Source organism: Rana temporaria, chromosome 1 (genome assembly GCF_905171775.1).
Source record: "Rana temporaria chromosome 1, aRanTem1.1, whole genome shotgun sequence".
NCBI classification, from domain to species: Eukaryota; Metazoa; Chordata; class Amphibia; order Anura; family Ranidae; genus Rana; species Rana temporaria.
In genome coordinates, this window is record NC_053489.1 from 222,466,345 (window position 1) to 222,538,433 (window position 72,089).

Below are 72,089 nucleotides of genomic sequence, written 5' to 3' on the forward strand. Positions count from 1 at the left end.
TTCAGTCAATTACACACGTAGGGGGTTATTTACGGAAGGCAAATCCACTTTGCACTAGAAGTGCAAACTACAAGTGCAAAGTGCACTGGAAATTGCACTGAAAGTGTACTTGGAAGTGCAGTCGCTGGAGATCCGAGGGGGACATGCAAGGAAAATAAAAAACAGCATTTTATCTTGCACATGATTACCCTTAATTCAGATCTACCCCTCAGATTTAAAGCGACTGCACTACCAAGTGCACTTTCAGTGCAATTTAAAGTGCACTTTGCACTTGTAGTTTGAACTTGTAGTGCAAAGTGGATTTGCCTTTCGTAAATCACCCCCTCAGCGTTTACCTTTTCCTCAATATTTAACCTGGTTGTCTAGGTTTTCGCAAGCAAATATCAACAATCCATATGTTATTTCAGAATGAATGAATGCTCTTATCCCGAAATGGTTATAATTATAGTTAAACCTAGTAAACATGGGTAGAATGTTGGGCAACATCGGCCGCTTCAATAAAAGCGGGCCAACATTCGGCACAAGTGTATGGCAGCCGGTCCAACAGAAGCCAGCCATTTGCCGGAAAACCGGCGGCCAACCTGCTCCCGATCAGCGCTCTCAGCCATAGGCTGAGAGCACTGACTGGAGTGTTCTGGCGGTGGGCACCCCTGTCAAAACACAATAGCTCAGCAGGGGAGATCACTGTACTAATGTTGGATCGTTAGTACAGTGGCCTCGACCAGAGCTGTCATTTTTTTTTGTTTAAACCGCTGTGTACTAGGCTTAAACGTCCAGCTACAGCTAAAACCTTTTATTCAATTTTAGATAGAGGGGGGTGAGGTTTGGATCCTTTAGTCTCTCTAAAGTGCCATCTAACTTAATGCCAAAAACAATATTTTACATAATATCTAAGGACTACAGTACATTGTAGTTGACTGTGTTTAGTAAATTAATTATTTTTTTGTGATTAGGGGGGTTGACCAGTTGTAATTAAAATGGTAAGGTTATTGTGGTATAGGAATAACTCCATAATTAAATACTGTCCATGGTGCTGAAATGTTTGGCACTGTTTTTTTTTATTATACAGTAGCAGTATTGATTATACTTTTCCTGGTATCTCATAGTTTCCCCTTTTAATAAATACTAGTATACCACGTACCACAAATGATATAAGTATGGAGAGGGCTAATAAAAGTACCACTCCCTTCTACATTAATCCCAGACTATACAATGTTCAGCATTTGGGGATTGCTTAATGAAGGATGCTCTAAAGAATTAGCCACACCTCTGAAAGCACTCATTTCAAATGCTGTACAACATTGTTTTTTTCTGCATCACTGGAAGATGATACAGATACTGGTAGGTTGTATGTAAAATAGACAAGTTGCTGCATATCCCCTGGAGAACTTTAGTGTTTTATACACAGAAAAAAAAATGTGACAAAACTCCATCCCTTGTTCAACATTTTTCATAGAAACGTGTTATCAAAATAATCCAAGGGTCCTTAAAGTGACTCTGTCACCACCGGGTCACTTTGTATGTAAAAACATACAGTACCTGTAAATGAAGAGATGCTCTCTCCTTTTACTGCTTTACCTACCTTTCAGGCAGGCTGTTTGTCGGAAAAAAAAACTGCCTTTTCACTGTTTAGGGTATTACACGGGCAAAAACAGGTGTATACTTGTTTCCTCCTCTGAATGCAGTTGTTCCTCTTGCCAGCTCCTACAGCCTGTAGTAATGTACAAGTTGGTGGGGGAAACCATATTCAGTGGCAGTAGAGCAGGTGTGGAATTGTGGAACACTTGCAGCGGTGGGGGCCGAAAGGTTGCAGCATTTCAACAAATAGTCAGCCAGAAAGGTAAGTATTTTTCCTCTTTTTTTTCAGATATGCTTTACCATAAAAAGTGACCCTGTGCTGACAGGGTCAAGTGGACTTGACCTCAAAAAGAGAAGATATTTCACTCCCTGGTCATCTCCCATTTCGACTACTGCAACTCCCTCCTGACGGGATTACCTTTACATAGGCTACCCCCCCTTCAGTCCACCATGAATGCCAGACTCATCCACCTTATCAACTGCTCAGTGTCTGCTACCCCTCTCTGTCAATCCCTCCACTGACTTACACTCACACAACAAATTAAATTCAAAATTCTAATAACAACTTAAAAAGCCACCCACAACTCGACCCCTGGCTACATCACTAATCTAGTCTCAAAACACCAACCTACTCGTTCCCTTCGTTCCTCCCAAGACCTCCTGCTCTCTAGTTTCCTCATCACCTCCTCCCAGAACTTTTACCGAGCCTCTCCCATCCTCTGGAACTCCCTACCCCAATTTGTCTGACTATTTCCTACTTTGCTTGCTTTTAGACACTGCTTGAAAACCTTCCTCTTCAGAGAAGCCTATCTGGCCCCCACCTAACAACTGTACTTTTACTTTCTCCATTAGATCATCCCCCAAAGCTATTACCTTTTGTACCACCCTCCTAGATTATAAGCTCAAACAAGGAGGGCCATCCTCCTGTATTCTGCCCTTAAGTTGTGAAGAGCTGTGCAAAATGTTGGCGTCATATAAATCTTGTATAATAATAATAATAATAATAATAATAATAATAATAATGATATGCTATGTTATATGGCACATTTTTGTCTAAATAGACTGGATGGAGAGTGTCTGTGAACATAAAGTTTCAAATCTTGTCACAGATTCTCAATTGGATTTAGGTCTAGACTTTGACTGGGCAATTTTAGCACATGAATATACTTTGATCTAAACCATTCCATTGTAGCTCTGGCTATATGTTGTCCTGGAAGGTGAACCTTCACCCCAGTCTCAAGTCTTTTGCAGACTATAAGGCCCCATACACACGACCGAGTTTCTCGGCAGAATTCAGCCAGAAACTCGATCGGAGCTGAATTCTGCCGAAAAAACCCGGGGTGTGTACACTTTCGGCCGAGGAAGCCGACAAGTTCCTCGTCGAGCCAAATAGAGAACATGTTCTCTATTTCCTTGTTGTTCAATGAGGAAAGTTGGCTCGCCGAGATCCTCGGCGGCTTCACACAGAACTCGACGAGCAAAACTATGAGTTTTGCCCGTCGAGTTCCTCGGACGTGTGTACGGGGCCTAACAGGTTTTCTTCTAAGATTGCCCTGAATTTGGCTCCATCCCTCTTTCCATCAACTCTGACCAGTTTCCCTGTCCCAGCTGAAGAAAAGCATCCCCACAACATGATGCTGCCACCAACATGTTTCACGGTGAGGATGGTGTGTTCGGGGTGATGTGCAGTGTTAGTTTTCCTGTCACACATAGCATTTTGCTTTTAGGCCAAAAATGTTGGTCTCATCTGACCAGAGCACCTTCTTTCACATGTTTGCTGTGTCTCCTACATGGCTTCTCGCAAATTGCAAACAGACTTCTTATGGCTTTCTTTCAACAATGACTTAGTTCTTGCCACTCTTCCATGAAGGCCATATTTGTGGAGTGCTAATAATTGTCCTGTGGACAGATTCCCCCACCTCCAGAGTTACCATGGGCCTCTTGGTTGCTTCTCTGATTAATGCTCTCCTTGTCCGGCCTGTCAGTATACAGTAGGTGGTCTTGGTAGGTTTGCAGTTGTGCCATACTCTTTCCATTTTTGAATGATGGATTGAACAGTGCTCCGTGAGATGTTCAAAGCTTGGGATATTTTTTTATAGCCTAACCTTGGTTTAAACTTCTCCACAACTTTATCCCTGATCTGTCTGGTGTGTTCCTTGGCCTTCATGATGCTGTTTGTTCTCTAAGATTCTCTACAAAACCTCTGAGGGCTTCACAGAACAGTTGTATTTATACTGAGATGCTATTTAGTAATTAGGTGACTTCTGCAGGCAATTGGTTACACTAGGTTTTAGTTAGGGGTATCATACAGTAGTAAAGGGGGGCTGAATAAAAATGCACACTACACTTTTCAGATATTTATGTGTAAAAAATGTTGAAAAACATTTATAATTTTCCTTCCACTTCACAATGATGTGCCACTTTGTGTTGATCTATCACATATAATCCCAATAAAATGCATTTACGTTTTTGGTTGTAACATGACAAAATGTGGAAAATTTCAAGGGGTATGAATACTTTTTCAAGGCACTGTATATGCCAGCATTGCAGAACATGATGCATGTCCCTGTGACAGCTGTATTTACTGGGTAGTAAACATCCACAAGCCTGGTCATAGGCGCTCTTAGATAAATAAATGGTTGATAAGTTAGCATTTCTGGACTCTGTACCATTACCACCAAAAAATGGTAATGGAAATGCAATTATGGTGTATTTAGATTTAAAGTGCAATCAAACTTTGTGTGGTATACAATAAACAAAGTTTTGTATTCTTCTATGTTTAGAGAAAACCAGTTGAGTTGTGAAGTATTATTATAGGTTTCTCTTATACATATGGTAGTAAATTAGGCTTAGTGTGACTACAGGGAAGACAAGAGCAACCACTGTTTTTGTCATAAGCAGGAATGTGCCTGTTTGCATGAATAAGGATTAAGAAGCTTTTTAAAGTTTTCGAACTATATGTGATCTCAATACATTACATTTAAAAGAGAAGTATGGCTTCTTTAAAAAAAATACTCACCTAGGTGGATACATCATCAGTCCAATGTTGCATCTCTCCACCGCTGCATTTAAGACCAAAGCGATCAAGGAACACTGATAACTTGGGGCCAGATTCACAAACGAGATACGACGGCGATACGACGGCGTATCTACTGGACGCCATTTACGTTAACGTCTAAGCAAATGACGTTGGTGCGACGTCAGTTAGCGCAATGCACATCGGGTAATTTACCCGACGGAGCATGCGCAGTACGTCCTGCGCGGGAGCGAGCCTAATTTAAATGGGACTCGCCCCATTCGATTGGGCCCGCCTTGCGCCGGACGGATTTAGGATACACCGCCGCAAATTTCCAGGTAAGTGCTTTGTGGATCGGGCACTAACTTGGGAAATTTGCGGCGGTGTAACTTAAATCGTTTAAGTTACGTTGCGCCCGGGCTACGTGAATCTGGCCCTTGGTTCTCAGTCTTCAGTGAGCAGAGAGCCGGTGACCTATGGGCTCTGTTCATCTAGTACTCACTGGAGCACTGGGCTGTCATTGGGGAGGGAATGGATGGTTCAGGATTTCAGTGGTGCACTGAGAGGCTGAGCCTGGTTCAGGCATCTGGTGGATCCCGACTGTAAAATCAGGATTGATTGAGAGCCTGGACTGGCTGAGTGACGTCAGCTGACAGCAAGCTTTAGCTAAAAACGGGTCACAGGAAAGCAGAATGAACATCACTCTTGTGATCCATAGAAGTAATACCAAAATAGCTTTGGCCATACTCCTTTAACTGCCTACCAAGCTTGATTTACTAAAACCAAATAGACTGTTCATTTTGAAAGGGAATTTGCATTTTGCAAGGACATTTTACTTAGCTTAGTGGCTGTAGTGAAAATTTACTTTGCAAATAATACCAAATGACATGCATGGAAAATAATAATAAAACAAAACTTTTTTTGTTTGTACTTGATTGTATGATGGAAGTTAACAGAGCGTACCGTCATTCACTAAGTTAAGGGAAAATGCCTGAGCAAAGTGCAAATTCCCTTGCAAAGTAAACAGCTTATTTGCCTTTTGTAAATCAACCCTATACTGTTCATAATGGGATCCCCTAAAAAAATTGCACATTTTAGTAGAAAACATGCTTACTAAAAACTATTTTTAAACTTCATTGGTTTACCATTGCTTTCATCATTGTTCTTCATATGTATATAACTCCTTTTCAATTAATTAGAATCGATAATTTACTAGACTTTCATTAAAATAAAGCCTAATTGTGAGATAATGCATAACAGGCTACCCTTTACTCCCTGACCAGTTTATTAACCACTTAAGCCCCGAACCATTTCGCTGGCCAAAGACCAGAGCATTTTTTGCAATTTGCCACTGCGTCACTGTAACTGACCATTGCAGTCATGCAATGTGGTTTCCAAACAAAATTGACGTCTTTTTTCCCCCACAAATAGAGCTTTATTTTTGTGGTATTTGATCATTATTTTTTGCGCTGTAAACAAAAATAGAGCGACAATTTAAAAAAATATTTTTTTACTTTTTGCTATAATAAATACCCCCAAAAAAACTATAACAAAACTACATTTTTCCTCCGTTTAGGCCGATACGTATTCTTCTACATATTTTTGGTAAAATAAATAGCAATAAGCATATATTGATTGGTTTGCGCAAAAGTTATAGCGTTTACAAAATAGGGAATAGTTTTATGGCATTTTTATTATTTATTTTTTTACTAGTAAAATCAGTAATTTTATATAAACGTCACTTTGCCCAGCCGTGCCATTCAGCCGTTGTAAATGTACAGGAGCCGGTCGGGAACCAGTTAAAGCCCCAGCTCCTGGAAACTGCAATTTTCCTGCACTGCAAGGGTTATCTGCTCGTTTTATCAAGGGTAGAGGAGAAGGGCTTTTTACTTACCTGATCCTCCACTTCCCTGGCGCACCTCCCTTGCTCCAGTGAAGGGCTGTCCCTCAACATCATCACAACCTATGCAAGGCTATATATCCTGCATTGATTTTAAATAAATCAGGAACTTGAAGCATGGAGAAGACACTTGGGGCAGCGGCGGCTGCTCCATTAGGGGCACAGGGGCGCTACCCCCCAATCCATGTGCCTAGCCCCTAATCTACATGCAGGGCACCGGATGCATGGATTTCAATGTTTTTTATGCACATGATTAGAGCCGGAGGCCCAAAAAGGGTGGGCTTGGGGCGCAAAGCACTGCGCCCCGAGCCCACTCCCTTGTGTGACAAGTGGCCGAGAGGAGAAACAATTGTATTGGCCAGCCGAGAGCAGAAGCAGGGGAGAAGCCATCAAGGAGGAGACGCAGAGGGAAGCCAAGACCTAGATGGGGTAAGGGATGGTGGGCAGACGGGCAAGTGATGGGGGGGTTTGTTCGCTGAACAACAATGGGGGTTGTTTGTGCCCCCCTCCCTGCTATAGAACCAGTCTAGCAGCACAGAAAAGTGAAGGATCAGGTAAGTAAAACTGTTTTTCTGTGTCCCCTAAATAAGCAATTAACCCATGCAATGTGTGTGCAGCCCCACTGCAAGGGATCATTTCAAAATTTCCTGGAATTGGGCTTAAATAAACTCCAAAAATATGTTAAACAAAATTACATCTTCAATAAATTGTCTATACAAAGCAACCACATTTGCAGACATGCACTCCATTTTGTTATGGTGAAGTAACTGCCATGCTATTACATTACATTTTAAATCAACAGTTCCAGAAAACTCACTGCAGTGCATGAATTGCAAACATTTATATTGTTCATATGTAATACAGTATAAGGGACTGATACTTTTATTTAATTTTTACATAGATAAACTCTCTTTTATATTAATGTTCAAGAAAATAAATATGTCCATTTTTTCATGAATTTAAATCAATCACCAGCTACACTATACAGAGACTTTTTGTACTGTGTGAGCTGAAAATAAAGACATTTCTTCTTCTATTTTTCCTTGAGCTGGCCTGTGAAGTTTGATATAGGTTAGAATTCATGGAAGGGAGGAATGGAATGTATCTGCAAGTGGGAGTCCTATTCTGTCATCCGTCTTTGCTGCATGTTCGCTCAAAGTAGAGGGAGGCTCTGTGAGACAGGGCAGCCTCTCCCTCCCTGTCTCCTGCATTAATCTAAATGCCAAAAATCAGACTTTGTGGAATGCATAGACATTAATGAAAGTACTAGAGCCTAATTCCATATGGCATTACATTATCCCCCAGGTGGTACTTAGCAGACACCCAAAACATTTTCATAGCCTGTAGGTTAACGCTTGACATCAGGGTGTATTGGAGGAGTATTGTGAATTACAGCGAATATATTACGGAGAACAGTGAAAGTCAAGTTTATCTCTTTGGTTCATAACTAACCAAAGAAGCAGCACTTGTGAGCAGGACTAGATAATGTGTTGAAATATGGTTTTCTGTGTCTGTGTTCTCTAGTACCAGCACACATTACAAACACAGCTATGTTTCATTCTGAACCTTGATCTCCAATGGCAGCGATCATCAGTCTGAAAAAAAAAATATATATATATAAAAGTGTGCTAGAGAAACAGTATTATACAATGTAATCAGATCACATTATTGTCATACAGTCATTTCAACAGTTGCCGACATTTCAAAATACTCTAATTATAAGTTAGGTTAAAATTAGACATTGCTAACCTCTTTTGGGTAGGAATTAAAATTCAAGGGAGTTTACTGTGTATGAATCAAATAATTTGTTTTCCAAGGAAAATAATCAGTGTGCTGTTTGACGTCCCTAAAATGAATTCATTGCACATTTCAGATGTTTTATTTACAAATTAAATATAGTGCTGTTTTAGGCTCAAGGACAGGGACAGGGAGTGTGTCTGGAATAATTTGTGCCACATTTTAGGTTCAGTAGTAATGTCTAATGGCATTTTAGAGGCTAAAAAAATTAAAAGGAGAACTCGACTAGAAAGTGTAAAGTAGCTACTTGGGAGGAGATTAATAGGTCACCATAAAATACAGCATTTTACCCATAAACTTTCATGGGCTGTTTATGTGCTACAGTAACTTTTTCCCTTTGAAAATAGATACCCTCAAATAATTTTTTATGACATGGGTGCTGATAACACTATTGTGTATTTCTGACTGACATAAATGCAGTAGTGGAGATCTTTTGCTATTTGCGAAGTAGGGTTTACCCCTAAAATTTGCACTGTCATGTAAAGCACATTATTCTCCCAAGGATTAAAAAAGCTCATTTTGTTAGTCTATTTGAAAAGTAATATTGTGAAATTTCACCAATTTCAAATAAAATTATGTCAAGAATGGCTAAGTGCGTTATGTGTTTGTTGCGTTCATTTGATTGTGGCTAAACAGTCAAGAGTCTGAAAACATTATCAACATTTTTAGCTCTTCAGGCACAGGGTATGGTTACCTTATTGTCATTCTTTAGAATAACTGCCCAGAGGGAGGTTTTTACTAAAATACAGGTACCTCTTCCTAAGGATTGTAAAAAAGAAAATGGATGAAGCGGGGCAGGAGGATTTTATCGGTACCGACATAGGACATTACAAAGTTGTTTTAAAAAATCAACAAATTGTATTTGTATACATATAATTAATAATACAATCTAAAAACCCATCAGGACATAAAGAATGCAAACTAATCCTTGACAATTTTACACCCCTAACATTGGGGTCATGTCTCCCTGAGAAAACTACTACAGAGAAGATATATTAGTGTAGGTCCTCAGACTTGACATGTTTTACAGTTAGAGGGAATAGGACACTAAAAACAAATAAATAGCATAAGTATGTGTACAAAATGATCATAACAAATACATGCCATACAGTTCTTATGAACTACATTTTTTAAAAGAGTGGTTTGGGGACACTTACCCCAGAGGTCAGGCACAACCAGCCAACAGTCACATAGGGGAATTGTCAGGTCACCTGAGTCCGTGTGACAGATGCACCCTGTTGGGGTCTGGAGTGCAACGCAAGGTAGTGGACCCTACGGCTGACTGCTGCGGATGGAGCTCTAGGTGGTACAGGAGAGCAGGTACTCTGTAGTACCAACACATATGACACTGTGAGCTAGAGCATGAGATCTCCCAGGGATTGGAATCTAAGAGCAAGAGAGTGTTCACCCGAGGCCCCTAGTGGTGGGGATGGATTTAGCTGCAGTCTGGCTCCAGGTCGCGACCCCTAGGGCCTCCCAGTTTACGGTAGACTACAGGGAGGTAGAGTGGAAGCAGCAGACTGCGACAACAAAGGATAGTCAGGAGATAACCAAAGGTCAGGGCAACAATCAGGTAAGGATAGTCAGGTGACAGCCAAAGGTTGAGGTAACAAGCAGGTAAGAATAGTCAAGAAGAAGCCAAGATCGGTAACTGGAATCAGACGTAGAAGACACAGCAGGTCGCACAGGAAAGCCAAACACACAATATTGTTCAGCAGAGTTGGCTTGCAATGCACAGGTTAATATAGAGTTCCCTGATAGGAGCTGGGTTGGAGTCATGCTTTAAAGAGAGATTACTTAAAGGGACACTAAAGGTTCCCTTTTTTTTTTTTTTTTAAATAACAAACATGTCATACTTACCTCCACTGTGCAGCTCATTTTGCACAGAGTGGCCCCGATCCTGGTCTTCTGGGGTCCCTCAGCGGCTGTCTCGGCTCCTCCCCGCATCAGCTAACCCCCTTCATGGGAAGCTCTCTCCCATTGGGGTTAGCTTGCGGGCGCGCTCCCGTGATACAGCTGGCGGCTATAGCCGCCGACTGTATCACTCAGCCCCTTCCCTGGCGTGCCGTGTCATTGATTTGATTGACAGCAGCGGAAGCCAATGGCTGCGCTGCTATCAATCAACCAATGAATGAGCCCAGAAGCCAGTGCGTTCATGGCGTGGGACTTTTGAGGGGTCAGGTAAGTAATAGGGGGGCTGGGGAGCCGCTAATCCTCAGATGTTTTTTCACCTTAATGCATAGAATGCATTAAGGTGAAAAAAACATGTACCTTTACAACCCTTTTAAGCACCCAGGTGAGAGTGTCTGGCCCCTAATCATGAACACATGGAGAGGTAAGCTGACAGACAATATTACTGCAGATCCATGACAAGCATCAAGGCAAGAATCCCTGGGCGACCATGGGATCAGATACAACTGGGCCATAAAGATTTCTGTGTACAAAATTATCTCTCATATACTCACATATAAATAATACACAGACATATCTGGCCCAGTTGTATCTACTACCATGCTCGCACCGAAAATTTTGGCCTTGTTCCCCCTATGTGACTGTTGGCTGGTTGTGCCTGAACACTGGGGTAAGTGTCCCCACACCCCTCTTTTAAACACTGTAGTTAATAAGAACTGTATTGTATGTATTTGTTATGATCATTTTGTACACGTACTTGTGCTCTTTATTTGCTTTTTAGTGCCTATTCCCTCTATTTTCCCCTAAAAAAGTAGGCAACCGTGAAACATGTCGAGTCTGACGGCCTACAACAATATATCTTCTCTGAAGTAGCTTCCCAGGTAGAAGGGATCCCAATGTTGGGGCCAGGGGAAGTAGAAATCATCAAGAGGGAATGATTTGCATTCTTTGGGCTAGATTCAGAAAGACTTACGACGGGCGTATCAGTAGATACGCCGTCGTAAGTCCGAATCCGCGCCATTGTATCTTTAAGTGTATGCTCAAATTGAGATACGCTTAAATGTTGCTAAGATACGACAGGTGTAAGTCTCCTACGCCGTCGTATCTTAGTTGCATATTTACACTGGCCGCTAGGGGCGTGTACGTCGATTTACGCCGAGAATATTTAAATGACGTAGATACACTTATTCACAAACGTACGCTCGCCTGTCGCATGTAAGATACGCCGTTTACGTAAGGCGTTTTTCAGGCGTAAAGATAAACCACCAAAAAGATGGCGCAGCCAATTTTAAGTATGGACGTCGGATTCCACGTTTTACGTCGTTTGCATAAGTCGTCTGTGAATGGGGCTGGGCGTAAGTTCCGTTCACGTCGAAAGCATTGAGTATTTGCGACATAAGTTTGAGCATGCGCACTGGGATAAGTCCACGGACGGCGCATGCGCCATTCGTTAGGCGCGTCATTTACGTGAGGTCACAATTCATTAGCATACAACACGCCCACTACAGTCTACTTTGAATTACGTGTGCTTACGCCGGCCCATTTACGCTTAGCCGCCGTAAATTTGTGAATACTTTACTTGCCTGAGATGCGCTACGCCGACCTAAAGATGCACCGCCGTACGTGAATCTACCCCATTATGTCTGATACGTTTTTATATTGTATTGTTTAACTATATGTATACAATTACATTTTGTTGATTTTGAAATAACTTTGCAATTGTCGTTCTTGTTGCTGCAATAGGGTAAATAGGGTAAAATATTAATATTAACTTAGATGACAGACAAAGTTAAAATCTCGCCTTCATCTGCCTTGTGATTATCTTTATTTATACATTGTTGGAAGAAGATGAAAACAATGCAGTTATATGCACTATTTCTTTGTGTATTGGATTGTTTAGTAGAGATCATACCCTAATTTAATAATCTCCATCATGCGTAGTGACCTCGATAATTGCTAATTTCTGAATTATAGGATAGATAGCTGGACATCTGTATCAGTCACGGGTGGCACAAAGGAATTGTCTTTACTACAAAACTACACCCACTGTTAATTTGCATATGACTATGACACTATTTACAATAATTTGTCAAAAGAATTGGCTAGATTGTTTGATGCACTGAGAAACAACATTTTGTTCTGCTTAATTGAGTTGTCCCTTGACCTTACAACCATCATCTGCATATTGAACAAAAATTGGCAGTAGTAGCCCCATGCAGAACATACAGTATTTAAAACAAACACTAACATTTTTGACTCCCCACCCTAATTCATCCTTCATTCTACAAACATTATGGATATATTAGAACATTAATTTGCTGCTAATGCATAGATATAGAATAGAATATTTATATTGGAGTGTGCCAGCAGTTTTGGAGATCCACCTCAGAAATGTTGTTGACTGGATTCAGATCACCTTTCTCTTTTCATGATTTTGTCTCAACCCACCCCATAGACACCGGTGTGGCCTCTACTGTAAACTAAAAAAGGTTACCGTAACCAAATATACAGATCCTGGAACCCCAAATCCTGTTACCAACAGCCCCGCAAATGCCTACCCCCCCCCCCCCCCCCGGGTCGCTCAGTCTAAAATGCCCGGGCCCATTTTTCATCCCAGTCCGGGCCTGATCATTAGGATGGTATTTCAAGAAGGATAGGCCAAAAAAACACAGAAAGGGGCTTCATGGTGCATCTCAGGTTATGTCACATCTTATTTTCTTACTAGGTCACACTGTGTTCTTATGGGAAATAAACTTTATATAATATTACATTTGATGGAGAAAGCCTGCCCAACATCAATTTAACATGTGCATACCTCAGCGAGATCCAATAATTACTATATATATATATATATTTTTAATGCTATGCTCAAAATGTTTAGCAGTTAATTAAATGGAGATTAACACTGTAACAAACCTATATTTTTATTAGAGGTAAATTATAATTATTTGTAGCCAGCTGTGTGATTGCCTCCCCCGATCAGCCTCCCAACCACGCCCACCCCCTGTTGTGAGCAGTAAACAGAGTGGCTGACTATACTGCTGCATGGCTCTCTGTGTGGACTCTCCCTCTTCTCTGCCCCACTCCTGCTGCTGGAAAAAGAAGATGGATGGTGGTCACAGAAGCGCGAGCCTGCTTTTACCACAGCCAGCGTGTACATCTGTACCCCCCATCCATCCACCCGGGTGTGCTGCTAGAGCAGGGCATGCTCTTTTGACTGTCCGCTCTCTCTACTGCCACTGTACAGAGTATTCGAGCAGCTCTGTGTGAAATTGCTTGTGCTCCTCCTACCTCCTGGCAGCAGCGGTTCTGAACAAATCAGGGGAGGGAGAACTTGCTATTCAGCGCAATTGATTCTGGGAACTTTGTTAGCGACTCTTACAAACAAACAAACAGCATCATGAAGGCCAAGGAACACACCAGACATGTCAGGGATAAAGTTGTGCAGAAGTTTAGAGCAGGGTTAGGTTATATAAAATATCCAAGCTATAAACATTTAATGGAGCTCTGTTCAATCCATCATACAAAAATGGAAAGAGTATGGCACAACTGCAAACCTACTAAGACATGGCCGTCCACCTAAACTGACAGGCTGGATAAGGAGAGCATTAATCAGAGACGTGGCCAAGAAGCCCATGGTAAGTCTGGGGAACTGCAGAGATCCATAGCTCAGGTGGGAGAATCTGTCCACAGGACAACTATTAGCTGTGCTCTCGACAAATCTGACCTTTATGGAAGAGTGGCAAAAAGAAAGCTATTGCTGAAAGAAAGCCATAAGAAGTCCTGTTTGCAGCTTGCGAGAAGCAATGTGGGGGACACAGCAAACATGTGGAAGAAGGTGCTCTGGTCAGATGAGACCAAAATTCAACTTTTTGGCCTAAAAGCAAAATGCTATGTATGGTGGAACACTAACACTGCACATCACCCTGAAGACACCGTGGTGGTGGCAGCATCATGTTGTGGGATGCTTTTCTCCAGCAGGGTCAGGGAAGCTGGTCAGAGTTGATGGGAAGATGGATAAAACCAAAATACAGGGCGATCTTAGATGAAAGCCTGTTAGAGTTTACAAAAGACTTGAGACTGGGGAAAAAGGTTCACCTTCCAGGACAACAACCCAAAACATACAGCCAGAGCTACGAAGGAATGGTTTACATCAAAGCATATTCATGTGTTAGAATGGTCCAGTCAGTCCAGACCTAAATCCAATTGAGAATCTGTGGCAAGACTTGAAAATTGCTGTTCACAGATGCTTTCTATCCAATCTGACAGAGCTTGAGCTATTTTGCAAAGAAGAATGGGCAAAAATGTCACTCTCTAGTGTGCAAAGCTGGTAGAGACATACCCAAAGAGACTTGCAGCTGTAATTGCAGTGAAAGGTTCTACAAAATATAAAGCCAGGGAGGATGAATACAAATGCACGCCACACTTTTCATATATTTATTTGTCACAAATGTTGAAAAACATTTATCATTTTCCTTCCACTTCACAATTGTGTGCCACTTTGCATTGGTCTATCACATAAAATCCCAATAAAATACATTTATGTTTTTTGTTGTAACATGACAAAATGTGGAAAATTTTAAGGGGTATGAATACTTTTTTCAAAGCACTGTAGATATTAGTCCTAATAAAGACTTTACGGCTGTTTGAAAACAATGAACTTCTCTTATTTGGTCTATATCCTACACCAAGTGGAAGCATTTTTTTTTATCTGTTTGATTAGTGCAAATAAAAACAGTTTATCTCATCAAACATTCATAGCTGCCTTGTTTCGTCCGCACACTCCTTGTGTTATCGCTAAAGAGCCCTCCTAGTTCCAAACTTGGACTAAAGAATGATTAGCCCTTTTGTTGTACAGATATGAGAGTGGGAGTTGTTTAGCAAAATAAATTGGGCTGACATCATGCAGTCCACATAAATGCTGTAGGTTGTTGCCACGCCACAACAGGGATTAAGAGCTGAATACATTCAACGGTTCTTTTTCTGTACTCTCAGGGTCTTTTAAAGGGATACAACTTGGGGAAATGATGACATTTGACAGAAAAGTAATATATATATATATATATATATATATATATATATATATATATATAATGTTGTCAAAAGTATTGGAACACCTGCCTTTACACACACGTGAACTTTAATGGCATCCCAGTCTTAGTCTGTAGGGTTCAATATTGAGTTGGCCCACCCTTTGCAGCTATACCAGCTTCAGTTCTTCTGGGAAGGCTTTCCACAAGGTTTAGGAGTGTGTCTATAGGAATATTTGACCTTCCAGAAATGCATTTGTGAGGTCAGGCACTGATGTTAGACGAGAAAGCCTGGCTTGCATTCTCCACTCTAATTAATCTCAAAGGCGTTCCATCGAGTTAAGGTCAGGTCTCTGTGCAGGCCAGTCAAATGCCTCCTTTGCGCTTTGACATTTCTTATATAGGCAAGGGCAGGGCCACCTGGATACGTGACACAGTGGCACAACCCCCTTCTGACACCACAGACTGGTGGGCCTGGTGCTGGGTCACTAGGTGATGTTGCCAGTAGGCCCCGCCCCTTACCTATATAAGAACTGTCAAAGCGCAGAAGAGGCATTCATCGGGTACTTATAATGTCACAGGATCACTGGCTGCCTTCTTTCCGATATCCAAGAGACAATCTTCAGTAAGGGAGAAGCAGAGTTTACAATTACACAAGATGATTGGATACCTCCTTACAACTTCTACCGGGCACTCTTCAGCAAGCTTTCCAGACCAAGATCCCAAACAATACCCTTCAAATCGGCCCCCAGCTATTCTACAGCTGGGACCATGTTGAAGATATGCCAGCATTCCAGCAAACTGCCCTAGGAGCAGTGCCACCTCAGGCTAGGATCTTCTCCTGAAGAACTGGACCCAGAACCAACCAACTCCTGCTTCAGGCCCCAGGCTATTTATAGGTTCCTCAATAACATACTGGGCACACCTCCCCAGGGAGTAGCTGGTTAAATATAGCCTTTCTGCCTTTCCTCCTACTATGATTCTAGAACCATCTAGAATGCAGTAGGAAATAATCAGATCAGCAGCCTGTGGAACACTGACCAGGCTAAAGCAAACAACAGCTGCTCCCTTGGCTTGGGAGGCACGTTAAGTGAAGACCTGCATACACTGAGGGTGGGGTGGGGAGTTGCGCACAAAGAGAATGCCCCCCCCCCACTGAAATCAGAAATGTAAAGTTCAGTAGTTCAGTTTGCTCACTGATCCTAATCCCTTCATAGGAAATCAGTAGTCTTTCTTTATGCTCTCTCTACAGCAGCTGATACACAATGGCACTATAGCTGCTCTCAGCCCACCCTTTTTATAGTGAGGGGCTGGATTCTGTGGTACCCTCCCTCATTATTGGCTTTTGATCCAGAGGAAAGCAAAAAACCCCAGTAAAGAATGATAAAATTTACTACAGATGGGGAAAAAAATCCTTCTTGTTCCCTCGAGAGGCAATCAGATTTTTCCTAGATCAACTTTACCTATAAATGTCAGTACCCAGTTATATTATGTACACCTAGGAAATAGTCCAAGCCCTTTTTAACCACTTCAGCCCCGGACCATTTGGCTGCCAAATGACCAGGCCACTTTTTACGATTTGGCACTGCGTTGCTTTAACTGACAATTGCGCATTGTCACGTGTGGCGTGGCTCCCAAACAAAATTGACGTCCTTTTTTTCTAACAAATAGAGCTTTCTTTGATCACCTCTGCGGTTTTTATTTTTTTAAACAAAAATAGAGCAACAATTTTGAAAAAAAAAGCAATATTTTGTATTTTTTGCTCTAATAAATATCCGGTGTATGCAGGTCTTCTTTTTTGTGAACTGGTGTCCAAAACTGAACTGCATATTCCAGATGAGGTCTTACTAATGATTTGAACAGGGGCAAAATTGTATCTCTCTCTGGAGCCCATACTTCTCTTAACCACTTAAGGACCGGACCAATATGCTGCTAAATGACCCAAGGGGTTTTTACAATTCGGCACTGCGTCGCTTTAACAGACAATTGCGCGGTCGTGCGATGTGGCTCCCAAACAAAATTGGTGTCCTTTTTTTCCCACAAATAGAGCTTTCTTTTGGTGGTATTTGATCACCTCTGCGGTTTTTATTTTTTGCGCTATAAACAAAAATAGAGCGACAATTTTGAAAAAAATTCAATATTTTTTACTTTTTGCTATAATAAATATCCCCCAAAAATATATATAAAAAAAAAAAAAAATTCCTCAGTTTCCGCCTGCGACCCACGGCTGGGTACTAGTACAGGACGTACCTGTACGTACATGTGCCATTCTGCCGACGTATATGTGCAGGGGGCGGTCCGGAAGTGGTTAATACAAGAAAGGTCTTTGCTCGCTTTGGAAACTGCAGCTTGCCATTGCATGCTATCATTAAGCTTATGTTCTGCCAAGACCCCCAGATTTTTCTCCACTATGGATTCCCCCAGTTGTACTCCCCCTAGTATGTATGATGCATGCATATTCTTAGCCCCCAAGTGTATAACTTTATAAACATTAAGCCTCATCTTCCACATAGTTGCCCAAACAGTGCATTGAGGTTGGCTTGTAAGTTGGAGACATCCTGTAAGGACGCTATTCCACATAAAGGGTACCACATACATTATGTGTGGAAAATTCATTGCGAATTCAGCATCAGGTAAACCAAAATCTCATTCCTAATTGTTAACTCTAGCTACCAATGTCATGCATTTATGTTCTATATTGTTAAGAATGTTCATTGTATGTCAAACTGTCATTTAAAAGTTATGGTAATAATAATATTATAAATAATACCAATAACACTGAGGCCTCGTACACATGGGCAAGAATATTGTCAGGAAAAAAAAACGTTGCTTTTTCCAACGAGATTCTTGGCAATAATCTCTTGCCGCCTGAGTGTACACACAGACCTTTCAAAAGAATCGTGGTTCTCTTGAAAGACAAGAACGCGGTGACGTCATCGTGTACGACGAGCATGCGCTCGTCACATTTAAGGCCGTTGCCACCATCTTGCTTCACCCTACCTATTCCGTGGAAGCTACCGCGCATGCGTCAAAGTCATTTCAAGCATGCACAGGTTTCCACAGCGACAGGTAAGTATACACACTCTCGGGTTTCTCGTTGGGAAACAGGCCGACAAGAATCTCGACGAGAAAATAGAGAGCAGGATCTATAGGAGTTTTGATGTGCATTAAAGTTTTTTTTTTAATGCAGCACTTAGCCATTTCAGTCATTTCCATTATATGTCCGAATTTTTTTTAACTATTCCTGTTCATTATTGATCAATTTAAATTATTATTGTGAAATTCACTATTAAGAACCAGCAAAAAAACTGCTGGCAGAGCTTTCTTGCCGAGTAAACCGAGCATGTGTACGAGGCTTTCAGGTTTCTCGTCTGGAAATGTGCCCAGAATCTCGACGAGAAACCTGAAAGCCTCGTACACACACTCGGTTTACTCGGCAAGAAAGCTCTGCCAGCAGTTTTCTTGCTGGTTCTTAATAGTGAATTTCACAATAATAATTTAAATTGATCAATAATGAACAGGAATAGTAAAAAAAATCGGACATATAATGGAAATGACTAAAATGGCTAAGTGCTGCATTAAAAAAAAAAAACTTTAATGCACATCAAAACTCCTATACAGGACTACCAGTGACCACCTTTGTTCTGGGGCAAGGGTGCCAGTTAACATACAGCTCTGTTTTAATATGGATTAGCACTAGTTCTGGGAATGGACAATAGCAACCTTTGATGTTGGATTGGAACCTTGCCTGTGAAATCTAGCAGCTGTTGTGACAGGTTCCCTTTAAAGAAGCTACCATTGTTTTGTTTCCTGCGGTGAATAAAATTAAACAAGTCCTATTTCTGAATGACAGCCAAGGGACTGTTGTTACTCTGCAGCTCGCGCTGAAGTAGCTCTATACCAGACTGTGTCCTGTGGGGCTTAGAGTTTTCAATTCATTATTTGTCAGGCTTGGAGAAGGATTCTACATTAGGCCTTTAATTTAGTATATTGCCATGGGCTACTGACCACATGACACTGCTTAAATGTGAGCAAATCTAACAGGGAAGCAGGTCTTGCTCTTTAATTTGGTGAGGGAAGCATAGAGATGACGGCCCGAAGAGTGTTAATCATGTAGGAAAACAGGTCAAAAATAGGTCATTTGTTAGACAAGGTCTGAAAATGTGATGCTCATATGTAAGGCTATGGCAGCCAAAAGAAGCCAACGATCAATTGCTCAGTGGTGGATGCAATCATTTTTCTCTCTCACCTATAGAATCATATTGCAGAAGCACAAGAAATGTACAGCTGACAGAATGTTCATCAAAGCAGAATCCTATTGACTTGGAATTTTGTGCTTATCTTTGTAGGTCATTTATTGTATCTGAGCTGGGAGCAATCTGCTTTTAGTGCCGATACCAAATATCCTGAAAATCCTTTAGAGGCTTCGTATCATAATAAATAAAATAGAACTCTCTGTAGTTTGTATATGGATGCCTATTTTATTCCTATGTATTGTACATTCTAATAAATTTTATTTCCGTTTAATAGTTTGTCTTTCATTATAACTTTAGCATTAGTGTGACTATGAAAAGGAAAGCAAAGACGTGAAAGAAATTGAAACAAATATAGATAACACTGTTATGGAAAGCTAAGGATGAAAGAACCTTTAAATAGTGCCGATTGTAAATACATGATCCTTGGGCCTTGACAACACAGGATCAATTAATAGCTAGCCATAAAAAAGATTGGGCTAGCGCTAAATAAATCTTGATTATTTATTAATTTATTACAGGTACTTATATTACCTTGCCAATTTATTTATATAGTAGATTCACATCAGTCCCTGCCCTTAAGTTGTTTACAATCTAACAGTCCCTAACTGACATTCATACATACACATACTAGGGACAATTTAGACAAGAGACAATTAACCCAGCAGCATGTCTTTAGAGTGTAGGAGGAAACCGAGGTACCCAGAGGAAACCCACACAGGCACAGTGAAAACAATATTGTATATTAACCTCTTCCCTACCGAGTCATAGTAAAATGACGTCGGCGGGAACCTTTCGTCCTTCAGACTGGACGTCATATGGCGTCCTTGCTTTTCTGGCCGCTAGGGGGCGTGCCACATTGCTCGGGACCCGGTGCGCATGCCCGGCGGCCGCGATGCACGCCGGGCACCCACGATTGCCCGCAATCACGGCAGGAACATGGATCTGTGTGTGTAATACACAGATCCATGTCCTGTCAGCGGTGAGGAGACCGATGTGTGTTCCCAGTACAGAGGAACACACATCGATCTCCTCCCCTTGTGAGTCCCCCTACAGTTAGAACACACTTTCGGGAACATATTTAACACCTTCAGCGCCCCCTAGTGTTAACCCCTTCCCTGCCAGTCACTTTTATACAGTAATCAGTGCAGTTTTATAGCACTAATCGCTGTGTAAATGTGAATGGTCCCAAAAATGTGTCAAAAGTGTCCGATATGTCCGCCGCAATATCACGGCCACAATAAAAATCGCAGATCACTGCCATTACTAGTAAAAAATAAAATAAAAATGCCATAATTCTATTCCCTATTTTGTAGACGCTAGAACTTTTGTGCAAACCGATCAAATACGCTTATTGCGATTTTTTTTTACCAAAAATATGTAGAAAAATACGTATCGGTCTAAACTGAGGAAAAAAATTGTTTTTTTTTTTAAATTATGATATTTATTAAATCAAAATGTAAAAGATATTGGCCCGGATTCAGAAAGCAGTTCATAGAATCAGATACGCCTCAATGTTGCCTAGATACGAGCGGCGTAAGTCTCCTACGCCGTCGTATCTTAGGGTGCAATATTTACGCTGACCGCTAAGGGTGCTTCCCTAGACTTCCGTGTTGAATATGCAAATTAGGTAGATACGCCGATTCAGAAATGTCCGCCTGTCGCATTTTTTTACGTTGTTTGCGTAAGGCTTTTTCCGGCGTAAAGTTACCCCTCATAAAGCAGGGGTAAGTCATGTTAAGTATGGACGTCGGAAACGACCGAACAGTGTCGTATTTTACGTTGTTTACGTAAGTCGTTCGCGAATTTGTAAGTTACGTTCACGTCGAAAGCATTGACAGTTTGCGGCGTAATTTGGAGCATGCGCACTTGGAAACGTTCACGGACGCGCCTACATCAACCACATTTGAATTAGGCGGTCTTACGCCGGACCACATATGATACGCCGCCGTAACTTAGGGAGCAAGTTCTTTATGAATACGGAATTTGCGCCCTAAGTTACGGCGGCGTAATGTATCTGAGATACGTTACGCCCGCCGATAGATACACAAGTGTATCTGAATACAGGCCATTGTGTTTTTTTTTTCAAAATTGTCGCTCTTCTTTTGTTTATAGCGCAAAAAGAAAGCTCTATTTGTGGGAAAAAAAGGGCGTCAATTTTGTTTGGGAGCCAAGTCGCACGACCGCGCAATTGTCATTCAAAGTGCGACAGCGTTAAAACTAAAAATTGGTCTGGGCAGGAAGGGGGTAAAAATGCCCTGTATGGAAGTGGTTAAATAAATGTATTGAATTGTTTGCTACAACGTGTAGATTTTCACTTTTCACAGATGCCTTTGAAAAAGTAACAATAGGATGGTTAACCTTTTCTGCTTTTCCCAGGCACAATATTTAAAGGAATATTTCATTTTTTATTGTTTCACTTTAAGCATTATTAAAATCACTGCTCCCGAAAAACACCAGTTTTAAAACTTTTTTTTTTGCATTGATACACGTCTCCTGGGGCAGGACCCAAACACTTTTTATGGAAATAATTGCATACTGTATAAGTCTTTAAATTAACACTTTTGATTTTTAACATTTGTGTCCCATAGACTTTAACAGTGTTTGCATGTTCGCACAATTTTTTTGTCTGTTCGAATGTTCTGATGCAAATCAAACCAGGTTTTTTTTTTAGCTCATCTCTAGTCCTTGCTCTGTCTTTAAAGATTCCATTTTTTTAATAAGCCGTTTGAACCTAGCCATAGAAGCTCCCTCATTTTATTAGTTGCTGGGCACCTAATTTGTTCACCATTTGGTTCACCATTTTGTACCACTGCCTTGCTGTGGATGGGGTTAATGCTGTGGGACTGAGTGAAGATCTAATTTTACTGAGTGAAGCTTTGCAAATAAACAATCTCTAGACAGCATTTAGGAATCATCCTCCTGCTGCTCATGCTACAAGAGCCACATGGAATTTCACTTCATGATCTGTTCCTGCTGCGTCTCTGGACTTGAGTATTTTTCTGCCAGCTACAAGCTATCCAGTTTTGCAGATTCCATGAGTAGTTCTGATAGATCCTTTCTTTCCTGCAGTTGGCTCTAGACCATTGTTTTGCCTTTATTGTCATCAAGGGCCAGACCTCTTGACCACTTGCCATTCTGTTCCAGAAACCTTTGGCTTCTCACTCTGATCAAGACCTTTGCACAAGAAGTCTCCCATGTGGCTCCCCTTCCCTCTACCTTCATGGGATTTAAATTTGGTCCTCTCAGTGCTTAAAAAAGCCACTGTTTGAACCTATCAGAGACAATCCTTTCTTTGCTCTGACCTGCAAAATAGTTTCCCTTGCAGTCAGGGCCGTCTTTATTTGGGCCCTGGGCAAACATTTTCTTGCCCCCCCCCCCCCATTCTGAGACATACAAAAAAATAGCAGATAGACTCAAATCAGTTTACTGCAGAAGATCACTTAGCGATTGCAATTGTTTGTCAGAGGTTACAGCCTATCCTCACCGCTCACTGGCTGGTTGCTAGAGGTCACAACACATCATTTCTGCTTGCATATTGGTTGCTAGAGGTTACTGCACATTATTAAGTGCTCACTGATTGGTTGCTATAGGTTAATGCACATCATTACCACTCACTGAGCAGTGGAGCAATCCCAAATAATTGAGCAAGTAAAGTGGCACATAAATACACATACTACAGGAGAGGGTCAGGGAGTGCAGACATACTGCAGGAGATTACCAGAGACTGCGGACATACTGCATGAGATTACCAGACTGCAGACATACTGCACAAGAATACCAGAGACTGCGGACATACTGCACAACATTACCAGAGACTGCGGACATACTGCACAACATTACCAGAGACTGCGGACATACTGCACGACATTACCAGAGACTGCAGACATACTGCACGAGATTACCAGACTGCAGACATACTGCACAAGATTACCAGAGACTGCGGACATCCCAATGTTGAGGGCATGCCGCCTGGTACGGTTCAGGAGGGGGGTACTCGCTCGTCCCCACCCTCTTTCCTGATCGGCCGGTCTGCGTGCTCGAATAAGGGTCTGGTATGGATTTGGGGGGGACCCCCACGCCATTTATTCGGCGTAGGGGGTTCCCCTTGAAATCCATACCAGACCTAAGGGCCTGGTATGCCCTTGGAGGGGGAACCCATGCTGTTTTTTTTATTTAAAACTTGGCGTGGAGTTCCCCTGTGGGAGGGAGGGGCTTGCCTTATAACAGGTTCACACTGGGGCGACGTCCTGTAAAGTTGCCTCACTGTGAATGGGGATCTGACTTGGAGATGACTTCCATTGAAATCAATGGGCACAAGTCGCCTACAAGTCGGATTGAAGTAGTACAGGAACCTTTTTTCAAGTCGGAGCAACTGCAGTAGTGTACAATAAGACAGCTCCCATTCACTTACATTCATTTCTTCATGCAGCGCAACTTGAGGCGACTAGGGGCAACCTGAAGTCGGATCACAGGTCGCCCCTGTGTGAACCGGCTCTGAATGTTATTGTATTTAAATAATAGCATATAATGCCCTTTTAGAAAGGCTTGGAGAGCTATGGAGTGTTCAATGTAAAAACAAAGCACATTTGATTGGTCACTTTAATCTACATTATCTACTTATTTACATTATCTACATATTTGCTTATAAAGTCAGCATGAATCTTTCCTTGTAGACACTAAAGGAAAAAATGCCATCCTTCTTTGTACACTACAGTGAGATTGGTCTACAATTTGTTTAAAAGTGGTTTGTTCACTTTATAGGAAAACTTGTGTTGTAAATCTATCCTTCTTACTTGAAAGGAAGCAGAAGTTTCCTTTACCTATCAAACCTACAGTGAGCAGTAAATGTGTAATATACCATAATACGACCACCCAAAAGGGGAACAAATAGCTAAGACACAAGACAAAGAAAAATAATACACATTTGGATGTTGTCCTTGTGTCTGAATGTACTAAAAATGTATTTATTCAATTATTTATTAGCAATATGAGGATTTTATCTGTGTTAGGTACAATGTGATTTGTACTTGGCAGAAACACTAAAGTATCGTTAACACATTAATATAATTTTGACCTTGAAATGCCATGCAGCCATCACTGGAGTGCTTACATGTGGATAGCGAATGCCTGCAAAGAGCCTGCAGGAGATCGGCAGCACTGAAATGCAATAAAGGATGAAAAAAGATGAAAAGACAATTATGATACACAGTTCTTTAGCAGGCTAAAGGAGATCGGCAGCACCGTATCGTATGACGTATGACTTTGGAGGAGCGCAAGGTCTCTAACATCTACCAGCTCTGTGATATCATCATGGAAGAGGCAGTGGCAACCTGTAAATCTCTGGGAAACTTCATGCCCAAGAGCGTTAAGACAGTGCTGGAAAATAATGGTGGACACACAAAATATTGACACTTTGGGCCTAATTTGGACATTTTAACTTAGGGGTGTACTCACTTTTGTTACCAGCGGTTTAGACATTAATGGCTGTGTGTTGAGCTATTTTTAGGGGACAGCAAATGTACACTGTTATACAAGCTGTACACTCACTACTTTACATTGTAGTAAAGTGTCATTTATTCAGTGTTGTCACATGAAAAGATATAATAAAATATTTACAAAAATTGTGAGGGGTGTACTCACTTTTGTCAGATACTGTATATGCATTGAGACCAAACCAGACAGATAGATTGCATTACTGCATTGCTATTTAATCAAATCACAATCTATTCAAAACACTATGTCGAGGAGCATTGTATTCTCTATATTTAAAATATCATTCACTGTACAATTATATACCAGATGCATGCATTAGTTGGGCTCTCGTGGCAATATCTAATTTATGTTTATGATCAACAAATATGCAATAATGAATGTTGTCACCTGCCATTGGTTTTGTCGTGCATAAAACAATATAATTTCTCCTTAATGTAAGAAATTAGGGGCAATAGGGGGCATGATGACTAGTGTGGAAAATGAGCAATTATTGGATCTTTCATCATCATTACTGCCCATATGTACCACATTTAGAGATGTAATAAGGATCACAAAGACCTAGCATCGGTTCACAAGTGCATGGCAAGTGACCTGTAAACAATTCATTTCTTCTAGTTTTACCCCTGATAGTGATCTACAATACACTAATGATGACCTGTGAGATAAAACCATTGGTAATCCCCTTTTAGTGTACTAGTTAACATTTAAATGAATTAACACAAGCAATGTCTACCCCTGGCTGTTTCCTTCAGGCCTTGCTCCTAATGAAATGTTATAGCTCAGGTTTCAAAGTAGGAAGTGCTTTTATCACCACAGATAAGATAAGCATCTCAAATTTACAATTATATCAGTAGAAAGTGTGGAAGTTAAATGCTGCTTTTATTGATAACTGATACCACATTCTTCTACTACATTTATATTCTTATACTTTAAAATGACTATGAAAACGAATTTCAGGCATTTGATAGTGAATATATCATTTTCTATAATAACGTATACACTCAAACTCTATCCAAATTGCCCATAGTGTGTGTATTCTTGTGGTAGGGAAGTTAGAAGGCTAGCAGATTTATGGTGAGGAACTGATGTAAATATCTGTATGTTTTCTGTAAAAAAAATATGTTGTTGCTGTATAATGGATCCTTTTAATCAGAACATCATGACTAAAGGCACCCATAAACATATACTTACCATCATCTGAAAATAGCAGTATTGATTGGTTCAAATACCAACGGAACCCTTCCCGGTTTATGAACATCTGTAAAAAACACATAACGGGGTAGATTCAGAGAGAAGATACGACGGCGTATCTCCTGATACGCCGTTGTATCTTTGAGTCTGGCCGGTTGTATCTATGCGCCTGATTCATAGAATCAGATACGCCTAGATTTGACTAAGATCCGACTGACGTAAGTCTCTTACGCCATCGGATCTTAACTGCATATTTACGCTGGCCTCTAGGGGCGTGTACGCTGATTTACGCCTAGAATATGTAAATCAGCTAGATACACAAATTCACGAAAGTACGCCCGGCCGACGCAGTACATTTACGACGTTTCCGTAAGGCATTTCCCGGCGTATAGTTACCCCTGCTATATGAGGTGTATGAGGCGTATCCTATGTTAAGTATGGCCGTCGTTCCCGCGTCGAATTTTAAAAAGTTACGTTGTTTGCGTAAGTCGTCCGTGAATGGGGCTGGACGTCATTTACGTTCACGTCAAATCCAATGACGTCCTTGCGGAGCAATGCACATTGGGAAATTCCACGGACGGCGCATGCGCCGTTCGGGAAAAACGTCAATCACGTCAGGTCAAGCCTGATTTAAATAACACACGCCCACCTCTTCAGAATTTGAATTAGGCGGGCTTACGCCAGGCTATTTACGCTACGCCGCCACAACTTTCTTTTAAGAATACGGCACTTGCATGTAAAAGTTGCGGCGGCGTAACGTAAATAGGATACGTTACGCACGCACAAAGAAGCGCCATTCTACCTGAATCTACCCCAACATCTGCTGGATTTTTATCTGCCCAGTGGTTCTGATTGTCAGCACAACACTGAATGTAAAGTTGTAGGACGTAGTCTATGGTACAACAGTACATTTGTAAGTATATATAAATGACAGGTTCTCTTTACAGGTTACCCACTTAGCTTGCCAGTGCTTACCCACTGCTCTGTTTGTCTGTCAAAACCCTGAGTCTAATCTCTGTGTAAGCTTCATGCTTTGTCTCAGCTTACATGGGGTAATAACCTTTTCCTACCCCCCATATGATAGGCCTTCTGATTGGCTGCTCTGTGCTAAGCACTTCATTCTGGAAGAAAAAGGAAAAAGTCACGCTTCCCTATACATGGAAGTGCTGGGTTTTCCTGTGGACTCTGACAGACGAAGAGACTGTGATGAAGGTAAGTATCAGTAAATGAGCCTGTCAAGAAAACTTTTCACTTTGCCCTAAATGGCCAAAGACACAAAGGGGGAGATTTACTAAAACCGGAGCACACAGAATCAATTGTCAGTTAAAGGCAATGCAGTGCCGTATTGCAAAAAATGGCCTGTTTATTAAGGGGGTATATCCTTCCCGGGCTGAAGCCGTGAAAGAGAATTTCGGGGAGATTTATTAAAACTGGAGCACACAGAATCTGTTGCAGCTATGCATAGTAACCAATCAGCTTTTTAGGTTTTATCGTTAAAGCATTTTTGCACAAGCTAAAGTTAGAAGGTGATTGGTTACTATGCATACCTGCATCAGATTCTGTTTGCTCCAGTTTAAATAATTCTCCCCAAAATTCTCTTTCACGGCTTCAGCCCCAAAAGGATTTACCCCCTTAATAACCAGGCCATTTTTTGCAATACGGCACTGCGTCGCTTCAACTGACAATTGCGCAGTCGTGCAACGTTTTACCCAAACAATATTGATGTCCTTTTTTCCCCACAAATAGAGCTTTTTTTTGGTGCTATTTGATCACCTCTGTGGTCTTACTTGTTTGCATTATAAACAAAAAAAGAGCGACAATTTTGAAAAAAAAATATTTTTAACTTTTTGCTATTATACATAACAAAAAAAAATAAAAAATTTAGGCCAATATGTATTCTGCTACATATTTTTGGTAAAAAATCCTAATAAGCGAATATTGATTGGTTTGCGCAAAAGTTATAGCGTCTTCAAAATAGGGAGTAAATTAAGGAACTTTTCTTTTTATTTATTGTTTTGACTGGTAATGGCGGCGATCTGCAATTTTTTAGCAGGAATGCGACATTGCGGCAGATAAATCTGACCCTAAGTGACACTTTTTGGAGACCAGTGACACCAATACAGTGATCAGTGCAAAAAAAAATGCTCTGATCAATGTATAATGTTCTAACTGTGTGGGGGGTGGACTCACTGGGACAGCACAGAAATCACTGTTCCTGATCTCAATGTTGTCCCCTGTCAGAAAGGGGATCCACCTTGTTTACATAGGCAGATTCCTGTTCTGCCTCTCTGTAGAACGATCGCGGGTGGTCAGCGAACATCGAGTCCGCCGGATCCTCAGGCGTGCTCCCCCAGCATGCAGTGCACGCCCACAGTATTTCATGCACGAAACGACATACAGGTATGACGTTTTGCGCAGCCGGGCCACCCTGCCACAGTATATGTGTCTGGAAGAGGCTAAAAAAGATGGCTGTATCAAATCATTATCCAACCAACATCTAACCAGTATGGGTAATATGCAGTAAATTTAGTCAGCCAATCAGAAATAATAATAAATTGTTATGTATAAAATGTTATGTATATTTCAAAAATTCAGTATTGTAGAATATTGAAATGTTTTCCCTGTGTGTCTTCTGTCACAGAAACACTTACCATTTCAAATGTAGTAGTTTATAATTATAATACCAGTGTTAATATGTTATTATTCTGCGAATAAAGATTAGATTTTAATGTTGATTTACATGCAGCTCAGTTGGGCTTGAGGTTTAAAGTTCAGAAACTCACTTACCTTGAACACATGGATTGTGATGGGATCACACAAGTGATTGGATCACAAAGGATCTGGAACATGATGTTCTGGATGCTGATTGTTCTGATCTGCACACCTATAAATCAGGTTTGGAGCTGATATTTAAAAAAAAAAATGGTCAATTATTGCATTACTATGTAAGTTATTTATTACATAATGCATCACCACATAAGAAAATTGGCTATACTCTTGAATTAAAGCAGTTGTAAGGCCATGGCAGTAAATTATAGCAAGCTTTGGTCCATTTGAGTTTCTAAAATGCAGATACCCTAATCACATGTGAAAAGTCATGTGCAGCTGACCCTTTTAGCTGGCCTAAAGCAATAGATATGCATTTTAACTGGCTTTACTCTTTAAATTGTAAATTTCCAATCTCCTTTGAAAAAGCCTGGCCTTTGCAAGCTATTGTAACAGTTGGTTTCTCTGAATCCTCTACAGAGAGATGTTAAACAGAATCTCTCCACTGAATACTGAGCTTGAGCTGCTTGTGTTATAGTCTTTACTCTAGCATCCATTTAAAAGACAATTATACAAGAAACTGTATGAGAAGTTGCTTGAAAAGGAGTTCTCCCGGTCACACTTTGAAAGGTTTTCCATATTTAGGCCAGACCTCTGAGGCTTATTAGTGAAACTGGCCTGACAGACAATAATTTCACACCATGAACAATCACCATTACTACATTATTACTATTAAATCACCAAATCACATCACGGTAGGATAAGAGAAAATAGGCAGAATTATTCTCTCACGAACATGACATAAGCAAAAATATAAAGAAAAAACAAACATCTGATTTCATAAAGGTGTAGATACTGTTCACTAAGCAAAGTACAAAATGGCACTTATTTTAAATTCCCAAAATAAATCATTTAAAAAAAATGCATTTTGACTTCACCTGATTGAAAGACTGATCTGGACACAGTTGTGCCTCCTTTACTAAGCCAAGTAAACATTCATCCTGAAAAATGAACATATGCTCCCAAAAAATGTCCTGCCGAAATAAGAGAATGAACCAGTCTCCAACTGAGATCAGACCTGGGTTTGGCATTACAAATTCCTTGCACCAAAATCCTAATATCTAAAGTGCTATAGTGTTAGTAAAACATGATACATAATTTTTCACATGTAAAAACACATTTTATAAATATGCAGTGAAGAAAAGATAAACGTAAACATTTTTAAGGCCAGATTTCCAGATTTACCTTTGAGAAAACTACAATCACTGGGCCAGATTCATGAACAATGGTGCAGATTTGCACCGGCGTGGTGCATCATTTTTAGACTACACCGGTCCAGCGCGGAGAGGCAGTTAGGTGATTCAAGAAACTTTTTTTGTCTACGATGCCCCAGTGGGGCGGATTTTAGACGGCGTAAGGCGGGGTAAGGCCAACTGGGAGTCACCCTATGCTAATGAAGTGCTGACCGTGGCGCAGGGGTCACGCCGGACCGCACATGCTCAGTGACATCCAGGGGTAAATGCCCCAATCTGCACATGCTCAGAACTACGCCCTGGCGTGATGCCTGAGCTACGCCGGTCCACTACCAATGCCCAGTCCATAAATCAGCCCAGACTTCCGCCCTGCAGGTGCAAATGTACTTAAGCTTTTTTTTTCCAAGCTAGGTCGTTTGCATTGTGGTGGGGCAGTTATGGCTGGTGAGGTCATCCTGCAGGATGCTGGTTAATTCCAGGATGACTTCACGGCTGAACCTGTAGGTGCGATACACCTCCACTTCCCCCATGTCAAAGACGTTAATGCGTGGGCGGAAGATCCTCTCCCGTGCCCTCCTACATGCCCTTCGACGCAATAGTGCAAGGACCACGGCCGCCCCTGGCATGTTGGCACACAGATGTGTTGTCCAGCAAGTGTTGTTGCTCAGTTCGTTTTTTGTAACGCTGCTGCTTTAGCTGCTCTCCAGCTGACCTCTGCAAGTTTGGTGCAAAGTTACCCCTGCTTTTATGAGGTGTAACTTGGCGCCGGAAATTTCAGCTCCGCTCACCGGGAGTAGCCTGCGCCGGTCAAGCTTAAGTTGATGAATCGGCCCAACAACCTCATTTGCATATTTAAAACACAAAAACCATGGCTGCGCCAGATCCGACCAGCGTAAATCTGCGCCAACGCCGCGCCAGCGTGGAAAGGTTACACCGAGGCGATGAAGTCTATTTGGAGGCGTAATCTGGTTCTCTGGGTACGGTGCAGGGATCCGCCGGTGCAAATCTGAACTTACGCCGCGCATCTACCAAAAAAACGGTGTAAGTGCTTCATGAATCTGGCCCACTGTCTTTACGAACATAGGCTACCTGGTTCCCATTCAGCCTATTCACATAATAATATAATAATAACAACATTGGGTTAAGACTGAGGAAATTTTGCTTAGGAGGAAAGCATAACTAACTGGCTCTTTCATGGTAAGGGCGATTTCCTGCCACATAAAGTGGTTGGCAGACATGGTGAAAGTGAGTGATGTCTTACAAAACAAGGCTTTTTGTAGCACACACTTTTACATATATAGGGCCAGATCCAAAAAACGGGCGTATATTTAGGCGGACGTAGCGCATCTCATATGCGCTATGCCGCCGTAACTCAGAGTGGCTCGTAGGGTATCCACAAAGCACTTGCTCCCATATGTGCGCCGGCGTAATGTAAATCGGCCGGCCTATGCCCGCGTAATTCAAAGTAGGCTTGGAATGGGCGTGTTGTATGTTAATCTAGCATGACCCCACGTAATTGACGATTTTTACGAACGGCGCATGCGCCGTCCGTGGGCGTATCCCAGTGTGCATGCGCAAAATCACGTCGCAAATAGTCAATGCTTTCGACGTGAACGTAACTTACGCAAAGCCCTATTCGCGAATGTTTTACGCAAACGACGGAAAATTTTACGCTGTCCCGACGTCCATACTTAACATTGCGTACGCCTCATTATAGCAGGGGTAACTTTACGCCGGTCCGACACCTTATGCAAACGACGCATATAGATACGCTGGGCGCACGTTCGTTCTTGAATCGGCGTATCTACCTAATTTGCATATTCTACGCGTAAATCTACGGAAGCGCCACCTAGCGCCCAGCGTAAATATGCAACTAAGATACGACAGCGTAAGAGACTTATGTCAGTCGTATCTAAGCAAAAATCCGGCGTATCTTGCTTTCTGGATACAGAAAAAAGATACGCTGGCGCATCCTAGAAGTTACGCGGCGTATCAATAGATACGCCAACGTAACTTCTTTGTGGATCTGGCCCATAGTGTATACTTAAAAAAAGTTATTGTAAGGAATGACATATGTTACGAGCTGAACAAAATGATTGTTGCTTTGTGAACGGACTCACTTAACTAAAATACTAAATAAATACTAAAAATCCAATGCCAGCATCACAATTAATGCAACTCTCAGCATTTTGTCCCATAACATCTCAGAATTTCAAAGGATATAGTTGTGTATCCAGGGTAGGGCAGCTATGGCACATCAAATGGTATATCACATATATGCCATGCTGTATCTTGGGGCTGTCTTCGTCTCTCTGCTTGTTTCCCACACCTGGACTCACTGTTTTCTCCAGTGAAGTCAGATTTCTCTTTTGGTTTCCCTCCCTCTGCTGTCACTGCTGTTAATCTATGGTTGGTAGGACTGCCCCACATCATGCGTTTGTCAACAAGCACACTCAGACAGTTCTCAACATCCATTCAGAACCAACCCAACTCCTGCCCTCTGCCATGAGGCTGTGACCTGAAAAGGGGCTGAAGACACTGATGTGAATAGGGCTTGGATTTTAACGGGAATTGGGGGAGGTGTTATGTGATGTGAAGGGGGGCTGTGATATGAAGGTAGGCTGTGATGTAAAGGAGAGACCTGTGGTGTAAAGGAGGACTGTGATGTAAAGGGGGATCTCTGATATGAGGGGGGAACTGTGATATAAAAGGGAGGCCTGTGATTTGAAGACAGGTGGTGATGTTGTGATTGAAAGGGAGGTCTGTGATGTGAAGGGGGCTCCTAATTTAAAAATGAGAATCATTATGTGAAGGGTGGACTCTAATGTGGTGGGAGACAGCATAAAAACAAACAAATACTCCTGCGCATGAGTATAGCCCAATAATGTATAATGGTCCACTCAATGGATAATGTTTCCTTGGCTTGCTGCCCTCTAGGACCGGGGATGTCCTAATTGCACTAGAAAGATAAAAGAAAAGAGGGCGCACCAACCTTGTGCATTATCCCAAGTAAATCAATTTGTATAAAAAAGGTAAAAACTACTCACAAGCATGTGAAAGTTAAAAAGCATAAACAGGCTTCCATCCCGTGGTAAAACAGTCCTGGGGCCTGTACTCTCCAGATCATGGGGGAGACCATGTAGGAGTCCCTGCTGGCTAAATTGTTTCAAAGGTAAACCTTATTCCTCAGAGCAAACATGTCCCAATGTCATCAATTGCACCTGCTGAGAAACCAGGGCACCTTCTCTTCATGGCAGTGGTTAATCAGGGTTGTCAAGGACACCAGCCCAACACAACAGAATGAAAGAAATGGCTCCAGAGTTGCATACAGTAACTCACAAAAGTGAGTACACCCCTCACATTATTGCAAATATTTTATTATATCTTTTCATGTGACAACACTAAAGAAATTACACTTTGCATGTAAAATAGTGTACAGCTTGTATAAGAGTGTAAATTTACTGTCCCCTCAAAATATCTCAACACACAGCCATTCATGTCTAAACCACTAGCAAAAAAAGTGAGTACACCCCTAAGTGAACATGTCCAAATTGGGCTCAAAGTGTCAATATTTTGTGTGGCCACCACTATTTCCCAGCACTGCTTTAACCCTCTTGGGCATGGAGTTTACCAAAGCTTCACAGGTTGCCACTGGAATCCTCTTCCACTCCTCCATGACGACATCACGGAGCTGGTGGATGCTCAATAGGGTTTAGGTCTGGAGACATGCTTGGCCAGTCAATCACCTTTACCCTCAGATTCTTTAGCAAGGCAGTGGTCATCTTGGAGGTGGGGTCGTTATTATGTTGGAATACTGCCCTGCAGCCCAGTCTCCGAAGGGAGGGCATCATGCTCTGCTTCAGTATGTCACAGTACATGTTGGCATTCATAGTTCCCTCAAGGAACTTTAGCTCCCCAGTGCCGGTAGCACTCATGCAGCCCCAGACCAGGACACTCCCACCACCATGCTTGACTGTAGGCAAGACACACTTGTCTTTCTACTCCTCACCTGCTTACCTCCACACACACTTGACACCATTTGAACCAAATAAGTTTATATTGGTCTCATCAGACCACAGGACATGGTTCCAATAATCCATGTCATTAGTCTGCTTGTCTTCAGCAAACTGTTTCCGGTCTTTCTTGTGCATCATCTTTAGAAGAGGCTTCCTTCTGGACGACAGCCATGCAGGTCATTTTGATGCAGTGTGGTCTGAGCACTGACAAGCCAAACCCCCACTCCTTCAACCTTTGCAGCAATGCTGGCAGCACTCATACATCTAATTCCCAAAGACAACCTTTGGATATGATGCTGAGCACGTGCTCTCAACCTCTTTGGTCGACCATGACAAGGCCTGTTTTAAGTGGAACCTGTCCTGTTAAACTGCTGTATGGTCTTGTTTACTGTGCTTCAGCTCAGTTTCAGGGCCTTGGCAATCTTCTTATGGCCTAATCCATCTTTATGTTGAGCAATGAATTTTTCAGATCCTCAGAGAGTTTTTTGCCATGAGGTGCCATGTTGAACTTCCAGTGACCGGTATGAGAGAGTGAGAGTGATAACACCAAATTTGACACACTTGCTCTCCATTCACACCTGAGATCTTGTAACGCTAACAAGTCACATGACACCGTGGTGGGAAAATGGCTAATTGGGCCCAATTTGAAATTTTTTACTTAGGGGTGTACTCACTTTTGTTGCCAGCGGTTTAGACATTAATGGCTGTGTGGTAAGTTATTTTGAGGGGACAGCAACTTGACACTGTTATACAAACTGTACACTCACTACTTTACATTGTAGAAAAGTGTAATTTCTTCAATGTTGTCACAAGAAAAGATATACAGGCATACCCCGCTTTAAGTACACTCACTTTACATACACTCGCGAGTAAGGACATACCTGCGAGTGTATGTAAACTAGTGCCTTACAAGTACTTTACAGACATTTTGCAGCCGCAGTAGAAGGAGCTGAAGCTCCGAGAGCATACCCCACCCTGTTCCAGTGTGCCCCTGACACCCCCACTACAGCTCCTGACACCCCCACTACACCCTAGAAGTGAAAAAAGGTATTGTTTCACTTTAAGTACATTTTCGTTTTACATACATGCTCTGGTCCCATTGTGTACTTAAAAGTGGGGTATGCCTGTAATAAAATATTTACAAAAATGTGAGGGGTGTACTCACTTTTGTGAGATACTGTATGTGGGTGCATCACTCATCGGCTATTCTCCTCTGTATGGGATGTATAGAGAACAGTTTAATTATGCTTCACACAGTTGCTATTCCACTATATAGATTAAGGCTGGGTAAACTGGGGTGCCATCTACATAGCTGCATATCAAATAGTAATAGAAATAGAGGTAAATGTATACCTTGTGTCACTAATAGTCAGCAGATGTTGTCTATGATGGATGAAATCCATGAAAGATCAGGAATGTGATGTGAAGAGGGAACTTTAATATGAAATGGAAGCTCTAATGTGTATGGGGGCCAAGAAGAGAGTGACATCATCCAGCGTAGATATCAGTGTCCTTCAGCCCATTAAATACAGTGTCATGTGTTTGGACAGGGGTGCAATTTTAGTGCCTGCAATAGGTGATATTTCCTGTAGTTACACCACTGAAAGGAAGTCAATGCTGAAGCATGTTCCACTACCAGGTGCTGTTATCATAGGCCTAAACAGGCAGCAGATTATTACCTAATGCCCAGCATGTGTCACTGACTGAGGGAACCACTTTGACTGATGTCTGAATGTGGGTGAATTTCCATTTTGGGCCACCAGCCCAACATTTAGTATATTATCTGTATTGGCCCTGAAGGCCAGTTAGGCTCTCCCCTGATCCCCATAACAGTAAAGTTTAATATTTAACTTAAATCTATACAATGACAAGTTAAAACGTAATTTAACAAACATAAGAAAATTACATAAAATGTTGTGTTTTACATTATACGTATAGGTATAATTTCAAATTGGTTAACCTTATTTTATTAATGTCTCCCTGTATGGGCACATAAATTTGCTGAGAGTTTTTTCCTAGGTTTGTAAAGTTGTAGATTTGTACGTTTTCAAAAGTTCAAAATCTGTTCCAATTTCTATCAATATTGTCAACTCCATTTATATGTAGTGACCTTGTCCCTTGACCTCCAACCTGTATTATTTATTTCTCATATACAGTGTTAATACAGCTTGGATTCTTAGGCCGCGTACACACGGTCGATCCAAACCGATGAGAATGGTCTGACGGACCGTTTTCATCGGTTCACCGCTGAAGTGGCCTGATGGTCTGATGTGCGTACACACCATCAGTTCAAAAACCGATCAGGTCAGAATGCGGTGACGTAAAACACACGACGTGCTGAAAAAAACGAAGTTCAATGCTTCCAAGCATGCGTCGACTTGATTCTGAACATGTGCGGGTTTTGAACCGATGCTTTTGTGTACTAACCATCAGTTTGGACCTATCGGGCAGCGGTCCATCGGTTCGATTTTAAAGCAAGTTCTAACATTTTGGACCGAAGGACAACGGACCGATGGGCCATACACACGGTCGGTTTGAACCGATGAAACTGGACTTCAGGCCGTTTTCATCGGTTTGGACCAACCGTGTGTACGCGGCCTTAGACTAAACTGTCCAGAATAACTCTGTGAATGGGTTTGTTCCCCTTACAATTTGGGCTATTTTGCTAGTTTTTGGATGTTCCAGCAGGTTGGGGAAAAGCTAATATAAATATAAGATTGTGAATATCTGAAAGTTTTGCTAATATCTGATGCCTTTGTTATCAGGGTTGGACTAAAGAGTTGTGCTGTGGGTGAAGAAACAAGAAAAAGACAGCCTCCACTGACATAAAGGCATTATGGACTGATTCAAAGTAAGAACAAGAACCTGTGCAGCTGGCCAGGTATCTCCTTCTACCAGGATGCAAATAAAGTTAGGTAACCCCTATAAATGTGAATCTTCTGCCACGATTATGCATATGGGCTATCCATTTTACTGCTGTACTTCTCAAGTTCATAAAGCAGAAAACTGTTGAAAGATCTTTGGTTATCCAATTGCATTATCAACTGCCAGGGCCGTTTGAAGGAATTTGGGGGCCCAAAGCAAAATGGACATGGAGGCCCCACCAACCCCCCCCCCACCACACACGCACGCAAAGCCTCCCCATGTTCTTTTTACTCCCCCTCCCTCCCTATGTTCTTTTTACGCCCCCTACCGGGTCCATACCGTGTGGCAGGAGATTCAGTTTCCTGTTCCCGGCCGGACTGAAAGGAAGTGAGCACTCAGTGTGCACTTCCTGTCAGTCCGGCCAGGAACAGGAAACTGAATTCCAGCCAGAGTCCGGACTGACAGGAGGAAGGAAGAGGAGCTCGGCCACGCTACAGAGAATGGGAAGTGACAACTCAAGGCAGCAGTGCTGCAGGCTCTCTATAGAGCGCTCAGGCGGCTGCAGCATATTGGGAGCCTGGCAGGGGCCCTTTTTGGTGCCACAGGCCAGCTCGGGGCCCCAAGCAATTGCTTGGTTTACCTGCCTTGTAGCGACAGGCCTGTCAACTGCTACATGTTGAGGATATGCCCTGTTGGTACTCTGAGCTTCTAAAAGTGTTAAAGCTAAAATTCAGGAATCAGAAAGAATCTACCCTTGAAGTGGGGCCCAGGAGGAACAAAGAATAAATTCTTACCTTATACCAGCAAATTGACCGGTCCCTTGCTGCCTCCCCTGTAAGTTGCTTTGAGCCATGGTTGCACTGCAGCCTCATTACGTACGATGCAGGGTTAATAGCATCGCATTGTATGTGCTGTTGTTGAGGTAACACTAATGCCCTGTACACACAATCACTTTTTGTGATGAAAAAAAATGACATTTTTAAAAATGTCATTTAAAATTATCGTGTGTGGGCAAAATGTCATTTTATGTCTTCTGAAAAATGAAAAAAAAAAAAATTTGAACATGGTTGAAATTTTTATGTCATTTTTTAAAATGTAATTTTTTGTGTCATAAAAAATGATCGTGTGTGGGCAAAAATGACGTTTTAAACCCGCACATGCCCAGAAGCAAGTCTTGAGATGGGAGGTAAAACTACCATTCATAATGGAGTAAGCACATTCATCACGTTGTAACAGACAAAAAAGCACGAATCGTCTTTTACTAACAAGTAACCAGCTAAAAGCAGCCTCAAGGCGAATAGGACTTCCCCTTTAGAGTGCCGTCACTTTGTTCATCATTTTTCAAAAATGATGGTGTGTGGGCAACATCATTTTTAATGATGAAGTTGGAAAAATGACATTTTTTTTCATGATAAAAAAATGACATTTTTTTTCATCACAAAAAGTGATCATGTGTACGGGGCATTAAAGACTGGAGGTTTGGAAAGAAGAGGGCAACACTGGAGCCAGATCAAGATGGGGGGGGGGCTATAGTAAGTAACAATGCTTGTTCCTGAACCCCCTGGGCATAATGAGCATTTACCCTACCAGTGGGGCCCCCTTGAACTGCAAGGTGTAAATGAACATTATAAGTAGGGGGCACAGGAGCAGACAGTCTTACCTGTAGATGTTCTTATTCCTGGAATTGGGCTTTGAGGATTATCTAAACATGCTTAGAAGCTCCAGGCACTACCAATTTCATGTATAAGTCCTTAGACCGGGGATATGCAATTAGCGGACCTCCAGCTGTTGCAGAACTACAATTCCCATGAGGCATAGCAAGACTCTGACAGCCACAAGCATGACACCAGAGTCAGAAGCATGATGGGACTTGTAGTTTTGCAACAGCTGGAGGTCCGCTAATTGCATATCCCTGCCTTAGACTGTAGTAGTCAATAAAAACCAGGGCCATGTGTGCAAAGTTAAATATAGTAGTGAAGGGTTTTATGTATTTTATTATATTTTCCCTAAACATCAGATGTTCCATTCATCTATTTATTTATCCATCCATCTTACTCCAGGGCTAATGGCATTATGTATGCCTTATACAGGTTGGTGAAAACACATTACCTGTGGAATGTCTTACCAATGAAGACATGTAGCTTCATGAAAAATCTACAATAATTTAGACATTTATACAGCTGATTGTAGTATGCAACGCATACTTCTAACACAAGACATGCTTGGTTTGGGATGCATTCTTGTATGAAGAAACAATGTTATTTTAATTCTATCTGTGACATACCAACAGGGGTGATAATTTGTTAACTATGGTTGCTGGATTTTTAGAGAATTTCATGCTTTCTGTAAGGTGTTTTTAACTGAAATGAAGTGTGTCTATTGACCAGGTTTTTGACACCTGGCTTCAATAGTTCTCAATGGATATCGGCTATTGCTCAGAAATATGAAAGTGGTTTAATCTACTGTATGTGTTTGTTTAAGCCTTAGAATGCTTTGCTAATGCTACATGTTTATTCTTGAACTGATGGTGCTAAAACATCAATGACACATGTTCTACAAAAAAAAAAAAGGAGGAACAGCTACTTGCCTTTTATGGGGATAAAACAATAAGACCCGTAAAAAAAAACATGAAGACAGTTCATGTAATTCAACGGTAGGGAGAGACAGTATAGTATTTGTATTCCATTCAAAATGTAGCTATTTGGTGGATTAGTATTTGTTGTTACAAACCTGTTAGTTACTCACCACTAGGGATAAGTGAATGTGCCTGGAAGCTTGCAGACTTTGTAGGAAAAACCCCTATTGAAGCCTATCTTGTTATTCAATTCTTGCCATCTATAGGGAGATAAGGGGTAATATATTGGAAGACAATATGCTGTATATTAAAATAACATTAGGAAAATTTACCAAGGTCACATCATATGCCAAATTGTCTATTACTGAAGATAATGTAAAGATGGACTGGCACTTGGGTAGTCAGTTTAAATCCCAAGTTTGAAAATGCCTTGTCTTCTGGTTCTTTTGCCTTCCTGGACTCCGGCCTCACGTGTAAATCCCTTACCTAAGGTTTAATAGCTTAATTATACGACCTCCCCTCCCTCCCCCCCTCACACACTACCCTATTATTGTTTATATAGACACGTATATGTCTTGTAAAATGTGATATTGACCTAGCCGCATTGTTACAACCATACACAATGATCTCTTCTCCTCTTTCTCCCTCTCTTTACTTCTTCTTTATCTTTATCTTTATCTATCTCTATCTCCACCTTTTTATGGAGGACCGTCCTCTGGTTATAAAACAGTTATAAAACAGCTAACATTTTCACATTTTAACATGTTCTAAAATACCTGTCTTTGTAAGATAGCAATGTCCACCATTGTAATGTCTTTAATTGCCATTGGACTGGACACTGTGTTTATGTTTTCTTTATTCATTTTGTATTCTGTAAACTCAATAAAATATTTTAAAAAAAAAAAAAATCCCAAGTTTGCATTTCCCTGTGCCTGCGTGGGTTTCCTCTGGGTACTCTGGTTTTCTCCCACACTCCAAAGACATGCTGGTAGGTTAATTGGCTCCTGTATAATTTGGCCCTAGTATGTATGAATGTGAGTTAAGCCTGGTACACACTAATATTTTTTTTTGTTCAACCAAGCTGGTTGAACAAAAAGAAAACTGACAGCTCCGGTCAGAGCTGCTATACTAAAGCCCTGTACACACGAGCGGATATCCGATGAAAACGGTCCGCCGGACCGTTTCCATCGGACATTTCTGCTCCGGATTTTGATCTGAAGGCTGTACACACCATCAGATCAAAATCCCCACGGAAAACATACGCGGTGACGTGGCCGTGCCGTCGCCGCGACGATGACGCGGCGACGTGCGCGACCCTGGAAGGTAAATACTTCCACGCATGCGTCGAATCACTACGACGCATGCGAGGGATGGGGATCGGTCGGACTTATCCGGTGAGTCTGCCGGACTGGCTGCCATACACATAGGCTGAATGTCAGCAGGTTTTTATTGAACTAGACATTCGGCCCATGTGTACTAGGCATTAAGGACCTCAGATTGTAAGGCCCTTGAGGGCAGGGACTGAATGTATAATATATATGTAAAATGCTGTGTAAATTGATGGCACTATAATAAGCACCAGGAATTAATATTAATCATACAATCCATATGTCATGTCTACTACTGTATTTAGTGACATTGGAGGTATACAGCATGGAACAGTCAATAAAAAAAAATATTACACATTTTACTGTGTAAAAAATGAAAATATACTCTATAAGAATATACAGTTGGTAGCAAATAAATCCTTTTTTTTTTATTCCTACAAAAAACAAACCTGTTATGGTGGTCCCTTGGAGATGTTTGACCCTTCATAGTTTTGTTTTAGGTTTTTGCCAGTAACATTGTTTGCACATCACCCCCAGGGTCCCGAAGCCGCCGTGGCTCTATTCTGTTGAAGAAATATCAGACTGATATTCTAAATTGTTTATCTTAGTCAGCCTTTCCTTGTCAAAATATGTAAGACAAATAAATTGAGGCGTTGTTGATAATAGAAATTTAATTCATTGAAATGACTTTTGAACTCGCTACATGAGTTTGTTCCATTTAACACCATGTTTAGCAAAGTTTATTTATTTAAAAAATGAAAAAGATAGTCATATGGAGAACACAGGATATATTCCATTATTCCATGCACATGTCCATATCCTGCATTGCTGATTATACAGTGCATTTGAAAGCATGGGTGTAAAGCTTACAAAGATTAAAAGGGTTAGGTCATTTTTTATGCCAATAAAATAAATGGCCTGATCTCGGCAGAATGATAGGATGCATATATTGCTAAACTCATAGTTTAGCAAATGTCTCCATATAAAGTTTATTATAAAAGTGTAGGTTCAACATTTTGATTAACTATTGCGTATAATGACCATTTGTTTAAAGGTGTTGTAAAGGTTAGTTTTTTATTTTCTAAATAGGTTCCTTTAAGCTAGTGCATTGTTGGTTAACTTACCTTTTCCTTTGATTTCGCTTCTAAATGTTTTTTTTCTTTGTTTTCTTCATCTGAATTTTTCACTTCCTGTTCCTCCTCAGTAAGGTGTTCAGTAAGCTGTTCTGGCTGACTTTCCACCGCTCGGATGATGGGGGCAAGCTTACTGAGGAGAAACAGGAAGTGAGAAATTCAGACAAAGAAAAAAACATTTAAATGGGAAATTGAAGGAAAAGGTAAGTGAACCAACAATGCACTAGCTTAAAGGAGCCTATTTAGAAAATAAAAAATGAACCTTTACAACCCCTTTAACTCTACATTTTGAACTTTTTGATAATATACAACAGACAAATGGTATAATCAGCTTTGTATGTTGCCACATTGTAAGAGAATTCATACTATATAAAGCTTAAACTAGTTTTTAGCCAATTCATAGGATTTTAGCTCCATCTTTTAACCACTTGCTTACTGGGCACATATACCCCCTCCTGCCCAGGTGAAATTTCAGCTTCCGGCACTGTGTCGCTTTAACTGACAATTGCACGGTCGTGCGACGTGGCTCCCAAACAAAATTGCCGTCCTATTTTCCCCACAAGTAGAGCTTTCTTTTGGTGGTATTTGATCACCTCTGCGGTTTTTATTTTTTGCGCTATAAACAAAAAAAGAGCGACAATTTTGAAAAAAAATTCAATATTTTTTACTTGTTGCTATAATAAATAGCCCAATTTAAAAAAATAAAAATTATTCTCAGTTTAGGCCAATACATATTCTTCTACATATTTTTGGTAATAAAAAAAAATTGCAATAAGCGACTGGTTTGCGCAAAAGTTATAGGGCCTACAAAATAGGGGACATAATTATTATTATTTTTTTTTACTAGTAATGGCGGCAATCTGCGATTTTTATTGGGACTGTGACATTATGGTGGCCACATCGGACACTTTTGACACATTTTTGGCACCATTCACATTTATACTGCGATCAGTGCTATAAATATCCACTAATTACTGTATAAATGTGACTGGCATTGAAGAGGTTAACACTAGGGGGCGAGGAAGGGGTTAAATGTGTACCCTGCATAGTGTTTCTAACTGTGGGGGAAGGGGACTGACTGGGGGAGGTGACCGATCTGTGTCCCTATGTACAAGGGACACAGATCGGTCTCCTCTCCTCTGACAGGACGTGGATCTGTGTGTTTACCCACACAGATCTACGTCCTTGTCTCTGACATCACGGCCGCCAGGCACGCGCATCGGCATTTCAGTGATGCGGCGGGCTCGCTTGCCCCCCAGTGGCTGGAGGCCGGAGGCCGTATATAGACGGCCTCCCGGCAATTAAGATCCATACTGCGGCCGTATAAAGTCGCACTGCTGTCAGGAAGTGGTTAAATATGTTGTATTAGAATGCTTATTAAAACTGATATTTTCCATATCAGCTGTGTCTGTATTAGTTCAGATGATTGTGGGAAAATGGTAAAAGCTTCTGATAACTTCATCAATTTTGTCAATAAAGCATTTGGTTGATTTGAACCCCTGGGTCCAACTGAGATGAGAAAATGTTTTAAATGGGATCTGTTTTTGATTTTTGAAAGACAAAAAAGCCAGGGTGTAGTTATAGTCCCAGAGCCATTAATTCACCATATAAGCCTCATGTGACATTTTCTTTAGCAAGAACCCCGATAGTCTCCATTGTGAGAGCATATTACCAGGTGACAGCACAAGAGAATATTGGAGAGGCAGGAACAGAGAGTTGTCACCCTATAACAGGAAGTACCAGCACCAAGAACTTCATGGCAAAAAATGCAGATATAAAATATTGAAAATGAATTGAAATATTATTAACATTAACATTCTGTGAAGGGTATTAGAATAAAAAGCAGACCACTTTTGTTCACATCCCCCTATTCTGTTGTCTGCTGTGTGAGTGTCTAAGATCTTTTGGCTTTTAGGTTTGTACTTGTATCTGTAACAGATAAACTATTAGCTTTTCTAGGAAAGAATTGTAAAATATATATATTTTATTCCAAAAACAAACATGCAATACTTTTCTGCTCTGTGCAGTGGTTTTGCACAGAGTAGCCCCGATCCTCCACTTCTCTGGTCCTTCGCCGGTGCTCTGGGCCCTTTCCCTTGCTGAGTGCTGCCATAGCAAGTCGCTTTCTGTGGGGTGATTGTGTGTGTTTGCTCCTGATCTAGCTCTCTGCATCCATCAGACACAGAGGTTCAGCCCCACCCCCTGCTCCTACCTCACTGGCTGTGATTGACAGGAGTAGAGGCCAATGGCTCCTGCTGTTGCATCTTAGCCAATCAGAAGGAGGAGACCAGGGAGAGCCTCAGGTCTCGTGCACATCGCTGGATCGAGAGCAGGCTTAGGTAAGTTGGGGGGGGGGTGGGGCAATGGGTGAGCTACACCCTGAAGGTTTTTTACCTTCATGCATAGAATGTATTAATATAAAAAACCTTCAACCTTTACAACCACTGTGGTTGTAAAGGTTCATGTTTTTTAAAAATAACAATAAAATAACAAGCATGTCATACTTACCTCCACTGTGCAGCTCGTTTTGCATAGTGTGGCCCCAATCCATGACTTCTGTGGTCTCCTGGTGGCTCTCATGACTTCTCCCCACATCAGTTAACCCCCTGGGAGAAGCGCGCTCCCAGGGGGGTTACCTTGCGGGCGCGCTCCCGAGTCATTCATTCGGCGTCCATAGCCACCGAATGTATGACTAGGCCCCGCCCCTGGCACCTGCGTCATTGGATTTGATTGACAGCAGTGGGAGCCAATGGCTGCACTGTTATCAATCTATCCAATCAAAAGCTGGGACCCCACGGAGAGAGGCAGAGCGTGATTCAGGTAAGTAAAATGAGGGGGCTGGGGGGCCGGTGACTGATAGAAGTTTTTTCACCCTAATGCATAGATCTATCTATCTGTCTGTCTGTCCGTCCGTCTGTCCGTCTCTCTATCTATCTATCTATCTATCTATCTATCTATCTATCTATCTATCTATCTATCTATCTATCTATCTATCTATCTATCTATCTATCTATCTATCTATCTAACTATCTTTCAAGAAATTCTTCTATGAATGAAAGTCACTGTAATTTAATTCCCACTTGCTGCAAACCAACATTGATGTTCTTTTGAATACTATCCAAGTATTTTAAAAGACACGCTTAGTCTTTTGCAGTTAATGTTTTGATTTGTTGCATTTCTGTTTGGAGCCAGGAAAGAGTAATTTCCAGTAGCACAGCACATCATTTCAGGGTAGAAAATGTGGGCAATTTACTGTAACTGTCAGATACTATCCTTTTTCAAAGATCAGCTGATTGACTATTAAGGTCATCATAGAAAAGCCACCCGCATCATGCATTAAACATTCTAATGTGGTGGCTCAGCTGAAACAGAGAGTTGGTCAGCTGTCCATAGTCACAGCAGGGATATCCAGTGATCTGTCAAACAATGATTGATTCATGTAGACATGCTCCAATCTTATTCTGATTACTCTGAGCATCTTGCCTGGTGGCCATTTGCAGTGTTGACAGAGTTTAATCCTTGAAGACTTGATGCAGATTTAACACTTTCCTTTGATTTTAAATGTCACAGTGGTGCAAAGGAATTCTACACCGTGTCTTGTGAGGAATGAGATGCTGCAATGCAAATAATTGATTACAAAATCAAACATGAAATATCTATTTTTAATATGTTTACTGTTTAAACCTGTAGTGCTGGAGGGAGTCAGACCTTATTGTTTCTGCAATGAGAGATAGACTTCCATTGAATATAACCTGCTTCAGTCTGTGAAAGCCCAGTTTTTTTTTATAGTTTAAATGCATATGAATATAAATTAAACTTAGAAAGCATTGTCTGCAGAAAAATTGTGTTAGGTTTCTGGCATGGACTAAGTGGACCAAATATACCCTATACCACTTCATAGCTTAGTCAATAAACAGAAAAAATAATAATATTGCAATAATTAATAACTGGCTAAAGTTGCACTCATTTATTCAGCACCATGGACTATAGTACAACTATAAAGAGGATGCAAACTGTAAAAGCTATACCCAAAAAGGATGAGCAGAGGATAAGGGACGAGTCACCAGCATTGCCCATAGGGTCCTTGCAGCTGATATTTTCACCATTACTGACTTACTATGCCTTGTTCTCGAAATTGTTCCTCTGTGTGGAGGAAGCCATCTTGGTAGAGGCAAGGTGTTATTTCCTCATTTCAGAGCTGCCCCCCGATGACTGAATGATTGATGGCTACGGAGGGGTTATGCAAAAAGCTGCAGGAGAGGTGCAGAAAGCACAGCTCCACAGAATAAATGAATTAGAATCAAGAAGATTCTTGTACTGCAGGTCCTTATGTCCAGCTTTCTCTCCAGCAATCTGCACCATAGTGACATTACCAAATCTCACTTTAAATCTCATTAAACTAGCAGTTTAAGGCACCAATGTTTTTCACACAGCAGATATACAGCTGTAGGAACAGAAGTGCCCAGGCACAGTCAAATGCCAGAAAGTGTGCTTTCTATATTTACAGATAGAATTTAAGACAAAAAGTAGATATTTCAGGTTATTGTTTAAACACAATAATATTTTTAGACGCTCTCTTTAAGGTAACATATTTACTTTTTGAGTTAGGGTCCACCTGGCAGCTCCATTTGACACTACTCCATCAGCATAGTAATCAGACCACAATCTGCATAAGTAAATTATTCTAAACTTGTAAGAACTGTTTACAAACAGCTACAAAATTACTCTGCCATGTTGCTCTTCACTTCTATGATCCTGTGTTACACTTTGGGAACAATGCCCTCATCCCGTAATCCTCAGTCTTACTTAACTCATCTCAGACTGAAGATGGATACACAGTAAAGACTGTTAAAAAAATAAACTTTTTTTTTCTCGAATAAATACCTTAAATGGTACCACCCCCAGGTAACATCACTGACCGGTGCATACTAAGTTAGTGACATCGCAAGAGGGGAGTGCCCCACACCATTGCGTTTTAAGTTTTGGTGTGGGGGTTCCCCAAAACTCCATACCAGACCCAAAGGGCTGGACCCCCATGCCATTTTTTTTTCATATTTTTATATTGCGGGCAATGTTTTTTTTTATCAATCAGCTGTCAGTGGGGAAGCACATACACTAAAATGTGTCCTCATCATACAGACTGGATCCCCAAGATGTTTACAAAAAACAAAAGATTGCAGGGAAAATCTATTTAAATGCAAATATATATATATATATATATATATATATATATATATATATATATATATATATATATATATATATATGTCAGTTTTGCTGCAGCAGGTTCTATACGGATGCACCACTTTTTTTTTATTGTTTCACTTTAAGCATCATTTAGGCTTCATGTACAAAGGAGGTTTGAAAACCTCTTCTGAATGCTGGAAACTTGACAGCTAGTAAACAATGGTCAAAAGCGTCTATTTTGCCACTTTACATGCTGCGTTTATGTGCATTTATAAGCCTTTGCTTTTAGAATCTCTTTTTTACATATAACCTCAGAAGACATTCAGAAATGCACAAAGTAGGAAAAATCTCTCTCTCTCTCTCTCTCTCTCTCTCCCTCTCTCTCGCTCTCTTTCTCTCTCTCTCTCCCTCTCTTTCTCACTCTCTTTCTCACTCTCTCTCCCTCTCTCTCCCCCCTACAAGATTTCTGGAAAGGCTGTTTTTCCACATTGTACATGGTCAGAAACGTTTTCCCTTTTAAAACGCTTATAAACAAAAAAGCCCATAAACGCGTGTTTCGGCATTTACGCACTGTTACAAACATTTGGTGTTTTAAATGCCACAAAACTACAGTCCTGAATGCGATTTATCTGCTTTCAAAAAACATGAGGCCCAAAATAACTGCTCCTTTAAAAATATATATATATATTTTTGCAGTACTCGAGTCCGCATACACTTTTGAGGGCCAATAACTTGCATATAAGCCTTAAAAATTGGGCCTTTTCATTTTTCGAGTTTGGGTCCCATAGACTTTACTAGGGTTCTGGGTTTGGGTCCGAACTTTTTCCATGTTTGGAAGTTCTGGTGTCGAACCAAACCAGGGGTATTCGGACGATCACTACTGACAACTAGATGCTGCAGATTTTAGCTGTGTAATTGGCTGATCTAATAGAATGCAATAATTCAACTGATCAACAAATTGCACAGTTAAGGTCTGCCCCGCCCACTGGCCAACAGGGAGATGCATGCATGGCTAAGAAACACCAGAGATGTGCTCTTTCAATGTAGACCAATGATAGTACGGATCAGGGGGAAAGGGAGTTTATAATAATGAAGTCGTTCTAGCAAGAAATTAAGGTGGGCTCAAGATAGCTGCTGAAGCTTCATAGAGTTACATAGCGGAAATGTACGTTTTCAGGGAATTTAAGTAATCAGATACAACACAGAAGAGTTCTTGCTACAAATGTGGGAAAAAAGGTAGGGCCGGAGTTCAGTCTTAAAGCACAAACAGTTTACAGATTAATATTACTTTTTGCCTGGGGCTGTAATTTAATGCTGCTCTTTATTATAAACCTCACAAAATCAATCAGGGTGACTGACTGGAGCTTATTAATGCAGTGACAACCTGTGGCACTGGTCGGCTTATTGTGCATGAAACAATATTGACAGACATTTTAAATAATACATTCCATACCTGTATTACCTGGATTTTCTAAACTTCTATATCAGCTTAACATACACAGCTTATAGTTGTAACTTTTGGAAATGTTTCTCTGAACCTTTGACTTGCTGCTAAGCATTATTCATAATAAATTGTTATCCAGTGGGATGACTTGTATTCACATATTCTATTAACAAGTATGAAGTTGATAGAACAATAACTTTAAAGTAAGTATAACAATTCACAATTGTGAATCTAACTGATAGCTATCCACAATATTGAAAGTGAAGGAACTGAGAATAGTAACGTAAGAAACTCCACTGACTTTACATATGGATTAAATCTCAGGTGGAGTTTAATAATCTTCCTAAAAGAATTTACCCTGGGGCTAGAAGATACTCTTAAATATCTAGGGCTTATTCATCATTGCCAGAATTGACTTGATTTTCAACTTTGTGATTGCGGTATCTCTTGAGACAAGATCAAAAATATAATTCTCTCTGTTCATAACCCCTTTTGACCATCCCAAACTTTAAATTCTTCTGATGTCAACCGAGATTTAGGAAGTTTTGCAGACATGATGCTCAGGGCTGCCAATCTGAAAGTTTGACAACAATTCTTTTTTATGTAGATTTTACCAAATCCACCATAATAAAATTATTGAAATCATTAATTAAAAGCATCATTGTGGAAGAGAGAGATACATATCTTACTTCACTTGATGTGTTAGAACAAAAGAATATTTCCCACAGACTGTCACAACTTATTGAAGCATGAAATTTGAAACTTTCTATCAGTCTAAAACAATTCAAATGTAACTCAGTAGCAGGCTGCGTACAATGTTATTAGGAACAACTTCAGGACAATAGATCAAATACAGTTGAGGGAGTCAAGGGGGTTGACAATGCAGTGTGCTACTGGAACTTTTCTCTTTGTCTCCAAAATTTCTGGTTAGGAATTTTTCACTTCACTTCACTTCTTAAGAATCTAAACCATGAAAACATTGTAGTCAATAAACAAGCAGTTAGTATTGCTTAAAAAACAATAATATTATATTGCGTTGCCTCTAAAATTATACCTTTTAACATGCACATGTTCATTGCTAGGTGTCATAAATTGAGATAAATCTTTTTTTCCACCAACAGGGGGGAATGGACTCAAGCACAGTCTATTCTTCCCCACTGTTGGTGTGCATATCACGTTGCGTAGAAACTAAAGTAGGATCTTAGGGATTATCTAAGTGGAGACACCTGACATGATCTCTACAGTCAAATCATGAATTTAATGTGCCATGTATGTAAAGCCAATTTTTTAATCTTTGGATAGAATAAAAAAAAGTATTAGAATCCTTGTAGGGTTTTTATAACTGCCTGTGTCCCTGATGGAGAACCTCAACCTTTTGTTTCTCATGATGACTTAAAGTAAAGAACATTTTAAAATTTTAAAACAAGATTAGAAAAAACATTTCTTCAATTGGGGTTGCTTCCAGTGACAGCTGTCCAAGAAAGCATATGTATCCCTGCACTTTGAAGAGATGCCTGAATCTTTGTAAGGGGCCCCATAATTCCCGATGGCGGCCCTGACCAGCTGTAGCCATGATCTTGGTATTCCTTTTTACAGATGGTGATTGATTTTCAGTAAAAGTGATCTGAGACCCTTTACAGTCACTTGATCACTTTTACAAGGCTTGGAATGGACCCATATTTCTATGACTGATATAGCCAGGGAAGCAGTTGATAAAACCAATGTCTGTTTGTCTGCATTGGATGGCAGAGGTGGGATCAGTGGTCCCCATAAAGAGTATCTGTCACTGCCCACAGCTATCACAATGGGTCTTTTTCACAACCTGTGTTAGCAATAAAATGTAATGATTTTTTTTATAATGGATTGATAAATAGATTTAAATAAAATGTAAACATGCAGACATGCCAACGTGCACATAGGTTCAGCATGCATATGTAAATGGTGATTGCACCACACATGTTTAGCACCCTCTTGTATGTGCTACTAGAAGTGTATTGTTGGAAAATCTAGCTCTGACTCATGCTGTAAATGTGTTAGTCTTAATTGGGTCAGTGTTATTAGAGTTCAGGGCTGGATGACTCATCCTGGCAGTTCTTTGATGCCTCCCCCTGGTGTCTGGAAGGTTGGAGAACCTTTTAAAATTAGAGGACGGGAGTTAGAAGCAGCTGCCATGAATATTCCTTTAGAAATGTCATTTTGCTGCAGGGACTGTTCTAAACACAGAAAATGCGCTACTTTACAGGCATACTATAGACACCCCCCCAGGTACGAAATTTAAAGGAATATTTTACTTTTATTTTTTCACTTTAAGCATTAATAAAACCACTGCTCCCGGAAAAACTGCTGTTTTTAAAACTTTTTTTTTGCATTGATACATGTCCCCTGGGGCAGGACCCAGGTCTCCAATGACAATAGCATGCATATAAGCCTTTAAAATTAGCACTTTTGATTTTTCATGTTAGTGTCCCATAGACTTTAAGGGGTTCCACAACTTTTGAATTTTCCCCGAACTCAGCATATTGTTCGTTGTTCGCCAGAACACCTGAACAACCAAAGTTAATTTACCCATCCCTAATAGCCTTCTCAGGCCTCGAAAGAAAAAAAACTGAAAAAAGTAAATATATCATTAAGGTAGGAAAATCTTCAGAAATGTTATAGACATTTTAGGTACCATAGTATTTTGCCATTTCTCAAGTGAGCACAACTTTAAATCTTAACATGTTAGGTAGCTATTTACTTTTCTACTTTACCAAAATAATTTGGTATTATATTGTGTTTGGGGTTTCACCCAAAAAAAATTTTTTTAACATTGCATCCAGCCGAGTTGTCAGAATGACAATCGGCTGTTTTGTTTTTTTTTATCCCCGTACATACCATATTTTCACCGCCGCTGACCGGTATGTCTTCTGCGGGACTGGGCGTTCCTAATTGATTGACAGGCATCCGACCGTCGCATACTGCGCGTCACGAGTTGCCGATAGATGCCGAACGTCGGTGCGCAGGCGCCGTATAGAGCCGACTCGCAGTCCGGCTTCTTTCGGCAACTCGTGACGCGCTGTATGCGATGGTCGAAAGCCTGTCAATCAATTAGGAACGCCCAGTCCCGCAGAAGACATACCCGGAAGCGGCGGTGAAAATACGGTATGTACGGGGATAAAATGAAAAAAAAAAAAAACGATTGTCATTCTGACAACTCGGCTGAATGTAATGTTAAAACATTTTTTGGGGGTGAACCCCCGCTTTAAGTGTGTTGTTTCCTGAAAATCCATTTTAAAGTGACACTGGAGAAGCAGTTGTCTAAAAGCAGCCCATAGATGATTTACTGTTTATCTTTCAACCCGCTGAGTGACTCGATTCTCCCATCCGAACATTTGAGGTGGATGATGGAATCCTCATGCTGCGCCTTTGTATTCTGACTGCAGAGAGACTTCCCTGCAGTTAGAATACACTGATCAGGGCTGCTAGCTATAGCCGGCAACGTTGATCAAGCAGCAAAAACCTGACAGGGCGGTTGAACAGAAGTCAATTGGGGGATTGAATTCTGTACAACCTCCCTGCCCATACATGGATCAACATTTGCCCAGTCTCTGTTCAACCAGCCGAATTTAGATCCTTGTATGGCCAGCTTTAGAGGTTGTAACAGATAGGAGTACGTTACCGACAGAGGGCACATTAAGATGTCAATAAACAAGATTCTTGTGCGGGGGGGGTTTTACACTTATTGAATGGATAAGACAAATGGTTTTCAATGGTATTTTTTAATAGATCAAAAGGGACCAAATACGAGTAGTTCAATGTTGGGGTTTGCTGACTTCAAAGTCATGTGCGTAGTTGCATTATGACTATGCTCTAGTACCAAATATTGTTTAGGCCCCTTTCACATGTGTGGACCGTATGTCTGCATTTTCATCCATCCGTTGCGGATGAAGACGGGACATGCATTGGTCCCTATGTGATTGCGGGTGTCAGCGGATGACCATCCGTTGACACCCGTAATCACCTGCCTCCGCAAAGATCAGATTTTTCGGACGGAACAAAATCCTATTTTTCTTCTGTCTGGCGGATCGGGTGAACACGGACATACGGTCCGTGTTCATCCGATCCCCCCATAGGGGAGAGCGGAGGAAAGACAGGGTGGTCCCTGATCAGTGTGCGGGGACTGCCCTGTTAGCCGACGGCTCAGCGGGGATTTTACGCTGAGCTTGACGGACACACGGAGGCGGATCATTACTGATCCGCCCTGTGTGAAAGGGCCCTTAGTAGATTGCGTGTGAATTTTCCTAGACAAAAATCACCCCCATTAACTTATATACTTTCCTATTGAGTGCTATCCTAATAAGGAAGTATAATTATGTAATTATTAAATCACACACACAACATTCAGATTACATGATTATACATGTTATGGTAAAGTTCCTGAATCTGTCTTGATACCAACCACTTGTCATGCCCTGCCTAGCAACACTCTGGCAGTGGATGGGGCAAAACTAATTGCTGATCAGGCTATTCTGCCTACACATGTGCTGACAAAAAACATTCTGACAAGAGGAAAATGCAGAGTGAGAATAGTTAACAACCTTCTATTAGTGTGTTGCTACTCCATCATTGACCAATCAGCAGCCTGTGGGTACGAAAATTACTCCTTGCACTCTTTCACTGCAACAGGGAAAGTAATATTACTTCATTGGCTGTGCTGTTTACCACAGGTACTAGAATCACAAAAGTTACTAGACAGAATTAAAACATATGCATATTTCAAATGTGTTGCCCAGAGTTCACATTTAATATATGAATATGTAATAATGATGATTATAATAATAATAATAATAATAATAATAATAATAATAATAATAATAATAAATTCTCATCATGTATAATTTAGTATAACTAAGCAGCCGCTCTATGGTCATATATGAAAAAAGAATACACAAACAATGAAATGTCTGTTTTAATCTGGCTCTGGCTGTATTGTGTTTTTTTGAGATTACATATTAAAACTGTGAATTTATATAAAAATATGTACAAATGTTTGGATTTTGTAGAGATTAGCAAAGAAAAGTCTTCTCATAATCATGACTCAATTGTTTTGCAATATGCATATTTTGATAATAACTCATTTCTAAACTATTAATTTTCTCCGTGACACCCAGAAGGAAACATAGTTTAGAAAATCTGTGCCAGACAGAGAAATTATATTGATCCACATTGAGTTCAGTTTGTAAAATCGGGCAAATACTGAACTCATTCTATGTGTATTAACACTCAGATTGATGAATATTTAGATTGCTATAGGGTATATGGTAGAAAATAGGTACCCATACTTTATAAGCTGGTAGCAGCAAGTGATCTTACATGATATTAGTTATATAAAACCAGCAACTGTATGTTCGCTGCTTTAACTTTTTTTTACTGCTGCACTGTAATAGTTACTGCTTGCAGCACCCTGGGTTAGGTGGTGGCATTTACTCAAGATATTAGCTCATGGCTACCTCAACAACCATGCACCTACCGCCAAAGTGTGCCTGCAGCTGTCCTTATTCATGAACGAATGTAATTGGCAGCTGGCAAGATACATGCCATCATGAAGTATAAGTGATTAAAAAAGGGCCTAAACTCATAGAAATAGCGGGATTTTTATGGCACAACCAATATAAAATTATAAATGTGTTATAAGGTAAAAAACCTGTGTGTTACTGTGTGTAATTTTTAGGCAAATATAAACCATCAACCTCCAGTGAATATAGTGAAAATAAACTCAGAAGAGAAAAAAATATATAGTACATGTATAGTGACCGTGAATTAGCTGCAACCACTTAGTGTACTCAAAAACCACTGCTTAATCAAATGTAAAAGGAAGAAATGAGAGTGGTATGCTTATTCAATAATGTGGCATAAAATAATATACTCAAAGAATGAATATAATGGGTATCCAAACATACAAATAAATAAATAAATAAATGTTAATAAAAGTTCAACTAAAGCCCAATGGTATGAATCAGTTCATATAGAGGTAAAAATCTTATAGGAATAACTTGATAGAAGAAAAAACAGACAAAACATCAATCCAAGCTGCTGATGGATCTGTAAAGATATCCAGGTCCCAAGCAAAGAGGAAGAACTACGTCCAAATCTTGACATCAAACCATCTTGGGTAATTCCATATATAGAGGAAACAGCTCATTCCAAGGAATGACACGTCCTCATCCCTGAGGAAGTCATGTGACCAATGACGCAACGTGTCGTGTGGAGCCTTGTGACGTAATTTCTGGAGGCAAGAGTGTCACTACTCCCATTGTTTTTTACTGTGTTTTTTATTCTTACTTGATGTAAGCAGCTTGTTTTACTATATACATTTACTTTTTATTTGACAATATTGCACTATGGCTGTTCTTTGTTTCCTTTGAGCACCATTTATACAAGAAGTGTCATTCCTTGTTTCCTCTATATATGAAATTACCCAAGATGGTTTGATGCCATGGTTTGGACATAATTCTTTGTCTTCGCTTGGGACCTGGATGTCTTTACAGATCCATCAGCAGGATTCCTTATCTGACTATATGATGAGCCTTGTTTGACCTTTGGGTCATTGTTGGAGGTGAGCGACCAATTCATAAATGTAACAGTAGTTGTTTGGATTGATGTTTTTTCTTCTATCAAGTTATCCCTATGAGATTCTTACATCTAAATGAACTGACTCCTCCCATTGGGCTTTAGTTGGAATTGTATTCACATTTATTTATTTGTATGTTTGGATACTCATTATATTCATTCTTTGAGTATATTATTTTATGGCACGTTATTGAATAAGTGCACCACTCTCATTTCTTCCTTTTATATAAAATGATAACGTTTTTTTTTAAATGACATTCATACATACATAAATTATTCCCAAGAAATGTTTTGTTTGGTGTACAAGCTGTGATTAAATACACTACTGTTCAATGTTTGTCTAAGCAATATATATTTTTTTTACATAGAATTCTTCCACACACACGATGCGTTTCTTGAACTTTGGCCCACTTCATCAAGAGTTCATTAGCAGAGTACATATACATTCACTAAATGCAAAAGAAACATATGTAGAATATTATAATAACCAAATTAAATGTTGTCAATTGTCCACATCAATACAAGAGCCAAAATTAAATACCTGAACAGATTTGAACACAAGGGAACATCAAGCCAAAACCACTCACAGGGAGAGAAAAAAAATAGATTTTGTAATAAACGTTATAATTTTATATTTCTATGGTTGTGCCGTCAAAATCCCACCATTTCTATGGATATAGGCCCTTTTAGACTCTAATTATGTTGAATTTGGAGTATGGCACTAACAAAGCCAATTAACTAATTCATTTTTAAAGTATAAGTGATCTTCTTTTACTGTAACGCTATGATGACAGGGTCACTTTAAAAATAATGTTAAAACGTGAAACAAAATATTACAAAATGCACATAAAAATTCAAGCTCAAGCAATTAAATTTGTTAATGCATAACTATTGTAGGTTTACCCATGTGTGTTAATGTACCACACTAGACTGGAGAGGTGTGATTGGGCACTTAGTAGTCATTTTAGGTCCCTTTTACACCTTTCCGATTGCAGTGCATTACCGCAAGGTCATTAACTTATGGCAGCTCTTCCCATAATGTGCAAGTATGAATAGCATGAATTCAAACTATGACAGGCTTACCTCTGCCTACTTCCTCCTGCAGTGCTGACAGCTACGTCATGATACCTGTTGTGGCTCTGTCACTCACCCCTGTCAACTTCTTCTCCACTTTATCCAGATCCTATGTTCTCTCTCCTGGGCTACTGAACAACCACTGTTGATGTAATGTCTGCTCATGCATGCTGGCACTTACAAAGTCCTGACACTGTTATTTAGCCTTTTTTTTAAATAGAGTGCCTCTGCATGGAGGACAGACATAATCGCCCATTTAAATGAGCACTTAAGGCAACTCATTCATTTTAAATGGGCTACCAATAGATAAAGAGTAAATTTGCACCCTTATTGTTTTTTTTTTTTTAACAGCGCACCACAACACATGGTATGGTGTGTTCCAGGGCAGATGCGTTACAGCCTCCTGAAGTTGTTCACTGGCATGCCATTGTAAAATAAATGGAACTGCAATGTACCATGCAAAATGTGTTATAATGTGTCTTTTAGTAATGTGCGATAACCAGGACTTTTTTCAGAGGGAACATGGGGGAATGCAGTTTCGGCACCTCCACCACTGAATGTATTCAGTAGCAAGGGATAGTGGGGTGTGCTGAAGGGTCCAATGATGCCAGCTGATGGGGAATATATTTTTGCTGGGGGGGGGGGTCTATTGTTGCAGGGTGGAATTATGTTGCTAGTGGGTCAATTGTTGCTGGACAAGGGGTAGTGGGGTGTGCTGAAGGGTCCAATGATGCCAGATGCTGGGGGGATCTACTTTTGGGAGGAGTCTATTGTTTCTGGCTGCTGGGCTGCTGCTGGCTGATGCTGCCTGCTGGGGAATCTATTGTTGTCGAAGGGGTCTATTGTTGATGGGGGGATCTTATGTTGCTCGCAGTCAATTGTTGCTGCAAGTGATCTACTGTAAAGGAGGGGTTTATTGTTGCTCACTGCCAGGAGATCTATTGTTGTTGGTGGGGTCTCCTGTTCCTGGGGTGGGTCTGTTATTGTGAGGTGGTATTTTGTTTAAAGAGGTCTATTGTTCCTGGGGGAATCTGTTATTCTTGGGGGTGTCTTTTACTGGGGGGGTTGACTTTTGCTTGGGGTGGCTGTTGTTACTGGCTGCATAGAATCCATTTTAATTTATTTTTTTGTTATAATTACCAAATTCCATAAAGATTGCTTGTGTAAAAATGTTATATCTTGTGCTTACCCTACAGATCAATCTACTTATTGAATATATATATATATATATATAGAGGTTCCGCAACTCATAAAAGGCCTAAATACTCAACCCAAATACATATACAAAAAATAAGTGCGCAACCAATACAAATAAATTGATATACAAAGTGCTAGAAAAACATGTATGTGTATACGTAAATATACTTGGCACCACAAAAAGATACTTGGTTATGTTTTCTCTAAAAGAAATGGTTCTGGGAGATGGGTATGTGGTGGAAACAAGGAAAGGTGCTTGGAGGTGGGTAGAGGGCGGAGACAAATGGTGACACGGGAGAGGTGAGTTCCTGCACCTATTCTCAGAGAAAAAAAGCCCTGGCAATAACCCTTCAGTATGTCTGCAGGTTAACACAATGCAGTAGTGTGGATCCAACCTTAGGGGAGGATTTTTATTATACCACAAAATAATTTAGTTTTTTTTAGCGAACGTCGCTTAGTTACAGCCATATATACCTGTATGTACTATTGTAACTATTTTGTAAAAAGGCACAATTTTTATTTTACAAATATATTTATTGTATTAATTAAATATCGTTTTATGTTGTATGTTTAGTAGGAATTTTGAAGATTCTATTTTTTTTGTGCACTAACAACGATATTTACGTTTTTTTATAACTGAAAATATTATTATGATAAACAATCATAGGACATAAAAAAGCAAAAAGACCATTCTTTCCATCCTACACTTACACTTTTGGTAAATGTATAGTTTTGAAGGGAGGGGTCAGAAAAAGGGTTAACACTAAAGAATTAGTAAAAAATAATAATATTGGAAAGGTAATTTTTCCTACTTTTATAATATTAACAGCTTCTGATTTCAGTTATACTTGAGTTTTTATCATCTAGATTTATACTTAAATTTCTGCTCTATGAGGAGCACATTTTTCCGTATAAGGTTCAGTATAAGCAAAACGGGTTCCTGTATTAAACCTTTACCTAAGTTTTCATTTCCTTATTTTCGATAAGCTGATGTGGCTCCATAAGCCCAGGGAAACAGGTGTTAAGAATAAACCATAACACCAAAGATCAAATGTAAAAGAGGTCACATATTCACTTAAATTTGGTATGGAATATTAAGAAAAGAGATACAGACTCTGAATTTTTGACAGATAATTTGTGAACCGGATGCCTGTGGAAGCAGATAATTTCAACATACTGCAAGTAGGAATGCTCCAAAAATCTGTAGAAGTAAGCACTGGCATATTTCCATGTTTCTTTTAAGGCATGAAAAATAGAAGTAATGTTTCTAAAGCTTAGAAATGAAAAAGAAAACTCCCAAATGCAGCAGTTGAATCTGATAAGGTCATCATTTCCTTATTTCACTGCCTAAGCAAACAGATGTGTTCAATGGAAAAATTAAAGGAAATTCTAAAATCTTAAACTTAGCAATCGGGTTAATTTGAGTCATTTAAAGGGAAATAACATCTAAAAATACAGCTGTCATATCTTCATCGATGGCCTTATGCATGTGTATGCATGACACAGCTAAATTTGTTCTACTTCCTGTAGCTGTTGACATCCTCTGCATGTAACAGGGTCACTTGGACATCAGAGGCCAATCCAGTTTTCTATCTGCGTGTAATGGAATCAAATCTCTTTATGGTGACATGAAATCTATAATTAAAGCTGAAGTCCAAGCAAATATATAAAAAAAAAGCAAATACTGCAATGTGACAGGGGCAGCCTCAAATCATCAATACAGTATGTGATGGTTGGCTGTCTCAAATCCCACCACTGCTGCCAGATGTGATAATTGCAGCTTCAGTCTTACCCTGCTCATAGATTGAGCTTGATAAGTACCAGCAGATTAAGGAAGTATTCTTAGCAACTACTGATGCACCGCTATGTCTTTAGCAACTAGTGACGTCATCCAGCCCCATTCATTTACTGGTCGGGAATCCCCAGCTATGTAAACAAATGGGTGAAGTTAGTGTGACATATGCCCATATTGGTCAATGGCATCACTTGAGAGACTCTGCCCCTTTTGCATACTTTGCAGCATGGCCTGGGGGTTGTCCTTATGCACTATTCAGCAATGAGATCTGATGTGTCAGCTGGTCAGTAGGACTTTTTTTGTTTATCCTGATTTGCATGGATCTGCATCTCTGGACGTTGGACTACTGACAATGGATTTGCATCGTCTGACTGTTTTATTCACTTCAGTCCCAGAAGGTTTTACCCAGGCCATTTTTTGTGATACAGCACTGCATCGATTTAACTGACAATTGCACGTTGTGCAACGCTGTACCCAGATAAAATGTATGTCATTTTTTGGTTTGGAGGATGACTCAGCAGAAGAGGGCATTGAGGAGAAGGTGGAGTGAGTAGAGGTGACTGCTCTGTCACTGTCACCAGCTGTAAGAATGCAAGGAGGCACTGCCAGCTTTATGGTTGTGTCATGCCATACATCCTTTCTGGCTGCCAGCAGAGTGACCCAGTGGGACATAAACAAAATATACCATATGTGCCCATACCTCCTGGACCACATGTCTATGATCAGGCTATTGGGCTCCGATGAAGAGGTCTTTGTAGCCTCAAAACGCATCAACCGGCAGTGACACACCTTCATATCCCCCCCATTTGGAGGTTGGAGTGTGTTTCGGAGGGTTATCCACTACAGTGTTGTCGACAAAGCCTACTATGTTGCTTCCTTTGTGAGTAGTTTTTATTATATTATTAATTCATTAAATTGTCTATGGTAACACACTAGGCTGGTGCGCCTTTTTTCTTCTCTTCCCTCTATGATCAGGTAAACCCTGCTGCTGTCTGTGTTTTCCAGCGTTTTGTGTAAACATTCCCTAGCACATTATATTGGAGGGAAGGACATTAAGAGTGAAGAAATGGCACCCAGAAACCTGCCACAAAGGTACAGCACATACCGAAAATTCATGCAAAGGGGCAGAATTCAGCAAATAGAAAACAAGGATCTTAGCTAAGCTGGTATTGTAACGCTGGGCATGGGGATATATATTTTCTTGCATTCGAGAAGTTGGGGCAGAGACACTTGCCTGATGAAGGCTACACCTAAAGATGGCAGGGTGGGGTTGGCAGACGGTTGTAGTCTATGCTTGCACCAATTCTGTGTTGCACCATGATGACCCTTTTCTCCACTGTGACAGCCATAGTAAATCTCTAAAATCCATATTGCTGGAGGCTGTTAATGGGGAATCTTGAACAGTGGAGGTAAAGGTGGAAAGGAATGAGCTGGAGGGAGGAAGAGCAGGAGTGTGTCCCTTTTCCTGTGGATAGTATTCTGGTGCTCCTGCCAGATGCATTGTGAAAAAACCCATAAAACAAAAGACTCCTCTGTGAGCTGGATGACATACTTACTAACGATTCTTTCACTTTCCTATGTCTGCCACCCAGGAGCGGTCATAAGCCTCATCTTCCTATGTGCCATGTTCATTGGTGAAGCCAACTTGGCAGTATTTAGCCATTGCAGGAACTTCTGGACCAGTTGGTTCTTCCTGCCTGTTGTCACCTTCCTCTACATTTCCATTGCTCTCCACCTCAGAAGCAATTAATTGCTGTGAAACCTCTTGCAGAAAGTGGTTCAGACTTTGCTCAGATAACTCAGCTGACAGCAAGATGAGGATGCAGAACAGGGTGCTTTTGCAGCTGTCGATGACTGTAAGCTACTCTGCACCTAGGAAACAGAAGAGGAGGAGTGGGATGAAGACTTGGTAATCACTACACCACTTCCTCCATGTGCTCTGGCTGTATACCACACCCAGTGTGGGTTTTGCAAAGAAAGACATACATACTATGCTTCTAGATGCTGCACCACAATCACTGCTTGGGCCCATGAATATAGAAACTTCTCACCGCCACTTTGGCCTTTCCCTTTGTGCCTCCCAATCCTAAACATTTCAGTTTCCTAACTTCTCCCAGTCACTCACAAAACAAAGATAATGCAAACCGTTTTCTTTCTCTTACAAGGCAGACTTCACATCAGTAGCTCTCTCAGATTTGGCTTCCTGAGTCCTAGGCCAAGAGCAATCTCCTTCTCCAGTCCTGCTTTGTTTATACCACCTCCTGGTGATTAGGGCCTAGTACACACGATAGGATTTATCCGCGGATACGGTCCTCCGGACCGTTTCTGCGGATAAATCCTCTGAGGATTTTGATCCGATGGAGTGGACACACCATCGGATCGAAATCCGCGCCGAATTCCCATCGCGATGACATGTCGCGCCATCGCCGCGATGATGACGCGGCGACGTGCGCGATGCTGTCATATAAGGAATTCCACGCATGCGTCGAATCATTACGGATCGATCCGCTGAGTCTGTACAGACCACCGGATCGATCCGCTGGAGCCGATTCCAGCGGATAGATTTCTTAGCATGCTAAGAAATTTTTATCCGCTCGAAATCGGTCGGCCCGAAATATATCCGCAGATAAATATCCGCTGGATCGTACACACCAGCGGATCTATCCGCTGAAACCGATCCGCGGATCAATTTCAGCGGATTGATCCTCTCGTGTGTACGGGGCCTAGTAGTGGACTACAAAATCTGGTCCAGCATTGCCAAGATGGCCCGAAAAACCTGGCCGTGATTCCACCTTAGTTTCCTGCATATGAACGCATGCAGAGGGATACATAGCGTACATCAATAACCTCACCTTTCATAATGTCACAGGCACTTTTCTTGATAGTTTGGCTGTATACAATTACATCATCCAGGTAGCCAGATAGCACTGTACACTGGGCACGTTACTGAGGGTTGAACTCATCAGTCTTTGAAAATAACTGGGTTCTGAAGCTAATCTATAAGGTACACAGTTGAATTGGAACACTTGTATGAGTAATAAATGCAGTGAGGTCCTTTATTTGTTTAGCAAACCCTGTGTAATATGTACAGTACTCTTAAGATCCAGGGTAGAAAAGCATTTAGCCCCTTTTGTTCTGAAAATACTTCCTCAATATGTGGCAAGGGGTGACTTTTAATAAGAATGGCATTAGTTGATTCACGTCGAAGGTCAAGACACATCTAATCACTCTCTGTAAATATCTCTTGATTTCATAACTCTCCCCACAGTAGGAGATACTTATTCAGATGTTCTGTATATATTTCTAAAATTCTAAGCTTCCCTTACACAAAAGAGTCAGCATCTTAATTTTTGACATGCTGGTTTCACATTTGATCACACAATTGTTTTGCAGTGAGGTGTTGTTAAGGGGTGAGACTTTGGACACTGGCAAATTAGGAGTAACTGAAGCTGTTGTGATAAGACATTCCATTAATTGTAGATTTAGTGTATCAAAAACACCCCTGCCCAGTATAGCAGCACCTTACTTTCATATATGGGATTCATCATGCCAACCAGTTGATTATAATTTTACAGTCAACAGCATGCAACCAATCACAGGAATGTGGTTTGTAAGACAACTAACCAGTTTTAAAGTAGGTGCAGTAGGTGGTTTATTTGCAAAGTATTTCTGGTAGATTTCCTAAGGCAGTATACTGTAGAGACAGCGGATCCTGTATCAAGCAGAAGTAGCACTTGTTAGCAGAAGCAGTGGTAATAGTTACTGTGCACAAAATTGTTCTGGAATGGAAGTATTATATTTATCTACACTTATAATGGTAACCTCTGGGTCAATTCTTCTAGCAGTAGAAGTCTGCCAGATTTTTTCAAAATTTCCTATTTTCTTACATTTACAGCACCGTGTATCTTTAGCAGGACATGTAACCCTTTTAACCACACCTGAAGCATTACTTGTGTGTATGTGCTGCTCTGCATTTTTCAGTTTAGATAATTATCTTATTGTACATTTGTACTGGTCCATAAAGCGGAACTATACTCTCCTCAGCTCCAGTGATGTGGCGTCCCTGAGCTCCCAGCCTGGCAGTTGACATTGGCCAGTTTGGGATGATGTCACTCCTGTGCATGCGTTGGGGTTCAGAAAAAAATCAGAATTGCTAAATTTGTACAGTGAGCTGTGCATGCACTGTACAAGGGCAGACAGGCATGTAAGTAATGTATTTGTAATGTAATTTATCAGTTATGCATGTCTTTTCTGCATTAAAATTCCTGTCTATTTGCCCATTTTTAATTTTGCCCTAAAGTACACTATATTGCTAAAAGTATTGGGACACCTGCCTTTACATGCACATGAACATGAACTGCATCCCAGTCTAAGTCCGTATAGGGTTCAAAATTGTGTTGGCCCTCCATTCGAAGCTACAACAGCTTTAACTCTTCTAGAACGTGACGTGACGATACGTAGGGATTGGAGCACAGGGTACAGACAGAGTCTGAAGTTTTAATACAAGTTCGGCGCTCATGGATGTTTTACTCTACTTCACTACCTAAATGTGAGCTTTTTATCTGTTTTTATTACATTTATTCATTATATGGAGTCACGCTATGGCCTCTCTTTCACTCTTCCTAATGTTCATGATACATTGAGCCTTGTCATTTGGACGTATGAGGATCAGATTACACTCTCACCTGCACAGCTGACACTCTGAGGGGTATACAAGTTTGGCACTCGTGTATTTATGCCCGCTGTCCTTTCATTCATGTGAGTGCATTTTCTCAAATCTTTGCATATATCTCCTCTTTTCCATGAAACACATTGGCCACTGAGAGCTGTCTTAGGAGTCAGGAGGAGGTGTTTTATCAGCCTACTCATCCAGCTGCTATCAGTATCTCTGTTAGCTGTTTGGACAAACAGCCGTGAGGTGAGCTGCTAGCACACTCAAAGGTGTCATCACTGAAGATTTCATTTTTGTATGTTGCATTTTGGGTGGAGGTGTTTCATCTAGACACTGTTCTGTGGAGGAATTACTGGATTTCTAGATCTGATCTTTATTTATGGACAGGACTTTATCACATGTGTGATTTTTGATATTTTTGCTTTTTTTCAACTTATTTTATGCTAGTCTCGGTGTTTGCATATGTAATAGCAATTTTACTATGTATTTTCACTGTTAAATCTTTACAGGATTATAGGTGTTTGTTCACTTTCATTTGTATTGTTCATTTTAGTATCATCAGATACCCTTTTTTCTTTCACTGTATAGTTCACCCACGATCCCTTTACTTCTCATTCCCTTTTACTTCCCCTTCCAATTCCCTCCCCCACAGTGCAGCTATCATACTTTATATTATTATCACTTTTTCTGTTAGGATCAGATCCACAGGTGCTGCTGCAGTTCTCCCCCCCTGCCATCAGACAGCGCCGGAGTTCTCTATCTTTATATGTGCGAGTACTTATGAATTATACCATAGGATCTTCTGCTAGATCTGCCAGTTAGAACCCTGTGAATGAAGCCTAAGTAGTAACGCTAAGAAGCATTGAGAGCTATATCGTAAGTGTCATCTCCTGCTGGTAGAGTATAGTTCCCAGGCTCCCAGCCAATAAATAAGTAAACATGCTTCTTAGCAGTAAGTCCTCCTGATTAGTATGTAATTCTCAGACATATGAATCAAAATAGAAAAAGGCAGTGTGGGCTCATCAGGATGTGGAAGAAAAGTTGCAGGCTCCTATAGAGATAGAAGTAACATCCTTATCACCAGCCTTGAAGTCTGGAAGGCAGATTAGTTGGAGTGCTTTATTAAGTTCTGGCATCTGTAAAACACTTGCAGCCTTCTAATTATATATTAAAAGGAACAGGAACTAACTTGTACAGAGCATAGAAAGTATTATGCATGCAGCAACTGTAAATAGAGATATCTACATATCGGAGGTATGAACACCACACACAATAAGGAAATAAGGTATTTGAAAAGGGAAGTTCATGCAAGAAAATCCACAAACATCTTGCAACTGTTGGAGTTGATGTCATAGACAGGTTGGCAGTTTTGCAAAGCAATAATTTATGTCTACTAAAGGGGGCAATACTAGCTTTATGAGACCATGGTGCACTTAATATTTTGCACATTACATCTATTGATATTTTGGAGGAATAAATGATTAAAAATACACAATTTCCTTGTCTTTTTATGTACAGTGCCTTGCAAAAGTATTCACACCCCATTGGCATTTTCCGTGTTTTGTTGCCTCACAACCTGGAATTAACATGCATTGTTTGAGGATTTGCATCATTTAATTTACAGAACATGCCCACAACTTTGGGCTGTCACAGCTCCAAGTCACTTTGGATAAGTCTCTATGAGCTTCCCACATCTTACCACTGGGATTTTGGCCTATTTCTCCTTGCAAAACTGCTCCAGCTCCTTCAAGTTGGATGGTTTGCGCTTGTGAACAGCAATCTTTAAGTCTGACCACAAATTTTCTATTGGATTGAGGTCTGGGCTTTGACTAGGCCATTCCAACACATTTACATGTTTGCCCTTAAACCACTCAAGTGTTGCTTTTGTGTTTGGGGTCATTGTTCTGCTGGAAGCTATCCTAGTTTCAAATCACACAGAGTGGTACAGGTTTTGCTCAAGAATATCCCTGTATTTAGCACCATCCATCTTTCCCTCATCTCTGACCAGTTTCCCATTACTGACTGCTGAAAAACATCCCCACAGCATGATGTTGCCACCACCATGTTTCACTGTGGGGATGGTGTTCATTGGGTGATGTGATGTGTTGCGTTTGTGCCAGACATATCGTTTTCTTTGATGGCCAAACCAAAAAGTTAAATTTTAGTCTAATCAGACCAGAGCACCTTCCTCCATACATTTTGGGAGTCTCTCGCATGCTTTTTCGCAAACTCCAAACGTGCTATTTTTTTTTGCTGAAAGTAATGGCTTTCTTCTGGCCACTCTGCCATAAAGCCCAACTCTATGGAGCGTACGGCTTATTGTTGTTCTATGTACAGATACTCCAGACTCTGCTGCTTCTCCAGGGTTACCTTGGGTCTCTGTGCTGCCTCTCTGATTAATTCCCTCCTTACCCGGTTTATGAGTGGCCGTCTCTTGACAGGTTTGCTGTTGTGCCACATTTTTTCCATTTGGTTAGGATAGATTTGATGGTGCTCCTAGGGATCATCAAAGATTTGGATATTTTCTTTTATAACCTAACCCTGACTTGTACTTCTCAACAACATTGTCCCTTACTTGTTTGGTTTTCGTTGCAGTGTTTGGTTAGTGGTGCCTCTTGCTTAGGTGTTGCAGCCTCTGGGGCCTTTCAAAAAGGTTTATATATGTAATGACAGATCATGTGACACTTAGGCCTCGTACTCACGACCAAACATGTCTGCTGAAACTGGTCCGCGGACCAGTTTCAGCGGACATGTTCGTTCGTGTGTAGGCAGTAACGTACAGAATTCCAGCAAACAATCGTCGGCCAGACCGTTTTCCAACGAACAACTGTTTCCTGGTCTTGCTTTAAAACAGTCTGCTGGAATCGTGTCCGTCAGACATGTTCGGTCGTCTGTACACAAAAGCAGCGTACAAAAACCCCGCGCATGCTCAGTCCAAATGAGGAGACGGGAGCGCTCGTTCAGGTAAAACTCGCGTTTCTTTGGGATATGGCACATTCGTCATTAGAAACCTTTTATTCTAGCAAGAGAACAATGTCTTAAAAAGGCGCACTAAACCACATTTTAAAGCCTCGTTTTATTAATTCTTCTCTTGCTAGAATAACCCCGTTCTCTTGCTGATGCAATTTCAATAGAGTTGTCCCATACTGAAATGTCACATTTCTTGCTTGTGATGTAATCCTTTAATAATGTTTTCTATGCCAGACGTGTGTTTTGGTTGGTGGTCCTCCATAATTTAGAGTAGTCATTTTTGTAAAGGAATGTTCATTTTGTTTTAATTTTTTTTTTTGTTTCTAGTTATGTCACCATTTAAACTATTTTTTTTTTACATGTTTTTTGAAAATTTATTTTTTTTTTTGGTGTTTCATTAGAGAATATTAAACCATGTTGGCACACCAAATGTCCCCCCCCCCCCCAAGGAGTGTGTCCTTTGTAAATTACCCATTGTATATTTATTAAAGGTTTGCTGCCTAATAATCCCCACAGTATATCAAACAATAGACATGTTTTCAAATGAAAGCAAAAGGCCTTTTATTCAGGCAAATGTCATCACAAAAAAATAAAAAGAACGGCAGCACTAGAATAGATAGCAAACTATATGCAAACTTGCATTTCCAACATGGTGAAGGATAAACTTCCAAGCCTCAGTAGCCAAACACAAAAATATGAAGCAGCAGCACACAAACAAAGGAACCCAAACTGTGGTAGTACAAACACGATGTCCTTTATGTGGAAGGAAATGGAAGGCAGAAAATCAACGTTTCCTCCTCTTTCCAGCCTTCCCTCCAGGCAGCCTTCCAGCGGATCGAACACGGGGTCTTGCAGGTGGGGTTGATGTGGCAGCAGGAGGATGGTGTTCCGCAAGCCGGGCCGGGTCACATAGCCCAGTGTCTGGGGTCAGCAGGCCCCTCTGCATCCACCAAAGGACCTGGTTCATCAGGGCCTTTGCCAGTCTTCTCTGGTCCTCCTCCCCTTCATTTAAATCATGGGCCAATGAGGCACTGAAGGCCTCTGTGGGGTTGAGGGGGGCCCTCATGATGGCGCTTGCCTCCTGGATCATGCGGAGGCTTGCCTCCTCCACAGGCCTCAACTGCCTCCTTCGGCCTGATGGCCTCACCTGGGGGGGAGAAGACTGGCTGGTGGTGGTTCTCCTGGCCGGGTGGACCTGCTGCAGGCCACTGGGCCCAGCCTCCTCCTGGCTGCCACTGACCCCGGCCTCCTCCTGGCTGCCACTGACCCCGGCCTCCTCCTGGCTGCCACTGACCCCGGCCTCCTCCTGGCTGCCACTGACCCCGGCCTCCTCCTGGCTGACAGACACCTGAGGATCTGCCACCTCCTGGCTGATCTCTTCTTCCTGTGTGGAAAAAAAAAGAATTTTTTTACAATTTCGCTAAATAAAACCACACTCATTTTCATGTTTTTCGTTCAGTATTTTCTGTTCATTATTACTTGAATACACTCTACTTCTGACCCCTGCAGTTGTCATCCCTGACACCTATTTGTCTGTACACCTTTTTGTTTGCTTTTTTCCAGCTTGGTTTTATTTTTACAATATCTAATCATTAATCCACCAAGAATTATTTACGCCATAAATATAGAGGAAACTACTATACCTCCTCATCGAAGGGTGGCAGATCTGCATCTCTGTCAGCCAGGCCCTCTTCCTCCGACTCTGCAGGGCTGTGGTCATCTGGGGAAGGTCCGCTGGAAGGTAGCATGGAGGAAAGGTTGGAAGAAAGACTGGACATCGTTTTCCTGCCTTCCATTTCGTCCCGCAAAAAAGCCATCTGTTTATAATACCACAGTTTGGGTTCCTTTGCTTGTCTTGCTGCTGCTCCCGATTTTTTGATTTTATTAGCTTTGTATGCTCTCCTGTATGTGCTTCTGAGGTTGGCAAGTTTATCCTTCACCATGTTGGCAGTGCATCCTGGCACCCATGTTTGCATATAGTTTGCTAGCTCTTCTAGTGCTGCCGCTCGTACATCTTTATTACAATATAATGCGTGTTTTGAATTCCACAGGATGGGCGTGTCCTGATATTTTTGTAGTAAGGCCTCTATAGCTTCCTTGGTTTGTAGTTGGTCCATTTTACTTTTTGAAATATGATATTTTTTTTTGAGTCTAGATTCAAAAAACATAAACCAAAGAAAAATAAATATTCAAAAGGATCAGCGTTGACCTTGATATAATATGTGTCTTTAAATTTATTACCTATATCTAATTACAAACACAGTCTCTCTTGTTTAAACAATGATTGTCAGCTCGGCCGCATTGGTTGTACCAAACATTGATTTGCTAGATGCAGAGCCATTGTTAACATTGCAGTAAATATTTTTAATATTGAAAAATAAACAATGCTTACAAATGACAGTATTCATCTAGGCACTCTTTCCTGTGTAAATCTCATGCCCCTGACAATGGATGACCTAAAAGACACTTCCTAATGACCTCTGTACAACCAACACTTGAACAATACTTTGCCTGATCTGAATACACCATTCAAAAACTTGTCAATGAGGTACAGCATTGTTCACATCTCTATTTTGTGAGGTGTCCAAAAGCATTTGGATACCAAAATAACATTGTGGTACCCCATAGACAGAATAGCTTAAAAAGGGTGCAACCAACAGCCCAAACCCCCATCCCATGTGTCTACATTTTCAAGGCCTCTGCTGATCACATTTTTAATTTCCTTACCTTCCTGTCTCTCGCTCCTCGTTTCTCACGCTCGCCTAATTACCGCGTAAGATGCGTAATCACGGCGTAAACCTTTTAAACACTCCGCGTATTTATGAAACCCCGCCCTCGTCACCTTTGCGAGGCCCCTAATCAATGAGTTTAGGAAATATGGCGTTAACTGTGTATGTTCTGGATGCGCTCGAAGATTCTCCGCGTAACGGACGTAAACACGTTGTTTGCATTCTCTACACTCCGCGTATGTATTAAACGCCGCCCTCTTCTCCGCCCATGGCGTAAGAATTCATCTTTTCCACGCCCATAATCTCTGTGGGAAAGGAAAGATGGCGATGTCACACGAGCGGGCACGATGCTCTCATGCCACAAGTGAAGGGACAGAGGCAGGGACGTCCCGATCAAGGAAAAGAAGATATAAAGCCACTAATATGCGGTTCCAGGAAATGGTGGAGTTAGTTTACATCATGCGAAAGAAGGACTATGATGGGGAATTAGGGCCATACAAGACCCCTAACCGCCGAAAGGCACATATTATGGACAAGGTGGCGAGGAGAATGCAGAGGATGTTTGGGATCACCAGGTCCAAGGAACAGCTGAGGAAACGATGGTCAGACTTAAAATTGAGGGAGCCACATCAGATGAAGAAAATACTTAAAATTCTGCGTAAAAGTAAGTAAATATATATTGGGGTTGGGGGGGGGGGGGGGTGGTGATTGTCTGCAATAATGTGTTGCCATGTATATTTCACCATCTGCCTCCTTGGCCAGCTTGTAATTTTAAAGACATGTTGTTATTTATTTTTTAGAACATAAATAACTACATATTTACAAACAGTGTTCTTAGTAAACAACGTAACATCACATAGTTTATCAGAAAGGCTCGGTTATTACAGGAACAACACACCTGGACATGGCTCACTGGCCAAAAACTTTGTTTGTAAACATTGTGTAAAAGCTAGTTCTAGAAAAATAAAGTATGAGAATGGGAAAGGCAAACAGGATTCATTCTAAAAACAGTGGTAATAAAGCAGATGTTTTCACATCTGCAATGCAGAGCACCTGTGTCTCCCCAAATCAAAAATGGGTTTTGGTAGGGTCTCCCAGAAATACAGTTTAGGGGGGACATCCATGTGTGTCACTTTGCTAAAAAGGGGCAGGATCAGAGCTTGCCATATAGAAGTAATTGCAAAATGTAGGTTTGGTGAAAGATAAAAGTAACTAAATGAAAGCATCTTCTAAGCAATGTGTGCGATTTATGCTCTCCAATATCTGTGTGCTGATGAGTCTACATTTTTTTTGGTTTATTTCAGGGGAAAGAAGTCGCCAGCATTTGGAGGAGGCAGAGAGGGCCAGACAAGGCCAAAATCTGCCATCTCAACATGTGGAGGAGGAGGAGGATGTGGAAGGAGAAGAGGATGTGGAAGGAGAGGAGAATGTGGAAGGAGAAGAGGATGTGGAAGGAGAGGAGGATGTGGAAGGAGAGGAGGATGTGGAAGGAGAGGAGGAAGGAAGAGAGGAGGAAGAAGTAATTTTGGACTTAGAAGTCATAGCAGATGAAGGGCAAGTGGCGGAAGAACAATTTGGCGAATTGAAAGAAGGTGGATTGATGGATGAAGGAGGAGTCCAAGATGATGGGGAAGTGGTGGAAGAAGGAGGAGTGATAGAAGATGATGGGGAGGTGGTGGAAGAAGGAGGAGTGATAGAAGATGTCGAAGAGGTGGAAAGGAGAAGCCCATCAGGTCAGTGTCACCCTAGCTTGATTCCAAAAAACATATGTAGATAGGCCTCATTGAAAAATAATATTGTAAATGCCATTTTTTTTTGTTGTTTTAGGGGAGGAGGATGGTGTGCCAATATTTTCACGTGCAAGTGCTGCTATAATTATTCAGCAGGTAATGGAGTGCAGCACTGAAATGCACAATATGCGTGAAAGGATGTTTCTCATGGAACAGAATGTAACAAATGTCCTTTTGGAATGCAGCACGGAAATGGACAATATGCGGCAAAGAATGATGGTGATCGAATCTAATTTTAAGAACATTATTGACATGATGGGCCGTGTCAAAGACTGAAACACCCCCCGCCCATCCCCCGCCCCCACAAACATTTTTACAGTTTGAATAATGAATACGCCAAAATTTGAATATACACACACAGTGTGCCAACATGTGCTATCTGCCATCACAGAATATCTAATGTCTGTGCTTTGTGGGTCCAACCCCCTCCTCCATCCTCAAGTAGTTGAGAGGAAGGGTTTGCTCCCACAAAACACAGACATTGATCACCCATGATGTCAGATAGCACATGTGG